Below are 72089 nucleotides of genomic sequence, written 5' to 3' on the forward strand. Positions count from 1 at the left end.
GGCTGTTTTCTGCAGACATGCGGGGCGTGAGGAATTCTCTGACGGAAGCAAAAGGATTCCTAGAGGTCTATCATCAGGCTAGTTAGTGGGTCATCTTAGTATTAGCTTATTATTATTTTTAAAATAAAGCATATCTGTGTCTAACATATGTAAGTTTTTGATAGGAAGACTTTCTTAGCTCACGTGCTGATCGCTTCCAGCATCCAGTTCAGGAGATGGGCTTCCAGACCAACGGACAAAACTGCCCTGGAAGGGTTGATTAGAGGTGAGGATTTGGGATAAACGAGACTGGAAACTAGACACTGAAGTCAGAAACAAGGAGATGAGAGGGTCAGTGCAGCAAGCCAGAGCCAGGATCCCGGAGGGTAAGGCGGTAGCCAAGCAGGGCAGAGGAGCCAGAGGGCACTACGGCAGAGTGGACTCACCAGCTGGCACAGCTAGGAGGAAACACATGTCTGGGGGTGTCCCTGGCACCAGCTCTGGTAATCCTGTTAACTCTGGGTGTGCTGGTCTGCCTCTTGGCGACGTGTCTAGTGTGGTGGTGAAGAGCTTTGGTTTTAGAGACAAAGAGACGTGGGTTGGAATTGCAGCTCTGGCAGCTCCCAGGACTGTGAGGTGTGGCGTGTTATCCGCCTTCTCTGCGCCTCTGATGTCTCACTGTCCAGATATGATAGTAATACTCAGCTGAAGGGTTGTTGTCAAAGTTAAATGAAAAGTTTTATTACTAATCCTAGAAAGGAATAGGGGCTTTATAAATAGTATCTTTGATTACGCTTATTCGTGGATTAAAGCATAATGAAAGATTAAAAAGAGGCATCTCATAAACACACTCTTTGGTCACCAGGGGAGATAAATATGAGAAAAGGGCACTAAGCAACTTTCCTGCCCTGAGAGGGTGTTTCCCCTCTTCCTGTTTTCCTCAAGGGAGCGATGTACCTCTCTTTGTGATGGTGAGAAAATTCCGAGTCCAGTGCAGCAGAGTTCCTTGAAGGTGGCAGAAACACACTGTTGAGCTTGTCCGGAGGCACGTCCCTAATTTCTGTCTTCTTATTCAGATAGTAATGATCACAGCATTTTCTAGTCCAGACATGTTTAGCTTCATTTAGGAAGAAGATATAGAAGGGTGTTCAGAGCATTCACAGATAGCTTTTTTTGGTTGTTTATTTGTAGATTTCTTTTGATGTGGGCCCCCTTTTCCCTTAAGTCTTTATTGAATTCATTACAGGGGTGCTTCTGTTGTCTGTTTGGCCACCAGGAATGTGGGATCTTAGCCCCCCGACCAGGGATGAAACCGGCACACCCTGATTGGAAGGCAAAGTCTTAATCCCTGGATCACCAGGGAAGTCCCCCACATATCAGTTCAGTTCAGTTCAGTTGCTCAGTCGTGTCCGACTCTCCGTGACCCCATGAATCACAGCACGCCAGGCCTCGCTATCCATCACCAACTCCCGGAGTACACTCAAACTCATGTCCACAGAGTCGGTGATGCTATCCAGCCATCTCATTCTCCGTCGTCCCCTTCTCCTCCCGCCCCCAACCTTTCCCAGCATCAGAGTCTTTTCCAGTGAGTCAACTCGTCGCATGAGGTGGCCAAAGTATTGCAGTTTCAGCTTTAGCATCAGTCCCTCCAATGAACATCCAGGATTGATCTCCTTCAGAATGGACTGGTTGGATCTCCTTGCAGTATAAGGGACTCCCAAGAGTCTTCTCCAACACCACAGTTCAAAAGCATCGATTCTTCAGCGATCAGCCTTCTTCAGAGTCCAACTCTCACATCCATACATGACCACGGGAAAAACCATTGCCTTGACTAGATGGACCTTGGTTGGCAAAGTAATGTCTCTGCTTTTTAATATACTATCAAGGTTGGTCATAACTTTCCTTCCAAGGAGCAAGCGTCTTTTAATTTCATGGCTGCAATCAGCATCTGCAGTGATTTTGGAGCCCAAAAAAACAAAGTCTGACACTGTTTCCACTGTTTTTCCATCTATTTCCCATGAAGTGATGGGACCAGATGCCATGATCTTTGTTTTCTGAATGTTGAGCTTCAAGCCAACCTTTTCACTCTCCTCTTTCACTTTCATCAAGAGGCTTTTGAGTTCCTCTTCACTTTCTGCCATAAGGGTAGTGTCATCTGCATATCTGAGGTTATTGATATTTCTCCCGGCAATCTTGATTCCAGCTTGTGCTTCTTCCAGCCCAGCGTTCCTCATGATGTACTCTGCATATAAGTTAAATAAGCAGGGTGACAATATACAACCTTGACGTACACCTTTTCCTATTTGGAACCAGTCTGTTGTTCCATGTCCAGTTCTGACTGTTGCTTCCTGACCTGCATACAGGTTTCTCAAGAGGCAGGTCAGGTGGTCTGGGATTCCCATCTCTTTCAGAATGTTCCACAGTTTATTGTGATCCACACAGTCAAAGGCTTTGGCATAGTCAATGAAGCAGAAATAGATGTTTTTCTGAAACTCTCTTGCTTTCTGCATGATCCAGCGGATGTTGGCAATTTGATCTGTGGTGCCTCTGCCTTTTCTAAAACCTGCTCGAACATCTGGGAGTTCACGGTTCACATACTGCTGAAGCCTGGCTTGGAGAATTTTGAGCATGACTTTGCTAGCGTGTGAGATGAGTGCAACTGTGCGGTAGTTTGAGCGTTCCCCACATATACTTTTAAATAAAGTAAGGAAGCTGCATAACGGAGGGCAGACAGGAGGCAGAGGCACGTTACTCTCCTTTGCTTTCCTGGTTTCCTACCCAGTTCTTCCCTTCTGGGGGAACAGCAGCACCCCTCAGACCCACACACCAGCCTAGGCTGTGGGGAGGTTTCGCTGTCACAGGGGTAGAGTGCCTTGTGTGCCAAGTGTGCCAGCTCTTCAGTCACCGACTTGAAATAGAGACATTGTAGATTTTCTCTCTGCCACATCTGATTTTATTGTGTCCCAGCTTATTGGTGCTTCTCAGTTAGAGCTGATCATGATGGTCAAAGGGGAAAGAACCCGCCTGCAATACCAGAGAGCCAGGTTCGATCCCCGGGTTGGGAAGATCCCCTGGAGAAGGGAAACACAACACACTCCAGTACTCTGGCCTGGAGAGTCCCATGGACAGAGGAGCCTGGTGGGCTACAGCCCAGGGAGTCACAGAGTCAGACAACTGAGTGACTAACATGCGCGCGTACGCACACACACACACATACACACACACACACACACACATACACACACAATGATGGATGTGTTTAGAGGGAAGCCGTGGTCTTCTTTTCCAAGTGCTGTGTTGAAACTCCTCTGGTGACACCTGGTAGGCACGAAGGGGATGGAGAGGGAGCCTTCCACCCTCAGTTCAGTTCAGTTCAGTCCAGTCACTCAGTCGTGTCCGACTCTTTGCGACCCATGGACTGTAGCCCGCCAGGCTTCCCTGTCCATCACCAACTCCTGGAGTTTACTCAAACTCATGTCCATTGAGTCAGTGATGCCATCCAACATCTCATCCTCTGTCGTCCCCTTCTCCTCCTGCCTTCAATCTTTCCCAGCATCAGGGTCTTTTCCAATGAGTCTTCTCATCAGATGGCCAAAGTATTGGCATTTCAGTTTCAGCATCAGTCCTTCCAGTGAATATTCAGGACTGATTTCCTTGAGGATGGACTGGTTGGATCTCCTTGCAGTCCAAGGGACTCTCAAGAGTCTTCTCCAACACCACAGTTCAAAAGCATCAATTCTTCAACGCTCAGCTTTCTTTATGGTCCAACTCTCACATCCATACATGACTAACCCTTCCACCCTATTGCTAGCCAGTTCTGCTCCTTAGAGGTTAACTCTACTCCACAGCCACAGCATCTTCCTGAATCCAGTAAACAGAGCTATGTGATTTGAGGGAAGCATCAGGATAAAAGCTCAGGAGAACCCAGGCCTCACTGAAAAGTCACTGTTAGAACCACCATCCCATTCAACACACATCAACTTGTTATCCATTAAATAGAGGCCAGCACCCTCACTTAACATACATATTTTTACATTTCCTAGTCACAGTTACAGTGTGATTTTATTGAACCAGTTCTGTGAAAATACCACTTCACATGTATTTATGGTTTAAAAAGAAGGCAATCACCGATTTGTTCTAAGAAGAGCTGGGGAGGACTCATAAATGTGACGTTTCCTTTGTTCTTTGGATCAAAAACTCAACAGCAAGTAACCTATAGACTGAAACATTCCTAGGTAACTGCCTGCCAAGCTTTGGAGCCCACTCCTCTGGACTGGATCACCATTTGATCTGAAACGTTGGTTCTAAGTTTCTATCATTAAACATCCTTTTTATTGCTATCAATAATTTTTTTTCCACCAGCACCTCAATAGTAAGCTGGATTCATGAAAGCATTTCTCAGTTCCTTTTTCATTAAAGCATTCAGTATGCTGGTCTAATGTGCTGGTTATGTTTTAGCATCTTCATGGCTGTAAGTAAGATGTCTATTATAACTCTGCATGCCTGCTAAGTCACTGGAGAAATGTCTGACTCTTTACAACCCTATGAACTGTAGCCCACCATGGGATTTTCCATGGGATTTTCCAGGCAAGAATACTGTGGGTTGCTATGCCCTCCTCAAGGGGATCTTCCTGACCCAGGGATTAAACCCACATCTCTTGTATATCCTGCAGTGGCAGGCAGGTTCTTTACCACTAGCGCTAACTTAGGAACACACAAAGATTCCTCTCCTTAATCTCCAAGAGGTTCAGGAACCCCAGTTTGGAAATCATCATATTCAATAGATCCTATATTCTCTTAATTTCTCCTTTCTTCCTTCTTTCATTGCAAATAACCTACAATATCTATCAGTGAGTACCCTAGTTAGTTACTAAGACAATAATACTTCGGACATATGACCATAGGATGAGATATTTGAAACTGAAATTGTCCTGGAAATTTTAAGATACATGATCTTTTTAAAAAATTAATTTTATTGAAGTAAAGTTGACTTACAATGCTGTATTAATTTCTTCTGTACAACAGAGACTGTTATACATATATATGTAAGTATATATTTATACATCTATTCCTTCTCATATTCTTTCCCATTATGGTTTGTCACAGGCTATTAAGTGTAGTTGTCTGTGCTATACAGTAGGACCTTTATTTATCCATCCATTTAAGCTGTTATCTACTTCATTGTATTATTATGGATTTAAGCTTAATGTATGTAAAGGATAAAGTCATTTATCCATCCTATGGATACTAGTTTATTTCTGCTGATCCCAGGCTCTCAGTACATCCTCTTTCCAACCACAAGTTTGTTCTCTCTCTCTGTGATCTATTTCTGTTTCGTAGATAGGTTTATTTGTGTTGTAACTTAGATTCCACATATCAGTGAGATTATACAACATTTGCTTTTCTCTTTCTGACTTAGTTCGCTTAGTGTGATAATCTCCAGGTCCATCCATGTTGCTGCAAATGGTGTCATTTCATTCTTTCTCATGGCTGAGCACTACTCCAGCACATGTATATCTGTATCCACATCTTCCTTATCCCGTCGTCTGTGATGGACATTTAGGCAGTTTCCTTGTCCTGGGTATTGTAAATAGTGCTGATATGAACATAGGGGTGAAAGATACATGATCTTTTTACTCAACCTCTTGATTTTCATGACAATATCAAGATTTATAGACTCTTTACTGCAAGTATTGTAATCAATTAATTAATAAAAAGAATAGCTACTGCTAGTACTATAGAGAATTTACTGGGTATTGTGGGCTAGGTCCTTTACATACATTAATCTTAAATCCATAATAATACAATGAAGTAGATAACAGCTTAAATTGCCTGATGAGGGCACAGAGGCCTCAGTTCTACTAGTAGGAAGAGGAAGAAGTGGGACTCAAGTTTTCTCAGGCTATGGAGGACATGCTTCTCTTGCTCCTTATAAATGGAACCTGAGAAGTCTCAGGTTATGATGGGGAAGATGGTTTACTTTTGAGTTTGTTTCTTTCTAGAGAGAAAAAGAAGGGCAAGCACCAACTGTGATAGGTGGCCTTTGTCTTGGATCCTTAAACATTAAGCATGATCTGCCAAAACAGTGCAGTGAAGACCACAGAGCCTTTGGTGGTAACATGGGTTGTTGTAACTGACTGTGATCTTCCTTGTGTGGCTGTTGGATTTTCCATCTGACAATATCTGTGAAGAAAAATATTTTTCCACGAAAACCTCTGGGATGCAGCTCAGTGTTATTTGGTTTGGCTTCAAGTGTTCTTCACCTGATGATATTTGAGAAGAAAAATATTTCCCCTTGAAAACCTCTGGGAAGCAGCTTAGTGTTCTTTAGGTTTGGCTCCACATGTTCCCCCATTTGTGTAGAAACCTGCACAATGCTGTACTGATGTCCTAGGAATGGTGAGGGTTGGTCTTTCTCTGTGTGTATCTGGGCTTCCCTTGTGGCTCAGCTGGTAAAGGATCCGCCTGCAATGCAGGAGACCCTGGTTCGATTCCTGGGTCGGGAAGATCCACTGGAGAAGGGATAGGCTACCTACTCCAGTGTTCTTAGGCTTCCCTTGTGGCTCAGCTGGTAAAGAATCTGCCTGCAATGCGGGAGACCCGGGTTCAATCTAAATATCGATCATCAACCTATCTGTTGACCTATCAGTCTATCTCTGTATCTAGGTCTATCTATCTAGATCGATCTATTCATATCTATCTTTATTTTTGCATCTATCTGTATATTTATAAGGGCTTCCCAAGTGGCTCTAGTGATAAAGAATCCGCCTGCGAATACAGGAGATGCAAGAGACACAGGTTTGATCCCTGGGTTGGGAAGATCCTGTGGAGGAGGAAATGGCACCCCACTCCAGTATTCTTGCCTGGAAAATCCCATGGACACAGAATCCTGGTGTGTTACAGTTCATGGGTTGCAGAGTCATACACAATTGAGCTTACACATATTTATATATATATTTATAAAGTATTAAATATTTATGTAGTATATAATATATACTTATATACTACATTAAAATCTAAATATGTTGCATTTAAATATAATTTGTACATAAAATATTAAAATATATTTATATTTTAAAATGTTTATAAATATTAAAAATATTTAAAAATTATAGATATGTTTTGTGTTAAGCATGTACATGTTCAACATTAATACTTCCTCACCAGAAAAGTATAACTGACTATTTTCTCTCAGAGAGGATTAATAAAAATCTCAATCCCTTTGAAAAGGATTTCTGAACCCTAGGGTAGTCATCAGTTTCTTTGATTTGAATTAAAATGTCTTCTTACTTTCAGCTCCATTCTTCTTGTGTCACCTGTCTGTATTTGCAAGGTAAGGAATGCAGTTAGGTGACCTTGCTGCCTAGGGAACTGAGTTGCGGCTGTCTGCTTTCCCATAGCCCAGTTTACTCCTCCTTCAGGAACATTCAGTCTGTTTTCAGGGACTCTGGGTCCATTCATGAAAATGGAAAAGTGAAGTGTCAGGGGGAAAGTGATGGGAGGAAAAAAGAAGGGGGAGAAGGGGATTTACTGGAGTGAGGAAAGGAAATGAATGTTGTTTCTTATAACCCAGCATGTTTTCACTTCCTGAGCCATCTGGACTTATTACTTAAATGGGGAATGAAAGAGTTTCTAATGACTTTGAGCTTTTAAGAGCTGCATGCTTCCTTTTTACTAAATGAATGAACTTCATTTTTGGTTCAGGGGCTGTCTGGTTCTGGTAGAATGAATTTGCCAAATGATACCCCTAAAGCCAGTCTCCCCAGCATTGTCTCCAACTAGAGAGAACTGATGAAAAGATCAGATTCCAGTGGAGGCAATGGTTTTTTTTTTTAATTGATTTTTGTTATTTTCCCCTATCGTTTTTGTCTATGGAGTTCATATATTAAATTTAGGGACCTTATGTCCAGTTCATGGCTTTAAAATCACATTACAGATTTCACTACCAGGCAAGATAACAGTACATTAATTGGGATAGAACAGTAAAAATAATGTTTCTATTCTCAGCATCAAGTGCTCATTTAGTTTTTAGGAAAATGATCGAGAAGTCTTTCTGTATTCTTGGCGAGGTGTTTCTGAGGGGAGTTCAGTTCAGTCGCTCAGTCGTGACTGACTCTTTGCAATCCCATGAATCACAGCACACCAGGCCTCCCTGTCCATCACCAACTGCCGGAGTTCACTCAAACTCATGTCCATCGAGTTGGTGATGCCATCCAGCCATCTCATTCTCTGTCGTCCCCTTCTCCTCCCGCCCCCAACCTTTCCCAGCATCAGAGTCTTTTCCAGTGAGTCAACTCGTCGCATGAGGTGGCCAAAGTATTGCAGTTTCAGCTTTAGCATCAGACCTTCCAATGAACACCCAGGATTGACCTTCTTTAGAATGGACTGGTTGGATCTCCTTGCAGTCCAAGGGACTCTCAAGAGTCTTCTCCAGCACCACAGTCCAAAAGCATCAATTCTTCGGCGATCAGCTTTCTTCACAGTCCAACTCTCACATCCATACATGACCACGGGAAAAACCATAGCCTTGACTAGATGGACCTTTGTTGGCTAAGTAATGTCTCTGCTTTTTAATATACTATCTAGGTTGGTCATAACTTTCCTTCCAAGGAGTAAGCGTCTTTTAATTTCCTGGCTGCAATCAGCACCTGCAGTGATTTTGGAGCCCAGAAAAATAAAGTCTGACATTGTTTCCACTGTTTCCCTATCTATTTCCCATGAAGTGATGGGACCAGATGCCATGATCTTTGTTTTCTGAATGTTGAGCTTCAAGCCAACCTTTTCACTCTCCTCTTTCACTTTCATCAAGAGGCCTTCGAGTTCCTCTTCACTTTCTGCCATAAGGGTGGTATCATCTGCATATCTATGGTTATTGATATTTCTCCTGGCAATCTTGATTCCAGCTTGTGCTTCTTCCAGCCCAGCGTTCCTCATGATGAACTCTGCATAGAAGTTAAATAAGCAGTGTGACAATATACAACCTTGACGTACACCTTTTCCTATTTGGAACCAGTCTGTTGTTCCATGTCCAGTTCTGACTGTTGCTTCCTGACCTGCATACAGGTTTCTCAAGAGGCAGGTCAGGTGGTCTGGTATTCCCATCTCTGTCAGAATTTTCCACAGTTTATTGTGATCGACCCAGTCAAAGGCTTTGGCATAGTCAATGAAGCAGAAATAGATGTTTTTCTGGAACTCTCTTGCTTTCTCCATGATCCAGAGTAGAAGGTCTTTTGGTCCAATCCACCCTCACAACAATACTTTAAACCAAGAGAAGCAAAAAGAAGTTACGAAGCCATAAGATAGCTCCAGCTGCAGGAACTAATTTGTTTGAATAGAAATAGAAATAGAAGCTCATGTTCTTCAAGCATAAAACATCCAGTAGGTTGAGGATCTCCAAACTTCCTGTGATTTTCTTGCATTTGCTGTACCCGAGCTAATGGCCAGACTTTCTCATCACTGACTTTTTGGGCAGTTTGAGTGGGAATCAAATGCATCACCAGTTGTCTGAGAGAAGTCCAGGAATACTTTATGAAAATGAAGTGTGCTGTACTTGAAGTCCAAAGATGCTTTTCACCCACCTTGGGCACAACCTGTGCTTTGCTTCTCTAGCCAAGGTGTTGACTTTGTAGAAATCCACCTACACCCTGTTCTGTCTGCCTCGGGACAGTTCCCAAGGACAGGGCTGTGAGCAGGGCACAGGGTATAGGGTGCCTTCCCAGTGCAGTGTTAAGACCAATGGCTCCAAGGAGACTCGCCTTGGTCTCCAGTGAGGCTGTGCAATTCAGACAACTTCCACAGTAATCTATTTACTACCTTAAAATATCACTGGAAAATATCTATGAGTGAAGAAGGAAATATGGGTGAATTTCTACATTTTAGGGGCCTAGGAAAGTTGATGAAAGAAGTCAAATATCAAATTCAACTACAGTTTATGATACCAAGTCTAAGTAACAAATATGCCTTAATGAAACTCCCATCACCCAAGGCTTACGCTTTTTAAAATTTCTATTTTATTTTTTGTGAATTGCTTTTGAAGTCAGAAAATATAAGCAGAGTAAAAATATGTTTCCATGATGTCAAATCTTGGTAAAAAGTGGAACAAATCAGACAGGCAGGGAGTTTTCAGTCTGCTTCATGACAGATATTGGTCTTTCGACTTTTGTAATTTTCTTATCTTTGGTTGCTGGCCAACTACTAAGCTCATTGTTCTTAGGGAATGCTGAAAGTGGTGCTGACTGGAATCAACTTGGTCTTAATATGGTTTTGTCTTTTCCTGGGGGAGAAAGGAAAGGATAAAGAGTGAGATGGGAGGTAGATAAGATTATCAGCAGAATGTTTTTAAGTTTTTAATAAAATAAAATATAATATGGGACCTCACTGGGGAAATGCAGAAACCATTCTCTGAGGATATCGGTCTCCTTGTCCCTTGTCTTTCCTTTATGTTGAGATATCCAGAGAGGAGCATTCTTAGTGGGAATTCTAAGGCCCAGGATGAAGTAACTAAGCTTTAGAAGTACATAGATCTAAGCTGCATCAAGTCTTGAGGCTTGAGGCAGATCTCAGAGACATAGTGACTTATCTTAAGGTCACACACTTGCTAGCAAGCCCAAGCTGGCTGGTTGAGCACTGACTCTTCTTTACCTTGAGGGAAACTGCCCCCATGGATATGGATCTGCATCATGGTCAGTGAGAAACATTTTCCTGAAAGTCTGCTGTATGGAAAGCACTTACTGGGCTCTAGGGATTTAGGGAGGAATTCAGCATGGTCTCTAACAGTAAGCTCTCCACAGTTACAATTTAGTGTGCAGTAGAAATAATGTAATAGTAATTACTGACAACAAGAGAGCTCCAGATGAAAGCTACAGATGAAAGCATTGCTGCAGATAGTAGGTATTTGGTAAATCTTTGAGTGAGTGAGTGAATGAATGCTGAATTTAGGTCATCAGTGAAGTGCCATCCTATCACATCTGTTGGGAAGAAAGACCTCACATAAAAGGTTTTAAAGGAAAAGTAGGACTTGGCTGGATGGTCAATGAGAGAAGCCCACCACTGGAAATGTACTTATTATCTGTAAGATCTGACTCTTTAGCATAGTTAAATGTGGGAAAATCCAGTCCATTCCTCTTCAGCACTTATTTATCATGGGGCAATGCAGAGCAACCTATTGGTTGGAGAGACAGTTTTAAAAAAGCTGTGATGCTGTTGTGGATGATGCTGCTAGATCTGGGTAAAAATTCAGATGTCAGGTATACAAGCAACTTTGGAAGTCAGGAATAGAAAATACTTTTAGCAGCAGGTGACCGACCACATGAAGCCAGTGCTAATTAAGAAGCTGAGTGACACCGAGGCGCCACTACAAACATAGTGATGAACCTGGATAACATAGCGCTTATGGAGCTCTGGCTGTGTGCAGACACTGTGCTGCCTTCCGTCACTGCACACTGAAAACAACCCGGAGAATGAGCTTTCATTACTACACTAATATGTGAGCAATGAAGTCAAGACTCAGAGAGTTTAAACTACTTGATCAACACATAAGTTACGGAGACGAAAAGAAACCCTCTAACTCTGCCTGTTTTTCTCAAGGTCTCCCTCATCCAGCCTCTTGCAGGCCAACCAGGAGATAGAAAGAGGAGAGTCTTGTATCTACTGTCTTGTAGGGCCTGAATGATGGAGCCTTCCGTGAGGTAGGCTGAGATCAAGACCTTTCTCAGTTATTTTGTCAGAGCCAGGCTTCAACAGTACGTGAACTGAGAACTTCCAGATGTTCAAGCTGGATTTAGAAAAGGCAGGGGAGCCAGATATCAAATTGCCAACATCCATTGGATCATGGAAAAAGCAAGAGAGTTCCAGAAAAGCATCTGCTTCATTGACTATGCTAAAGCTTTTCATGGTGTGGATCACAACAAACTGTGGAAAACTCTTAAAGAGATGGGAATACCAGACCACCTTACCTGCCTCCTGAAAAACTTGTATGCAGGTCAAGAAGTTACAGTTAGAACCAGACACGGAACAATAGATTCGTTCCAAATTGGGAAAGGAGTATGTCAAGGCTCTATATTGTCACCCTGCTTATTTAACTTATATGCAGACTGTATCATGCGAAATGCTGGGCTGGATGAAGCACAAGCTGAAATCAAGATTGCTGGGAGAAATATAAATAACTTTAGATATGCAGATGACACCACCTCTATGGCAGAAAGCAAAGAACTAAAGAGCATCTTGATGAATGTGAAAGAGGAACGTGAAAAGGCTAGGTTAAATCTCAACATTCAAAAAATGAAGATCATGGCATCCGGTCCCATCACTTCCTGGCAAATAGATGGAGAAACAATGGAAATAGAGACTTTGTTTTTTTGGGCCCCAAATCACTGCAGATGGTGACTGCAGCCATGAAATTAAAAGACACTTTCTCCTTGGAAGAAAAGCTATGACCAACCTAGACAGCATATTAGAAAGCAGAGACATTAATTTGCCAACAAAAGTCTGTCTGGTCAAAGCTATGGTTTTTCTAGTGGAGAGAGCTGAACCATAAAGAAGGCTGAAAGTCAAAGAATTGATGCATTTGAAATGTGGTGTTACAGAAGACTCTTGAGAGTCACTTGGACTGCAAGGAGATCACACCAGTCCATCCTAAAGGAAATCAATACTAAATATTCATTGGAGGGAAGGATTGATGTTGAAGCTGAAGCTCCAGTACTTTGGCCACCTGATGTGAAGAGCTGACTCATTTGAAAAGACCCTGATACTGGGAAAGACTGAAGGCAGGAGGAGAAGCAGACACCAGAGGATGAGATGGTTGGATGGCATCACTGACTTAATGGAAATGAGGTTGAACAAGCTCTGAGACATGGTGAAGGACAGGGCAGCCTGGCAGGCTGCAGCCCATGGGGTTGCAAAGAGCTGGACACAACTGAGCGACTGAACAACAATTACTCAGGGGATTCACTGATTTTTCCTAATTTCAGGTCTAAAATTCCTAAGAAAGCACAGTCTCTAAAAACACAGCCAGGTCTCAAGTCAGCTTATTATTTGACTTGTGTTTGAATTCCAAATAAATCTTCTTTATTAGCAAATTTATTAGCACAATGGATGCCCTCAGCTTCTGGCGTGCTGGGTGATTTTTTGAAAATCATCTGGCTTTTGAAAATAATTGCTAAGTGGTCCATTTTCATTTAATTCCCATCCTTCTCTCAAAGATGACTTTCCCACTGTATTGTATTTTAAGTTTTTTAAAACCTGAAACCACTCAACCTTCTTTTGAACTAGGAAATAGCTTTCAAAATTGTTACACTGGTTGAGGCTCTTGTGTCAGAAAGACCGTCGGAAGAAGGTTCTGAACTGTTGCTCTGTTTCGCAGACATGTCTTTGTATTCGAATGTCTAAAACAAGTGCCCAGGTGACCCCCTGCTCAGGCAAGTGTGGGAACCCTGTGGGGATGGGAGGTTATGGAGGAGTACCTGGAGCTCGGGCTTCTGACCTTGTTTCTGTCACAGACCTGTGTAAGCTTGGGTGAGGCCTGGTTAATTTTCTTTAATTTACTATTAGTCTTTAAAAAGTTTATTAGGGTATAGTTGTTTACAGTGTGTCAGTTTCTGGTGTACAATGAAGTGAGTCAGCCATATATTTGCACGTCTACACTGCCTTGGCCCCTCGCGGCACGCATCCTTCCCTATCCCACCATCCGGGTCGTGCCGGGTGCTGAGCTCTCTGTGCGATATAGCAGCTACACCGTCAGCTTCACACGTTACAGTGGATCCATGCCAACCCTAGTCTCCCAGTTCACCCACCTTCCTCTTCCCCTGCCCTGTGTTCACAAGTCTGTTCTCTGCGTCTCTGTTTCTTGCCCTGCAAAGAGGCTCATCTGTACCATTTTTCTAGAGTCGATAATTCCAACATTTCATGTGATGTTCTGAGGCAAACACATTGGGGTCTGAGGTCTTGTTTGCGACTTGTTCAATTCTTTTTTTAACAGAACAGATTTTTTGGATTGAGATCTAGTTGATGTACGATATTATGTAACTTTCAGGTATTTGGCATAGTGATTCACAATTTTAAAGGCTATAGGTTGTTTGTAAAATATTATTACTTTATAAAATATCGGCTCTGTTCCGCATGCTGCCTCCTTGCAGCTTGTTTTGCATGTAGTCGTCTGCACTTCTGAATCCCCTACCTCGTTCATTTCTTCACGGGGCATCTGTGGAGCATCTCTGAGGCTGGAGTCTCTGTGGCCAGCAATGGGTCTCCTTGGCCTTTCAGGCCTCTGTCTGCTCCCCAAGGATGCCTCTCTCCAGAGCTCAGGCTGTGAGAACTGGTGGCCAGAGCGGTGGCCTCCCATGGCCTGCAGCTGTCAGCTTCCTTAGCACCCAGCCTGCAGTGGAGGGGAAGACTCCTCACGGAGGGACTCTCGGTTCTCCCTTCACCAGAGTCACAGCTTCCGCCTGGCCTTCGGGAGTGCCATGCTCTGCTCTGCGGATGTGACGGCTGGGAGCTGGCCCCTCCTGGGAGTCAGGCCTTCCGTTTCATCAAAGGGCCTGGGAGCCACTTGGCCTCTCTCTACTCACTCTTGGAACAAAGGGGGCCTTGTGTCACTCCTTGTCCCCCTCGCCCACCTACTGTTCCGACCAGCAGGTGGGTGATGTCAACTCCCCTGGGGCTCTAGCGCTGTGAGCTGGAGGCAGATGGGGTTGCGGCATTTCGGTTCCATGTACTTTGCTGACCTGCTGTGGTGGCCAGGCTGCAGAGATGGACAAGATGCCGCTTTGCTGGGGGCTGGCAGTCCAGGGTCTGATGGTCTGTGCTCTCTAGCTGTGTGACCTGGAGCAATTTATTTGACCTTCCTGAGCCTCAGACTCCTCGTTTGTGATCTAGGGGTAATAAAAATACCAGTCTTGTGGGGTTATGGTGAGAAATAACTGGCAGCATGCAGATAAAGCATTTCACATAGTGCTTGGCATAGCAGCGGTGCTATAATGGGGACTGTAGCATCCATACGGTGCTCTAGGGACTTCCCTGGCAGCTCAGCTGGTAAAGAAGCCGCTTACAATTCAGGAGACCCTGGTTCGATTCATGGGTCAGGAAGGTGCGCTGGAGAAGGGATCGGCTACCCACTCCAATACTCTGGGGCTTCTCTGGTGGCTCAGCTGGTAAAGAATTCACCTGCAATGCAGGAGCCGCAGGAGACGTGGGTTTGATTCCTGGGTGGGGAAGATCTGGAGGAGGACGTGGTAATTTTTAATTGGAGAAAAATTGCTTTGCAATGCTGTGTTGGTTTCTGCCACACATCAACCCACTCCAGTATTGGTGCCTGGAGGATCCCATGGGCAGGGGAGCCTGGTAGGCTACAGTCCTCAGGGTCTCAAAGAGTCAGGTACCCTTGGAGCAACTTAGCGCACACGAACCCATGGTGCTCTAGGCAGCGGTACCTAGCATTTTCAGCCCCAGGGATCAATTTTGTGGAAGACAGTTTTCCCACAGACCCTGGGGGTGGCTTGGGGATGATTCAAATGCGTTGCATTCACTGTGCACTCTGTTTCTATTACTATCATATCAGTTCCACCTCGGATCATCAGGCATTAGACCCCAGAGGTTGGGGACCCCTGCTCTAGAGGCTGCCCCTTGTGTGAACTCAGCAAGATCAAGCTGGTGCTCAGAGCCTTGCTCAGCTCTGGCTGCTGCTGCTGCCAAGTCGCTTCAGTCATGTCCGACTCTGTGCAACCCCATAGACGGCAGCCCGCCAGGCTCCCCCGTCCCCGGGATTCTCCAGGCAAGAACACGAGTGGGTTGCCATTTCCTTCTCCAATGCATGAAAGTGAAAAGTGAAAGGGAAGTTGCTCAGTGGTGTCCGAATTTTAGCGACCCCATGGACTGCACCCATGGGATTTTCCAGGCAAGAGTACTGGAGTGGGTTGCCATTGACTTTTCCTTTTTTTCAAGTTTTACTTTAAACCATCGATTCCACCCTCAGCTTGCACTGATGTCCTTCAGCAGCTGCTGCTCTCTGACTGCCGTTTGTCATCTTCTTCTTTCCATTTCCCATCCTCAGGTCAAAAAAGCATATGATTTCTCCTAAATTTACTTCCTCTAAGGGCCCAGAGCCCCAGTCAAGCTCAGAGAGTTTGGGGAAGCATACACAATGGATTTTACTCTTTTTTCTAATTTTTAATTGGAGAATAATTGCTTTACAATGCTGTGCTGGTTTCTGCCGTACAGCAACATGAATCAGCCAGAGGTCTGACATGTGTCCCCTCCCTCTTAAACCTCCCTCCCGTTCTCCCCCATTCTCCCATCCCATCCCACTTCTCTGGGTTGTCACAGATCACTGGGTTGAGCTCCCTGTGTTGTATGGCAATTTCCTACTAGCTGTCTGTTTTACAGATGGTAGTGTGTATGTTTCAATGCTCCCGTCTCAGTTCACCCCACCCTCTCCTTCTCCCACTGTGCCCGCAAGTCCATTCTCTGTGTCTGCGTCTCTTTCCTGTCCTCAAATAGCTTCATTGGTACCATTTTTCTAGATTCCATATATAACATACACATTTTTTTGACCCACCTCCTGATTTCGCTCTGTTTTTCAAGAAATTTTTGTTTCTTGAAATAAAAGAAACGGTACCGTTGCTTCACAATGTGTTCGTTTCCGCTGTACGTACGCATGTACATGTAACACATCCCCTCTTTTTTGGATTCCTCCCCTTCTCGGTCGCCTCAGAGCACTGAGTAGAGTCCTCTGTGCTGTCCTTGGTCTCTCTGAAATGCCTGGCATGTGGTACCATGTTTACTTTGGGGGTTGTCCCCTTTAGAATCCCGCTGTCACATGATTTTGGGTTGTGGTTGCAAGAGGCAGGGAAAGCTGCAGAGTGGATGAAAGCAGTGGCTTTCCCAGAAGAGCCAGGCGGATCTCCTGGGCTCACTCTGGCCGGCCGTGGCTGGCCCTTGCTGTGGGGAGTGAGGAGAAGCGACATGGCAGGGTTGCCAAGGGGCCTGGAGAATCCCCCACTGAAAAATCCCGTCGTTGAAGCCAGGGTGAGCTGCAATGTGTGTGTCATCACGGGCAAGCCTCATGAAACAGCGCTATGAATTAGAAAGTTTTGAGACTTATCTTTATGAGCTGCTTTTTAAACTGAGAGTGGAAAAGAGCAATTTTGGTTCAAAATGAAAGTTCAGTGCCATGAGCAGGTGAATCTCTATTGCTTGTCTTTAGGGACTGAAAAAACCTCTGTCCTTTTGTCTTTTTCTTTTTTAAAATTTCTAATGAATTTGACAACGTGGTATCTTTGTACAGCTACTGTCTTGTCTCCTTTTCCTTCATCTTTTGAGCAGCACCGTTATTTATAAAACACAAGTCTGCAGTGATCTTGACCTTGTCTCCATTGGTCTGGGGCCAGCCGGGTGCACTGGTGGGGCTCACGTAGAGGGACGCCTGATCTCAGCCTGATGCAGCCCTGGCTGGAACAGGGCAACCGTGGGGCATGGACAAGGGGCTACCTCGGTCCTATTGGGGGTTTGGTGGGTTGCTTCACTGGCTTCATTAGTGTCCCTGTCCCTGAAGCATAATGTGAGGAGTTTAAACTGACTGGAGTGAGCCTTTTGTGGGCGCAGAAACTCAAGGTCCACTCCTCTCCTGGATTCCCTTTCATCTCTGTTTTCCCTTAAAACTTCTTCATCATCACAGACATTATCTACTGTCAAGACAGAGTCCTTCACATTTGTGTTGGTTATTGTTAACAAAGTTGCATTTTTTTTTTTTTTAGCATTTATGCTGAATGCCACTCGTGATATTAAAAAAAAAAATTGGTGCTTGGAATTCTCTTGATAAGTGTTCTTATCTGAATTTATCAGCAAACCAGAGGAATCTTTCTGTGGAGTTTATGTTGTTTACTCTGGGAAAAAGTGAAAGTGAGAATGTTAGTCGCTGAGTCGTGTCCGACTCTTTGTGACCCCATGCACTGTAGCCTGCCAGCTCCTCCGTCCATGAGATTCTCCAGGCGAGATTACAGGAGTGAATTGCCATGCCCTCCTCTAGGAGATCTTCCTGTCCCAATGATCAAACCTGTGTCTCCTGCATCTCCTGCATTGCAGGCAGATTCTTTATTGTCTGAGCTACCAGGGAAGCCACTCTAGGAAAGGAGGGGGCCTAATTCACAGCTCCTTAACAGGGACCCCAATCGCTAAACCTGGAGAAAAAAAGTTGTTGATGGTTTGACTACAGTGTGCTGTGCTGAAATTCTGTGACCTCGCCGTTAGGGGCTTCCCTCCACCATCAGAGCCCCACAATCTTTGTATCAATTCACAGTAGAATATAGGCTTAGTTAATATCAGAAAATTGGGTGTGGGTGAAACCAGGAAGGGCCTGGGAAAGAACTGTATTTCAGAGACCAGGCAGACCCGTTAGGGAGGGCAGGTCATGCATCCCAGGGGTGGGGAGTACCGTCAGGCAGGAAGGTGCTTGGTGGCCTCTGGTCCTCTGCCACTGGGCTTCATGTCATCTTGCCAGCACTGATTCCCACCATGTTTATTTAACATTTTGCTCTAACCTCCTCAGCTTTCTTTTACTCTCTCTAATGTGCAGCCCTCTGCTGCCTCAGGACCTTTGCACGTGCTTCCTTCAACACTTGTCTGCCTACCTTCCTCCCATCCCTCTCCAGCTCTCTCAGGGTCGCCTTCCTTCACTCCCATAGGTCAGATCCCCTATGATGTGCTTTCTGGCACCTTGGGCTTTTTCCTTCTTGGCATCTAGAGTAGTTAGTAATTATATGTTTCTTTGTTTGGTTATCAGCTTTTTGTCTTTAACCACGAGGGTGAAGATGGTCAGTTTCACTGACTGCTGCAGAGGGCAGGGTGCTTGGTGCACAGAGGGTATTCAGTAAGCATGAATCTGGATGGACCAATGGGAAGGGAGAATGGCTCCTCGGTGGTCTCAGTGTCTGTGATGGTGTAGACCTCGGTGGTCTGGTCCCTCTGACGGTGGAGACCCCGTGTATTTTCCATGGCTTGACTGCTTCCACGCTCTAGCCGACCACGTGCTGGTTGGGATTTGTTGCAGCATCTTTCATGACAGTGGACTAAAGGGAGAAGGTGATGATACAGAAAGAAAATACAGTAACTGAAAAATATTCTGTTTAAGATACAAGTTTATGCATCCCCATAAACTCCCTGTGAAGCTTCTTTAGTATAAATGTTTCATAGACAGAAGCGCTAAGGCTCAGGAAAAAAAGTAAAAAGTTGAAAGGAGAAGAACATCTGTTTCTCAAATTTCCAATTTCAAATGTGATGATTTGAACAGAGTATTTTTACTCTCTAGTCGTGTTGGTGAAGGACCAGCATTCTGAACATAGAAAGGCTGAACGCCTGAGCTCCATCTCCTCAAGAGTTGCCTCCTGCCTCTTCTGCAGGGTTTAGAGTTGGATCCTTGAGAAGGCTGCGAGTCTTCTTTCTAGTACCAGCAGGATGGCCTATGCTTCCCAGAAGCAGATTCTGAGACCAAGGTCCACGTGCAGGAGATTTATTGAGGAAATGATCCCAGGAAAAACCAGTAAGGGGGTGGAGCGCGGCAAGATGGGGAGGGTGAAAGAGAAAAGCAAGGATGGCATTTCAGCTTGATCCCACCAGGGAACTCAGAGTTTGTCCTCACACAAGGCAAGACAGCTGGACTTTCATACTGTACCTATCATTCTCCAGACTCCAGTAGCCTGAGGTGTCAGCTCAGAGAGGTCCAGGTGCAGACCGTCAGAGACCAAAGAACACAGTGGCCAGGAGAAGAGGTGAGAAAAGAGAAGGGAGGCTGAGGATGTGCAGGGAGCACTGACAATGTCCGGGAGAGATAAGAAATTATGCTACGGTGTAGTAAACAGACCTCCCATGAAAGTGTGTTCACGTGCTGTCTTGTTAGTTCTAACATACAGTTTATTTAAGCTGACGCTATGGGCTTCCCCAGCGGTGCTAGTGGCGCCTGCCGATGCAGTAGACACAAGAAACACGGGTTTGTCCCGGGTCGGGAAGATCCTCTGGAGGAGGACTTGGCAACCCACTCGTGTTCTTGCCTAGAGAATCCCAAGGACAGAGGAGCCTGGCGGGCTATGGTCCGTAGAGGCGCAAAGAGTCGGACACGACTGAAGTGATTTCGCACACATGCACGTGTCAAATATTGTGTAAGTGCTTTACATGTATTATCTCTAATTATTATGATATTCCTATGATGATGTTACTATAATTACTCTTCTTATTGTAGGGGTGAGGAAACTGACTTCCTTTTTAGATATTTGAAATGCAGCTTTATTCTGATTCTAAACGAAAAAGAGTGGGAATGACAGTAAGACAAGATTTCACCGCTCAACGATGTCACGTGACCCTGCTGCTGCTGCTGCGAAGTCGCTTCAGTCGTGTCCGACTCTGCGACCCCACGGACAGCGGCCCGCCAGGCTCCCCTGTCCACCGGAGTCTCTAGGCAAGAATATTGGAGTGGGTTGCCATTTCCTTCTCCGTGTCATGTGACTATAGCAGTTTTATATTTGAAACTCAAGGAGGAACAACTGTGTTGTAAATCACCTAAATATGCGGGTCCAAAAATGAAAGTTTTTTTTTTTTTTAACTTCCCCATTCACTCCAAAGCCTATCCACCTCCTTCAGCAGCCAAACATTAAGCACACGTTCTGCTTAGCTATATAATAAAGTGGCAAACACTCTTTAAAGAATTCAAATGGCTTGCCCAAATCTTTGTGGATAGAAGTAACTTTCAGACCTAGGCAGACAGGACCGTAACTCCAAACTTTCAAGCGATACCTTAAAGCAGTCGTTACTCTCCCAGGCAAATTAAGAAGGACATGGATGGATGTAAGTACTCCTCCTGAGGCTCAGCGTTAATACAGCATTTTGACTCCTCTGACGGTTTGACAGGGCCACCTCGCTCTCCATGTGTTGAGGGCCTGCCTTTGGATAGAGAGGAAGAGGGCAGGGTGGAGGGAGCACTGTGGGGACACAGATCATACAGCTTTCCCATGGAAAGACTCCCGCTCATCCCTACCGCCTGCCTCCTCCTTCCATGGCTGCCATGGTGAACTCTTGAGGTGGGTTCCGCCAGCTGGGCTGAGAGCCACTCTTCAGCTCCCATGTGGAAGGGAGACTCGGCTTTTTACAACAGTCACACTTTAAGCAATGATCCGGATTATCCCCAAGGATTCCAGAAACACTGGACAAGTTTTCCTCGGGAAGCTGTGGTGTGACTGGCCGAGCAGCGGCTCTGAGTCCAGGTGTTTCTTGCAGATCCAGGAGCTTCTGAGCTTCCTCCTCATCAGGGAGCAGTGGTTCTCATTAGAGTAAAAGGAGAGAATGTAACAGAGGTTCAAGGGCAGACCCTGGCCCGGGGTATGTGCTCAGAAACTGATAACTGTTATTTCTGGATGTGATTTAGGAATTTTGTTTAGGTAAGATGTTTGCTGGGCTACTGTAGTGAAATATCCTAGACTGGGTGGCTTACACAACAGTAACTTCTGTCTCACGGTTCTGGAGGTTGGAAGTCAGAGGTCAGGGTGTCAGAAGGGTTGGTTTCTTCTCCTTGGCCTATAGATGGCCATCTTGTCTCCCTGTCTTTGCAGTCTTTCTTCTGTGTGTGACTGTGTACCAGTTTCCCCTTATTGTCAGGGTACCGGTCAGGTTGGATTAGAACCCACCCACATGACTTTACTTAATTACTTTTTTAAAGCTTGATCTCCACATACAGCAACATTCTGAGCTACTGGGGGATCAGGACTTTTAAGACTTGAATTTTCAGTAGGTCAGCAGGAGGGGGAGCACAGTTCAGCCCATAACAGAGGTGCATTTCTGATAGGCAGTGAGTGGGAGCTTGATTTCAGACTAGACTGGAGAGGGAGGCAGGGGCCTGGCTGTGTCCTGCCTCTTAGGTCATGTTTAACAAGAAGGCAGTGGTGGCAGGATGGGATTTGCTGTTCAAACGGTTGCTCTTGTTGTATTAGGGACAAGGTGTGTGTGTGTGTGTGTGTGTGCGCGCATCTGTGGGGCATTTAGCTTAAATGCCCAAAATCTTAGGAGAATGGGATGGGGGCGTAGTAAATGCAGGTAGAGCAGTTGGGAGGATCCGGCACTGGTCCAGATAAGAAGTGTCCAGGATTGGGGTGGGTGGGGGTGTTGGTGGTAGTGGAAGAGAAGGACTGGAGCCAGTGAATTCTAGGGCCACCTAGCCTGCTTTTAGGAGGTAAAATCAGCTGGGCTTGGTTATAGACTTAATAGTGGGATTGAAGAAGTAGATGTCAAAGGGAATTTGATTTTTGACCTGAGCGACTGAATGGGTGGTGGTGTCATTTTCAGGGATTGAAAATGTTAAAACAAAAACAACACTGGATTGTGGGGGAATAATCATGACATGGGTTTTGGACATGTTGAGTTTGAGGTTCTTTTGAGACATCCAAGAAAAGACATGGAAAAGATATTCATAGGTACAGTCAACAGAGGTTGCTATTGCAGGAAACATTAAGTTGCTCAATGTCCTAACTAAATTACATCATTATCGATTGAAGATCCAGTTTCGGGACCTCAGATCTCCCGATTTACTACTCCAGTGCTCATTCCCACACCAGTGCTTCCTTCCATTACATAATTTTTAAGGAGGAAGGACATGCGCACACATCCCCGGGACTCTGGGTATCCAGTCCAGATCAATCTGCTAAAACATCACATTTATTTGAAGTTGTCTGCTTTTTATTTTTTTGAAGTCATCTGATTTTTTTGTCCTACTGTATAACATATTGTTATTTCTATATAGTAATGCCATTAAAAATGACTGATCTTGGAGAGGAATTTCTGCTCCAGGAGGATGCTTTGAATATATTCTGGGATAATGAAACTTTGTGCCAGAGGATGCAGTGCCGGGGCTATGCAGGTAATACAGATGATGATGGTTCATTCTGGATGGGTTACTGCGATGTGCCACCCACACTTACTTTACAGCAAAGGAAGTGAAGCAATACACCCTGACCGTGGGCTCCACTGTTCCCACCTCATATTGTACCTCCAGCCGTAATGTACCATGCCACCTGGAAGCTGCAGCCATAGAGCAACAGAACGGCCTTTCAAAGGCATAGCTGTGGCACCAACTCTGAGATGATAGCGTGCAAGGATGGGGTCATCCTCCGGGCTGCAATAGGCATTCTATATCAACAGCCAGTACATGGTGCTGTGACCAGAGAAGGCAGAATACTTGAGGGTAGAAGAAGAAGGTGCCTCTCTTGGCATCACTTCATTGATGCACTTAGGGAATTTCTGTTTCTCCTCCCCACAACTCTGGGCTCCATAGGTTTAGAAGTTGTGGTTCCCAGGACACGTTTCCATCGGGAAACACAAGAAGAGTCGCTATGAAACTTCAAGCTATGACAACCCTTAGTTACTTCAGGCTCCTTGTGCCAGGATAGCATGAGGCAAGGGAAGAAGTCACAGTATTGGCAGGAGCAACAACCTCTAGTCATCAGGGGGAGGTAAACCTGCTGGATATGCATTTTCCCAGTGGTCTGGGAAATTGGCTGCCACGGTTCATGGCTGAATTCCAACGTGGGAATTGCCATAAAGGGAGCTGCTTTCACTCAAGATTATGCCCCTTCCCTGGGGGTGACCTACAAGCAAGGGCGGGTAGAACTTGGGGTATGAAGTCTGAGCCTCCTTGGCCCAATTTGGAACAGATCTGAAGAATCGTCAAGTTCCTATGGGATTGACTGAGTCTTTGTTGGGGCTGCAACACAGTTCAACCTTTCCTTGTGCAATCCTGAAGACATCACTCCTTCCCAGGTGGTGTTCCTAAGAGCACCCCCAATAAACCACCACGTGGAGATCTCCACCTCAGATTCTGCTTCCCAGGGAAGTCAAGCAAAGCAAGATTGCTCAGGGACATGTCAGATAAATAGCTGAAAGTAGAGGCTGGCATTTAGAAGAAAGATCTGTGCTGCAGATATAGACTTGGTCATCATCCATCTAAGGACAATAGTGAAAGCATGCTTGGATGAGTTTGCTAGGATAGTGATAGATTCTGACAAAGAAAAGGAGGATATCTGCTTTAATAGATTGGAAGTAATAGTAATATATGGCTCTATAAATATTGCTGTTTGGTATTGGGTAAAAGGCCTAGTGAAAAGGAGGGAGGTAATCTTGGAGACCTTAGTATTTGAGGTTTTTAAAGTTAGATTGAAATACTCAGTTCACCAAGATAATGAAGAGGGGGCTAAAGAATATCTGAATTACTGTAACTCTATCTCGTAATATCTTGTAATTCTTGTACTCTTGTGACTTAAACAAGGAACACACTCAAAGTGCAACCAGAGAGGACAGAGGTCTTAATAGACAGTAAATGGTACCTGCTGGGCCCCTGGTTATTGGCATTAGAGGTCTCTTCTTGAAAATGATATTATAATGAGACAAGTCAAATGCAAATAAACAATAATGATAAATGGATGGTCTTTGATCAATCTGCCTCTACCCTGGAGAAGGATCTGGAAAGGAATTTGCAAGGGTCACAGGATGGTTAGAGTGTCACAGGGATGGCAGTCTTGGAGTTGTAAGCAAAGGGCAGAACAGAGTTTTCACACTTGGAACTTCCTCTGTGCTATAACTCGTCCTGTCTCTTGTTGGCTTGGTGTCATGAAAATAAGAAGAATATTTTTACGTATCTGTGTTGCCATTTTTTTCTTCCTAGTGATCCCTGTTGCTTGGAATGAAAGACCCAGATTGGTAGGGTACAGAATTCATTTTCCTGACATGGTAGCTTTTGTGAACTGATTCAGGTCAGTGGCAGCTGTCATTACTGTTTGCTGCCCCTCAAAAAGGTCACCCCTTCCCAGTGGAGTGAGCGTAGGAGGTGAAAGTCAGCAGAGAGTGTGTAGGGTGAAAAGAGAAGGTGGCTGAGGACGGATCTCAGAGGTTACCTGAGGGATCATTCATCACAGCTAAAGCTTTAAAGGCTTTAATCCAGGATGGGGCCAGCTCTTGCCCTAAACCTGGTTTTCCAAGAAAACAGTCTTGTATTTTCAGTTTCCAGTGCATTTTGTTGCTAAACTTTTCATTTCTCGGTCAGTCCTCCTTTCTTTGACCATGTTCAACTTCTCCTTCAAATTTGAGAGACCGTAACTCTGCCGAGAAACTCCTTGGATGAAAGGAAGTGTGTCACATACCACTCCCACCTCTTGGGAGTCAGGAAAAAAGAGAAAAAGAAGAAAGAAGGAAGGAAAGGAAGAAAGAAGGAGAAGCAGACACCTGTCTGGCATTTTCAGTCTTACTCTGGGTCCTATGGAATTTCATCGGTTTAGTGATGCTAGGATACCCAATCTTCAGTTCCAGTGGAAAACATTTCAGGGACATTTCTGCATCAGGTGGGGGCAGGTATAGTGTTTGGGACTTCCCTACTCATAGATTCTGTAGTCCTACCAGGCATAAGACAGAAACAGAAGCCTGAGGTGTACATTTTTCGCAGGACATCAGACTCAGGGAACGTTTCTGCCCAGCCGATTCCACGTGGCCATTCTCAGCTGTTTCCTGTTTCCTCTTTCTTTTCCTGGTGCCTTCAGGTACTGGATAATGATAATGATTTACCATTATCAGGAAATGATAATGATAATGCATTTTTCTGTTTATTCACCTTCCCTTGTTTTGCTCTTACCCAGTTACTTCCTTTTCCTCTATTCTCGTGGTTTTCTCTCTGTTTAACTCTTTTCTCCTTTTGCTTCATATGTTGACTTGCTTTGGTCAGTCTCTGTCTATGTGAATGAAGTCTGTCTGAAAGTTTGTAATGATTATTGAAGTTAAGGGGCTTACCTGGTGGCTCAGCTGGTAAAGAATCCACCTGAAATGCGGGAGAGCTGGGTACTGTCTCTGGGTTGGGAAGATCCCCTGGAGAGGGCAAAGGCTACCCACTCCAGTATTCTGGCCTGGAGAATTCCATGGACTGTAGAGTCCATGGGATTGCAGAATCGGACACCATTGACTGACTTACACTTTCACATTGAAATTGAAGTGTAATTACAAGGTAAAATGGGTGTTAAGATTCCAAAGGGCAATCCAAAGAGATGTCATGAAACCGCATACCAGCAGAGAGGGGAGTCTCTGCTACTGTAAATTACAACTGTTGCCTAACACTTTGATCCAAAAATTGCTACCTCACTGATTCAAGTAACTAGCTTTTTGTTTGATTTTAGTATTTAAAGACACCTAACATTGCTCTTTGAGAGCAGATCAGTGCTGTTTTTCAACGTGCATTCATCTTTTAGGTTAGTAAGTTTTCCTACCTCTCAAATCAGATGAATGTTTTACAAATGTTAAAAAAAATCACTTTAAATGAAAAATTAAAGACAACCTAACATGTGGACTAGTCTTCTCTTTTTGGGCTTCTGCTTGTGAGTTTTATAGTTGAACTGCTTAAAATAAAACTTTGTTAACAGCTTGAGCTACTTTTTAACTTTAATAATTTTTAGTAAAAATTTCCTCAGATATTTAAGGAAAAAGGTATTCCCTGTTGTTTTCTTTTGGTGAGGTTAGGAAAAGCTCCAAAGCTTGGTGAAATTAATTTTTGGTCAAGAATGGCACTTTTTGGTGATTCAGGTAAAACATGCAGATGAAAGAACACAGTGCTAACTTTTGTTAGTGAGAGAACCCTGACACCCTGGGAGAACTCTTCTGAAGGGTGTATGAATTTGGTTAATTTCAACCACGTTGTTTCTTCTGGATTTTTAAAAACATGTATTTATTTATCTGACTGTGCTGGGTGATAGTTGTGGCCTGTGGGATATAGTTCCCTGACCAAGGATGGAACCTGGGCCCCCTGCTTTGGGAGCATGGAGTCTTAGCCCTAGACTACCAGGGAAGTCCCTCTTCTGGATTTTTTTTTTTTTATTTTTACCAAAAGTATAGTTTATGAAACATATGGTTGGGGATTGTGTACGGACTACTCAGCATCTACTCTCCTGGCCCTGAAATGTCAAATGCTGAAAGGAGTTTTTCTCGAGTGCAGAATGTACCGACCGGGGTGTATGGGGGAGGGGCCCTGTGCCGCGTAGTTCCTCTGAGGCTGGGAGCGACTGAGGCTGCAGTGTCTCGGAGCTCGACTGACCGAACAGTCTTAGGTAGCTGCGAACGGCGGAGGGGCGTGGAGGGTCGTGCAGGAAGCTTTTAAGAGCCAGGCTTGCAAGTGACCTACTTGACAGTTGCAAACATTCTGTTCACGAGAGCCCAGTCCTCTTGCCCCACCAACTGCAAAGGAGGCTAGAAAAACTGGGCTCGTGTGCTCAGGAAAAGGGATACGAACTGGGGGTTTGTCAAAACATGGAATTGTCTCTGCTCACTCTGCTTTGCCAATGATCTTTTCACAGTGGATTATAGTCACCTTCTCTCCAAGGGAGCCCAAACTTTAAAAGATTTTTTTTTTTTTAGCAGCTTGAGATAGTTTTTTCTTTAAATTTTCAGTAAAAACTTCCTCAGTTATTTAAGGAAAAAGGTATTCCCTGCTTTTTTTTGGTGAAGTAAGAAAAAGCTTCAAGATTGGTGAAACTAATTTTGGTCAAGAATGGCAATTTTTGGTGATTAAGGTAAAACATCTGTATGTTTTACCAGTTAGTTCACCCAGCTCTGAGTTCAGGATCTCCAAGTGAATTTCAATAGTTTCTTTTAATTCAGTAGACTCCCCCTTGGTCCTATAAACTAAAGAGATAAGATTTGTGCCCTCTTGTTGTTCAGTCTCTTAGTAAGGACAGTTTAACCTCCGGAGACACACATTATCCAAGAATAGCCAGGTCTAGTTAAGGTACAGTCCACCCTTCCAGAATTAGGGGGCCTTCACAATGTCTGCCTAGTGGGATTTCAGAATTCTGTAAACTAGTGACTGCTATAGGTCTCCCATTCTTCCCCCTTCCAAGTGGGAGTAAAAAAACATGGCTCCACAATTATACATGAGGGTAGGGGACAAAAATTTATAATTATTAAAGAATTATATATGAGGGTAGCAGTCATGTACAAATATGAGCTTTGGACCATAAAGAAGGCTGAGCACTGAAGAATTGATGCTTTTGAACTGGTACTAGAAAACTCTTGAGTTCCTTGAACAGCAAGGAAATCAAACCAGTCAGTACTAAAGGAAATCAACCCTGAATATTCGTTAGAAGGTCTGATGCTGAAGCTGAAGCTCCAATACTTTGGCCACCTGATGCGAAGAAGTGACTCATTGGAAAAGACCCGGATGCTGGGAAAGACTGAAGGCAGCAGGAGAAGGGGGCCACAGAGGATGAGATGGTTGGATGGTATCAATGGGCATGGACATGACTTTGAGCAAATTCTGGGACATAGTGAAGGACAGGGAGCCTTGGTGTGCTGTAGTCCATGAGGTTATAAGGAGTCAGGAAATTTTTGAGCAAATGAGTGATGTCATTGAAGCTGCACTTTAGGAAGTGCATTTGGGTCAGAGACAGAAGTTAGGAAGCTATTGCATAAATTCAAGGGAAAGATTTAGATAATCATCCTCCAAACCAAGAGATCAGTCAGAAAGGGGGAAGTGGTGACTGTGAGAGGCATGTTGGAGGCCACATTCAAAGGGCTTGCTCCACTTGCAGGTGGGGTAGGGAGGAGAGGAAAGGAGCTCTGACTCCAAGGACTCACTCCTGGGTGACAAGGAGAATGCTGATGAAGCTGGAAGTCGAGAGTCAGTGCTGACTTTGGGGAAAATGAGTTCAGTTTTGGCCATTCTTTGTATCTTATCCACTCACACAAGGGGCTTCCCTGATAGCTCAATTGGTAAAGAATCCACCTGCAATGCAGGAGATCCTGGTTCGATTCCTGGGTTAGGAAGATCCCCTGGAGAAGGGAAAGGCTGAGAAGGGAAAGGCTACCCACTCCAGTATTCTGGCCTAGAGAATTCCATGGACTGTATAGCCCATGGGGTTGCAAAGAGTCGGACACAACTGAGTGATTTTCACTTCACTTCACTTCACCCACACAGTGGAAATGAACCCATGTCCTAACTGCACGAATGTCCTGGAGCTTCTTGGCTATAAATTTTAGTGGAAAGTCTTTTTTAGGTTTATGAAGCTTTATTTGTAAAATTTTAAATTAATTTTTATCACTTTTGCCTGTGCCGGCCCTTCATTGCTGTGCAAGGGCTTTCTCCAGCTGCAGTGAGGGAGCATTACTGTCCAGTTGTGGCACTTCTTGTTGCGGTGGCTTCTCCCACTGCAGAGCGCAGGTTCTAGGCTCGCGGGATTCTGTAGTTGCAGGACTTGGGCTCAGTGGTTGTGGCACATGGGCTTAGTTGCTCCTTGGCATGTGGGATCTTCCCGGACTAGGGATTGAACCTGTGTCCCCTGCATTGGCAGGCAGACTCTTATCCACTGAGTCCAGGTTTACGAAACTTCAAGTACCTACTTGTTATACATGATGATCAAGTACTCAGTGAGCACTGTAAGTTACTAGCATGATGCTGGTATTAAAATGGGTCGTATTGTTATTAAAATGCCTTGATTGTGTTTTGCCTTGGGAAAGGTTTCCTTGGCACGATCTTTACTTTGTGCTCCTTGAGAGAAAGTTTCTCTCTGCTTTTGAGGGGCATCCCCATTACTGTTCGGCAGTTCTGGTTGTTGATAACCTCCATTTTATATTGAGCTAAAAGTAGTTTTCCTGAAACTTCTGCTCTGAGTACCCAGTTTTTAACTCCAGAAATCCACAGAACAAGTTAACATTTTGGAATCTAGAGGGTAGCAGTTGTGTTCCCTTATCTTTTCTCATTGTGCTCCACAAGGCTTGTCTCTCCATCGCTTTTTAAAAATTAACTTATCATATTTGGCTGTGCTGGGCCTTTGTTACTGCGCTGAGGCTGCTCTCTGGCTTGGTGTTTGGGCTCCTCACTGCGGCGGCTCCTCTGGTCGCGGAGCATGGGCTCCAGGGCACAGACTCAGTAGTTGTGTGGTACATGGGCTCAGTTCCCCCGTGGCAGGTGAAATCTTCCTGCACCAGAGACTGAACCCATGTCCCCTGCTTTGGCAGGTGGATTCTTAACCACTGGACCACCAGGGAAGTCCTCGCCATTGAGTTTGTGTGAGTCCCTCTGCAGGAACCTCCACAGGCTGTTGCTGGAGGCATTTGCAGAGGCTCCTGCTTGCTTCCCAGGAGACGCTGCCCCTGGGGGCCCTGCCGGTGGCAGAGGCTGAATACACTTTACGTGGTCTGAAGGTCTCTCTACTCTATGTTAATCTGGTCAGGAGTCTGAGGAAGGGACCCTTGACTTGCAAAGACTTTTCATTTGTAAACCTTCCTTTAGAAGTGGACTCTGAATTCAAGAGGGGATTTAGAACATTTTACTGTCACCCTGCCTTGTATGTATTAATAGGATGCTTGATGACTGCCTACAGCAGGCACCACTGGGGCCACCAGGTAGCCCTTTCCTCCTTTCTCCTTTATTCAGGCCTCCATCCTTCTTTCACATGTTGTGCTTCAGGAGAAGCTGTCTCTACTTCCAGATCTAGTGGTGGATGCTAGTTGATCCCTGACAATACTGGGAACCCCAGTCTTTCTGTTCACTGCTGCTTCAGTGGAAGGCTAGTGACCTGGGTCTGGTTCACGAGATGTAAGGGGAGAATTCTGAGGATGGGGGCTCCTGGGAGAGGTTTCTTCCTTCCTTGGCAGAAGCTCCTGGGAGAAATGACACCCACCATTCTGCCTTCCCTGCGCCTGGATGTGAAGCTCAGAGTTCTCCCAGCCATCTGGAGGATGAAGCCAGCACATGGAGAAGAATGAAGCCAAGTGAGTCACAGGAATCGGATGGCCAGATTTCCGAACTTCTTGTATTTAAAGGTAACACATTTCAGTGTCATCCGTGGTGGTTTCATTTGGAGTTTTCAGTTACCAGCAACGGAAGGCAGCCCAGCTGATAGGATGACTCTTTTAAAACGAGGCACTGGGAACAGAAGACAGTGCCAGGACAGTGGAGACACCGCCTCCCACATTCCACCCACTGTACTTCTGGACATGGGGATGCACTCCGAGACTGATTGATTGATGGAGTAACTCCAGTTCACGTTTATCACACATGGATCTTGAAGACAATTAAGCCCTTCAGGTTTTTTTTGTCTCTACAAATTCTATTTATGTGTAAACGGACAGGGAGGCCTGGCGTGCTGTGATTCATGGGGTCGCAAAGAGTCGGACACGACTGAGTGACTGAACTGAACTGAAGATTCCTGAAAACTTTTTTTTTCCCTTAGGCCTGACTCCAGGGAAATGGTAGGGAGTGGTCAATTCTCTGACTGATGAGGAAATCTGTAAGAAAGCCTATGGACGGCCTTGCAAGTCCATGCATGCAAGTCCACCTGGAGACAGGGGTCATTGATGCCTGATGGAAATTTCTCCAGATGAACAGGCATCTGCAGAGATGGCGGTGGTTTCGTCGCTAAAGCGTGTCCGACTCTTGTGACCTCACGGACTGTAGCCCGCCAGGCTCCTCTGTCCATGGAGTTCTCCAGGCAAGAATACTAGAGTGGGTTGCCATTTCCTACTCCAGGGGATCTTCCTAAGACAGAGATCAAACCTGCGTCTCCTGTGATGGCAGGCAGATTCTTTACCCCTGAGCCCACCGGGGCAGCCCAGAGATGGCAGTGCCTACCTCTAACGCTGCTGAAAGGAGCAGCTCTGTATTTAGCTGACTGTGAACTTGTCACAGAACTTCGGGCCTTCCTCCTCACCCTACTCCCTTCTCCAACCATGCAGCACCCAGCCTGGACAGATTCCAGTGGTTCTGCTCTTGCCAGGGTCCCCTTCTGTTTACATCCCCAAAGACACTCTATTGTGAGCACTTTCCCCCTGCCTACAAACAGACTGAACTCTATTCAGAGGCATGTCCTTTCCAGCCCGCTGGCGTCCCCTCTGAGGTGAGCTCAGGTTCATGTGAGCTTGGCGTATAAATCCCTTTCCTGAACTGGTTTCTCCCTTCAGGTCGGGGTACCGGTGCTCATCCACAAGGCTGCCAAGGGCATTTGCTCACGTACGTAGTCAGTGAAAGGGATAAGGAAAAGTGTCAAGCCTCTGACACCTTGCCTTTCTTAATAATCAGCTGTCAGCTGCCAAAGGCAGAAATTTCAAATCTTCCCAACCCCTCCTCTCTCCCAGCCCAGGAATTGGGCTGTGATGGTTTTGCAGGAAATTCAAGTAATCATTTATTTGGATGCTTGCTATTATGTAACCTCTGAGGGCAATGAGCGTCTTGAAAGAATCTTTCTGCAGAATCTTTCAGCTAAAGCAGCGGAGAAACCTAATAGCTGCTGGGGCTGGCAGCCAGTTCGTATAAAGTCCATCAGTCATCTCTTCTGCTTCAGAGCCAGTGTTCCCTCCGCGAGAGACAAAAAGGCCTCAGAATGTGAGAAGTGCCTGCAGGCAAGGTGGCCACACTCTTGTGGCCAGCTTATTCTTGTGAGGCGTCATTGTGGACATGGCACGGGCTGGGCGTGCAGAGAGCCTTCTTTTAGGAAGCCACTCAGTGGAACAGCTGCAGATGAATGTTTTCAGTGGCTTTCAAGAGGTGTTTTTGACCCTGTCCATAGAGAAGGCAATGGCACCCCACTCCAGTATCCTTGCCTGGAGAATCCCATGGATGGAGGAGCCTGGTAGGCTACAGTCCACGGGGGTTGCAAAGAGTCGGACATGACTGAGCTACTTCACTTTCACTTATAGTAAGCATTGCGGCTGTTTCTGGCTTAACAGAGCAGTACAGCGAAGTAGTGTCCTCTGGGTACTATTCTAAATAGCACTATGATGAAGTGCTTTTGAAGGAAGAAGGAATGCATCACTGCTTATTCTTACTGTGAAGAGCAGTGTGTAGAAGTCACCAGGTCTCCATCTTTGACATTGTGAAAACAGTGCTTTTCAGTTTAGGTCATCAGAAGAGTGCCTGGGGTTTACATATATGGGTTTCTTCTGAAAGACTCGAAGCTCTTTTGCGTGAATTGTGTCCTATATTATATTGTACTCCTGCTAGATGTCGAGAGCATCAGGTTACTACTTGCTTGTTGGAAGTGATGAAGGGATTGGAACCATGCAAAGGGATTCAAGACTGTTTATAATTGACTGGTGCTCCCTGTTTAGTTTTTGAGAAAAATGTATATAATACACCAGGAGACAGTGACCTACAACTAGGAGGCAGAGAACTGTCTTATGTTTGCCATAGTTTTGGACACAAGCCCCTAATTCTGGGAAGCTGAGCAGGACCACCTGGAGTTCCTCTTTCCAAAGCTAGTGAACATTTTATCTCCTGAAGCTCCAAATCTTCAATCTTGCCACCAGGAGAGGACTATCTAACACTCACATTACCTGTGCTGGAGGTATCGATCTGGCACCGAGTGGAATTGGTGGAGGCTGGCTGGTAACCCCAACTTTTTTTCTGGAGGGCCAGGCTGAGATATGCTTAACTGTGTGCTTACAGACCCTAAAAACCTGGAAAAAAGAAAAGTCAGCTGGTTTGCACATTCCTAAAAAATTCTAGAAATAAACTTCTATTATAAACATAATAGATGTGGTTAGATTCAACTCATTCAGATAATGCAGAATAATATCCCCATCTCAATCCTTAATTTAATCCCTTCTGCAAAATCCTTTTTGTCATATAAGGTACGTTTTCATAGGTCTGAAGATTAGGGTGTGGGCTTATTTGGGAGGCATTATTTGGCCTCCCATATTTCTTTGATAAGTTGTAACAGTTAAAGATGGAGGCAGGGGAGGAAATTTAGAAAGAAAGGAAATTAGGTGATGAAAGATGGAAGAAACCTCTTCTATATCCTTTTGTGGGTTTAATCAGCTTTTAGTTGATTATTTCTAAACTCATCTTTAAACAAGTCTCGGTACTGAGCTCTGGAGTAATATTTCTAGTTACCCACTGGATGTCTCTATTCTGCATGGGGTAAGTTCAACGAACTCCTGCCCAAATGAACTCATTCTTTCCCACTGTACCCCTGCCCCTCACTCCAAAGCTCTTCCTGCTGTTCCTCTATATCAACAGATTACTTATGGTCCATCTAGGTTCTGAAGTCACCACATTTGGAGTCTCGCTTCACACTGGATAGTCACTAAATTCTGCTAAGCCTATTTTTCTTTCCTTCTTAACTTTATCATGACAGCTTAGAAGTCAACCTGACCCAAATGTCTTTCTTTCCAATTAGCTATACTCATTTGTTTTCTTATTTATTTTTTATATTCTTGGAAGTTGTGCTTAAAAACCCACCGGATCCTTATCACATATTTCAAGGTGTAAATAGTTTAAAATTATTACCCATTTGTAATTTCTTACTGCACAGTAGTTAAAATTTATGCAGAATGTGCTGAAAAACAAGTCTGCCTTTCATGAGTGTGGTTCTTCAGTAGCTCCCACCTGATTAGATGATAGGGAGAACACTAAACATGGCATCTAAGGACCTGTCTTACCTGTCCCCACCCCATTTCCTGCAGCTCCTTCCCAGTCCAGCCAGCAATTCCAGCACTGGAGCCAAAGAGACTTGAGATCCAGTTCTGATTCAGCCCCTTGAAAGCTGAGTAATCCTGGTTCAGTAATTTAACCTCAATTTATATCAGTTACCTCATCTATAAGTTTAGTAATATCATTTAGTAAAAAAGAGATGAGAGAATTAAGGTAATGTATAAAGATGTCAGCACAGTGTTTAGTAAATATATCCTAAGTGCTCAATCACTATAAATTCATCACATATATTTTAATGTCACTTATTTAGATCATCATAATTGTTTATGTGCTCACCTGTCCCTTGTATTAGACTCAATACACTTTGATGTCATTCAGTTCAGAATCCCCAGCTCTTAGTCCTACCCATAGTAGGGTGTTTCATAAATGTTTGAACAGATGAGTGGTAGTCAAGATGTAGCTCATATTCTAAAACTGGTTTTTAAAATAAGAGCAAAATTAGTTGAAGGTAATTGACTACACATATATTGTCATATTTTGCTGAATCTGTGTTTTAACCTTTTTTTAAAGGTTCAGTTCAGTTCAGTTCAGTTGCTCAGTTGTGTCCGACTCTCCGTGACCCCATGAATCACAGCACGCCAGGCCTCCCTGTCGATCACCAACTCCCGGAGTTCACTCAAACTCATGTTCACAGAGTCGGTGATGCCATCCAGCCATCTCATTCTCCGTCGTCCCCTTCTCCTCCCGCCCCCAACCTTTCCCAGCATCAGAGTCTTTTCCAGTGAGTCAACTCGTCGCATGAGGTGGCCAAAGTATTGGAGTTTCAGCTTTAGCATCAGAACTTCCAGTGAACACCCAGGATTGATCTCCTTTAGAATGGACTGGTTGGATCTCCTTGCAGTCCAAGGGACTCTCAAGAGTCTTCTCCAACACCACAGTTCAAAAGCATCAATTCTTCGGTGATCAGCTTTCTTCACAGTCCAACTCTCACATCCATACATGTAGTAAGCCCTATACCAGACCACCTGACCTGCCTCTTGAGAAATCTGTATGCAGGTCAGGAAGCAACAGTTAGAACTGGACATGGAACAACAGACTGGTTCCAAATAGGAAAAGGAGTACAAAGGCTGTATACTGTCACCCTGCTTATTTAACTTATATGCAGAGTACATCATGAGAAACGCTGGGCTGGAGGAAGCACAAGCTGGAATCAAGATTGCTGGGGGAAATATCAATAACCTCAGATATGCAGATGACACCACCGTTATGGCAGAAAGTAAAGAAGAACTAAAGAGCCTCTTGATGAGAGTGAAAGAGGAGAGTGAAAAAGTTGGCTTAAAGCTCAACATTCAGAAAACGAAGATCATGGCATCTGGTCCCATCACGTCCTGGGAAATAGATGGGGAAACAGTGGTTGCCTTTATTTTTGGGGGCTCCAAAATCACCACTGCAGTTGGTGATGGCAGCCATGAAATTAAAAGACGCTTACTTCTTGGAAGGAAAGTTATGACCAACCTAGACAGCATATTAGAAAGCAGAGACATTACTTTGTCAACAAAGGTCCATCTAGTCAAGGCTATGGTTTTTCCAGTGGTCATGTATGGATGTGAGAGTTGGACTATAAAGAAAGCTGAGCGCCAAAGAATTGATGCTTTTGAACTGTGGTGTTGGAGAAGACTCTTGAGAGTCCCTTGGACTGCAAGGAGATCCAACCAGTCCATCCTAAAGGAGATCAATCCTGGGTGTTCATTGGAAAGACTAATGTTGAAGCTGAAACTCCAATACTTTGGCCATCTCATGCGAAGAGTTGACTTACTGGAAAAGACTCTGATGCTGGGAGGGATTGGGGGCAGGAGGAGAAGGGGACGACAGAGAATGAGATGGCTGGATGGCATCACCAACTCGATGAACATGAGTTTGAGTGAACTCCGGGAGTTGGTGATGGACAGGGAGGCCTGGAGTGCTGTGTGTGATTCATGGAGTCATAAAGAGTTGGACACAACTGAGTACTGAGTGACTGAACTGAACTGAATATTTTTTTGCAACCCAGAGCACAAATATGATCACCTCTTAGGATTTGCCTTCCTGTCCAGAAGCAGTTAAGCTGAGAACTGGGGAAGCTGGAATTTGGAGGCTGTTTTTCTTGTGTTCTGGTAAATGAGAGTAGTTATGATTTACTTTATGTTTGAGAAAGAATTGGGTTTGTCTTGACTTTGCTCTTAAGGATGACAGTGTCAGGTTGATTCAGTTGATATAGTAGTTTTGTATGATGACAATAATATATATATATAAGACTTTTTCTCTGATTCTACTTGTGCTTTCTTATTTATTTATATTGTGGAAATTGTAGTTGAAAAACCACCAGATCCTTGTCACAGTTTTCAAAACTTATATACTTTAAAATTACTTCTCCAGCGGATCTTCCTGTCCCAGGGATGGAAATTTGGGGTCTCCTGAATTGCAGGCAGATTGTCTACTGTTTGAGCCATGAGGGAAACCCATTAAAATTACCACACAGATGTAATTTCATAGAGTAGCTACACAGTATGTTATTTAGCTAGCCATTATTAAAATTCATACTATTGGCATCTCTGTCTTGACCATGGAAATGTGCAGACATTTGGCATTATCATATATCCTTTGGTCACTTGCTAATATCTTACACATCAATTCCTGTGGGTTTCTAGCTACATTTCATAAAGAAGAGTTTACTCGAGATGGGAAGAGATTCATGTTATTCGTTTCTCAGCAGCACTCATGTGCAATTTTATCAGGATGTTTGCCTTTACATGATAATGGTTTGGGATGCACCCATAGACTAGGTGTTTTAGGGCAGCAGGTAGGTAGGGTAAGAGGAATTGACCCAGTCCCCCTCCCTCACTGTCATCCTTGCTGTTTAGCAGACACCGTTTTTCAGGTTAGACGCGCAGAGAATGGAGCAGAACTAGCGTGCAGAGGTCAGGGGTCTTGCCTTTCTAAGGGCGCAGGAGGCTACACAGACTCAGCCCACCGTTTCCCCTCCTCTAGCTCCATGGAGCCTTCCTCCCGTCTCTACACAGGCACAGACTCTGGTTTTCCCATCTGAGGGCTGGAGGTGACCATCTTCCCGGGCAGCGGTAAATTTCTGAGTACAAAAGTACTAATTTCTGAATACAAAAGTGTTCTGTGTGCATTAGAAAGCCCGCCATTTGCCGGACACCCGTAATGGAGAAAAATGAAAGCCTTTAGTTGTCACCAGCTGGCTGAAGGTGTCCCCACGTTTGGTTGGTCTTCTCTGCCGATCTTCCTTCACACTGGCTCCCAAAGTGTGGAATATGAAACATGAGTGGGACACACAAGAGATGACTTTAGGAGGTACGAGAAAGAATATATTTTATTTTAATATTCTGCATTTGTTTTCCAGGTGTATCAGAAAACACTGAACTCAAGATTTTATGGATGTTGTCACTTTTCTAATACATTCATTTATATTAAAAATGGTTGATTTTTTAAGAAACAAATAATAGCATAAGTGGTATAGAACATGGCAACAATTTTGAAGGTAGTACCCTAATACTACCCGGAAGTTAAAAAAAAAAGTTACAAATAATTATTATTTTAAATGAAATCATTTTATGGTATTACTCTTTAATAATAATCATTTAATACTATTCCATAATTTTCATTAAATAACTATATTGGGCATGTTTCTATCTCAGAACATTTTCATTTTGGTTGTTTTAGTGGGTGTATAGAATTCTATTCATAGATGGGCCCAAAGTCGCTGAACTTGGAACATACACAATGGCCATATGGTTATTGCCAATGTTTTGCTGTGTTAGTGTTGCTGTAAACATGTGTTTTTGCATTCCCACAGGCTTATCTTTAGGACTAATCCCCAGCAATGTGACAGGTTAAAGGACATAAACGTCTGTCTTTGGGGATGTTGTCAGTTCCCCTCTGAAGATGCCGTCTGACTTTACATTCCTACTGACAGTGCCTGGCTTCCCACCTAATCTATGCCAGCCATGATCAGTCTTTTCAGTTTTTGTCAGGTCGCACTCCTCATGAGCAGTGCTGTTTCTTTTGTGAATTACTCGTTTATATGCTTCGCCCATTTTGCTTTTAGGTAGTTTAAGTTTTATATTCCTCAGTAGTGTTTCATAATTTTCTTCTTAAAATCCCATTATATTTTTATACTTAGTCCCAAAGGACTCCTTTACATGTAAACACAATGCAGATTGTTGTAATTCAGGCAGAAGTAGAAAAGGTGTCTATAGAGACCAGATGGTTCTCACTGGATATATTTATCTTGATGTGGTTATTGTATTATGAGACAGTGGTCTAGGAATTTCTGCATCCTTTTGAAGTCCAGAATCATTTGTTTTATCAATGTACAAAAAGGTGTCAGGTCTCTGAAATTGCTTTACTCAGACCCCATTCACAAAGACTACTGAATAAACTACAGCATGAAATTTAAAAGCCTACTCTAATAAATAATAAGTGCTAATACATGAATAATAAAATATAAATGCAAACAAACATTCGCTGGGCACCGACTATGCGCCAGGCCACTATGCTCATTTCAGAGGATACAAAGGTGACTAAGAGTGGCTTTACTTTCCAAGAGTTAATACTCTTAGAGGCAGGCACATTTATACACGTAATTGCAATGAAATACTGTAGGTGTTATGATGTGCAGGGCAGAGCGAAGGAGCAGCGGAGCTCTGTCTACCTATGGCGGTATGAGACAGTGGTTGTCAGGAAGACCTTGGAGAAGTAGTATGTCTAAGGGAGCATCCTGGAAGATGAAGTGGGAGGGAAACTGCTTTACAAAGGCAGAGCTGTGTGAAACGGCATGAGACTCCAGAGAGCCTCAGAGGCTTCGGGATGACTGAGGAGTGGATGGACTTAATGGGGACAAGCTGGGGTTGAACTTTTATTCCATCAAAAAGTTTGAAATTTTTCCTGCAGCAGTGTGGATCCATTGGAGGCGTTAAACAGGGCAGAGGTGTGGGGAATGTTTAGGCATTAGAGGCCCTGCTGTGACTTTGACTGGAGAATGGAGTGCCATTGGGATGTCCCACGATGGGATGTGGTGATCTGGGGGTAAGGGAGGGAGCAGATCCCAGAACCTTCACCTGGGTGAGGGGTAATGGCATTAACCTCCTTAGGGAAGGGAGCAGGGGGCAGATTTTGGGGGGAAGGTACTAAGGTCCACTTTATAGATGAAATGTGAGGTGCCTGTGGGAAGGCCAGGTGAGGAAATCCAACGGTGAGCCCTGTGCCCAGCTCTCACATTCACTCATGCATTCGGTGAATATTTATTAAGTGTGTGCTCTGTGCCTTGCACCTTAAATAAAAGGAGCTGCTTCCAAAACCCCTCAGCCACATGTTTACAGACAAGGCCTTTGCTGTTTCTAGCCATTCCTTCCTCCTAAGTCGCTTCAGTCGTGTCCGACTCTGTGCGACCCCATAGACGGCAGCCCACCAGGCTCCCCCGTCCCTGGGATTCTCCAGGCAAGAACACTGGAGTGGGTTGCCATTTCCTTCTCCAATGTGTGAAAGTGGAAAGTGAAAAATGAAAGGGAAGTCGCTCAGTCATGTCCAGCTAGTAGCGACCCCATGAACTGCAGCCCACCAGGCTCCTCCGTCCATGCGATTTTCTAGGCAAGAGTACTGGAGTGGCTTGCCATTGCCTTCTCCGAGCCATTCCTTAGCTGGCTAATATTCTTTTCGTTTTTCTAAGTTTTATTCGCAACTGGTATGATCACTTCACTGCTCCCATAAATTGACCACGTACAGTAACAGAAGAGACAGAATAGTAAATATAGTTATTAAATTACATATTTTTTACCTTGGAATTTTATATTTTCATTTGTTTGTTTCAGGTATGTCATCTACATTTTTCACTTAAAGGCTTTCATCCCAGACTAAACTATATCCCAATTTTTTAGAGGTGATCTAACTTTGTTAAGAGGTATTATAAAATACGGGGTTCCCAGTGGTGTTAGTGGTAAAGAATCTGCATGCCAATGCAGGAGACATAAGAAATGTGGGTTTGATCCCTGGGTCAGGAAGATCCCCTGGAGGGAGGGCACAGTAACTCATTTCAGTATTCTTGCCTGGGAATCCCATGGACAGAGGAGCCTGGCAGGCTACGCTCCACAAGGCTGCCCAGGGTCAGAAAGCCAGACACAACTGAAGCGACTTAGCACACACACATTATGAAAAACAGACAACTACCCAAAGACCTAAGGAGAACTCAACCATTATTTTTATTATAAATAGTAACGTTAATAATGAAATTTGCCATTTGTTGGGCACTTGTTATATATCTGGTCTGTCAGGGACTTTATGTTTGTTTCATATACACACATTGTCCAATTCACAAAACGAAGCTGTGGGATATATATGTTATTTGCATTTAATGGAGAAAACTTTTCCTGTTCATATCTTTTTCAAAGTTATTTCAAAAGATCTTTGGTAGTCTTGAGTCGAACACAACTGAAGCGACTTAGCAGCAGCAGCAGCACATCTCTTAAATATGGATGTTTCCCAGGTCATTGTTCTCTTCTCTTTTGTGTATCTTTGCTGAGCTATTGCACCTGCTCTGTGCCTTCACTCACTGCCTGTGTGATGCTGAGTCTCACATCTGTATATTCTCTCTTGAGCTTTTGAGCTTCAGTCAAGTTAGCCTAATGCCTGCTGGTCTCCTGCAGTTGACTATGGTATTGACGCCTGATAATTTAACACATCCAAGCTTTTGAACTCATTGTCTTTCTAAAATGTGCATGGGGTCCAGGAGTCCCTCTTTTTGAGATGACCTTGCTGCATGTGCCAGAAACCTGGAAGTTACTGTTCCCTCCTTCTTTTTCTTTCTCTTCACATCGACCTGTCTGCAGGTTCTATCAGTTTTGGTTTCTCACTCACACACCCCCCTTCCTCTAGTTCTCCCAGGCCAGGGCCTTAGTTTGGGTCCTTAACATTTGTCTTACCTCTGGGTTTGGCGGTAGACCGAGTATAGAGCCATTTAAATACTTTCAGGGCAATTATTGAAGAACTTGGGAATAAAAATTAATACCTGAATCCTATGTCATGAAGTAAAAGGCAGTAATGCTTACTAGAAAATGAAAGTCACGTGAGCAGCTCTGGAGATGGGTTAGGACTTAGGATTGCCGCTGCATCTTGAGCCAATTATAAGTTAGAAACAAAGCAGAGGAGGAGCTGTTGAGGGACTAAAGCAGTAATCCAAGTGTGAGTTCCCTGAGCCTGGGGCCAGTTTTCCAGAGGGAAAGGTAGCTGTTTCTGACGTCAGCACCGTGGATGGTGCTCAGCTTCTGACTGCACCACGTTCTGGGAGGAACTGGCGTCAGTCTGTCATCACTGGTCCTCTGTGTCATCACCTCCTTCAGGGACCCTTCACTTTATTTGGTTTCTTTTTGCTCTTTCCTTTTTTCTCTCCTCTCAACCCAATACTTTCAATAGAAAACTTCCAGGCACTAATATGTGTTTATCTTCTCTGACTTTGTAAATTGCTTCTGACTTTTGCAGCAGAGTTGGCTTTAGGCAAACTTATTTGGTGGACAATACTTATGTGCAGGTATTGTTTTATTTGTCTGTGTCTTACCAGCAAATGCTGTTTTATATTCAGTGCCTAGCCCAGTGTTAAATGGAACTGAAGCCAAAAGTTAACCAGATAGTTTGAGGAACAACAGAAGATTAAACTGATAAGTTAGAATGAAATTAGTAATTCTTCCAGTCATAATATTTGGGATTTATACACATAGGCACAACATAAAAATTCTTTAGTGAAGTCCAAACATTCAGTTCAGTTCAGTTCAGTCGCTCAGTAGTGTCCGACTCTTTGCGACCCCATGAATCACAGCACGCCAGGCCTCCCTGTCCATCACCAACTCCCGGAGTTCACTCAAACTCATGTCCATCGAGTCGGTGATGCCATCCAGCCATCTCATTCTCTGCCGTCCCCGTCTCATCCCACCCCCAATCCCTCCTAGCATCAGACTCTTTTCCAGTGAGTCAACTCGTCACATGAGGAGGCCAAAGTATTGGAGTTTCAGCTTTAGCATCAGTCCTTCCAATGAACACCCAGGATTGATCGCCTTTAGAATGGACTGGTTGGATCTCCTTGCAGTCCAAAGGACTCTCAAAAGTCTTCTCCAACACCACAGTTCAAAAGTATCAATTCTTCGGCGATCAGCTTTCTTCACAGTCCAACTCTCACATCCATACATGACCACTGGAGAAACCATAGCCTTGACTAGACGGACCTTTATTGGCAAAGTAACGTCTCTGCTTTTTAATATGCTATCTAGGTTGGTCATAACTTTCCTTCCAGGAGTAAGCGTCTTTTAGGTTCCTGGCTGCAATCAGCATCTGCAGTGATTTTAGAGCCCCCCCCCCAAATAAAGTCTGACACTGTTTCCACTGTTTCCCCATCTATTTCCCATGAAGTGATGGGACTAGATGCCATGATCTTCGTTTTCTGAATGTTGAGCTTCAAGCCAACCTTTTCACTCTCCTCTTTCATCCTCATCAAGAGGCCTTTGAGTTCCTTTTCACTTTCTGCCATAAGGGTGGTGTCATCTGCATATCTGAGGTTATTGATATTTCTCCCGGCAATCTTGATTCCAGCTTGTGCTTCCTCCAGCCCAGCGTTCCTCATGATGTACTCTGCATAGAAGTTAAATAAGCAGGGTGACAATATACAACCTTGACATACTCCTTTTCCTATTTGGAACCAGTCTGTTGTTCCATGTCCAGTTCTAACTGTTGCTTCCTGACCTGCATACAGGTTTCTCAAGAGGCAGGTCAGGTGGTCTGGTGTTCCCATCTCTTTCAGAATGTTCCACAGTTTATTGTGAAGTCCAGACATAGACACAAATTATATAATAAACAATTTGGAGTTCTTGAAGGTTGTGTCTAAATGTTGCCCCAGAATATACAGAAATCAATGAGAAAGGAGATGTGATAAGACAAGTACATGGCCAAGTGTCAAGTGAATTATGCAGACAGCAGTTACTTCAATTTCAGGATGAGATCATTTTGGACTGCATTTAAGAGAAAGCATTGACGCTGGATGAAGAAGCAGAGATAAAATTGGGTTAAGAAATGAAGCTGGTGACAAAATGGTATCTGAGGCTAGAAGTAAGGAGAAGAGTTTTGTACCTTTCCTTGGTGGCTCAGATGGTAAAGAATTCTCCTGCAATGAGGGAAATCTGGGTTTGATCCCTGGGTTGGGAAGGATTGCCCTGGAGAAGGAAATGGCAACCCACTCCAGTATTCTGGCCTGGAGAATCCTATGGACAGAGGTGCCTGGTGGGCTACAGTTTAGAGGGTCGCAAAGAGTCAGACATGACTGAGCGACCAAAACAACAGAGGATGAGAGATCTGAGCAGTTAATGCGTTCTCAGGTTAACTCTATTTTTCTGTCTAGTCAGTGATTCTTTGTTAGGAGCCTAAGTGTATTAATTCAAGGTGACAGTTTTGCTGTTTGACAGAAGTAATTCTGTATTTTATGCTGCATATACTTATTATTTATCATCTTCATTATACCTTAAAATTTTTTTTCTGGAAATAATCTTACTTAGTAGAGAGAAAAACCTATGAGTTCTAAAAGTAAGGGAGTGGATCAGATTTTGTGAGTCAGGGCCTGGTTCTTGTGCCAGTCAGGGTTGGAACGGTAGGGGGCCCTCTTTTTGAGCTGTGAGGATTCAGCTTGTCTACTTGCAGGATTCAACTTGTGTGGTGCAGATGTGATGCAGAAGACCCCGAGAAATAGTTTATTTCTGTCCTTTATGGCCCCATATTGCCCCTCGACACAGCTCCTGTCAACTTAGAGCCGAAAAACACAAGTGTTCTCGATGTCCCTTCAGAAGGGGACAAACAAAAACAAAGCAAAATTAGCAGTCTCTGCTGATGTTTCTGACGTCTTTCCTTTTCACCCTTTATATTTCACACCAACAGCATCAACAATCATTGTTTTTTAAAGCCTCCCCTTTCCAGAAGAAGAGCCATTACTCATTCTTCCCCAGGAATGGGAGGTGTGCGAGATGCCTACCATCACAGTGACTGTTTACTTCCTTACCAGAATCCTACATTATCTTTTCTCATGTCCAAAATCTCCACTGAGAAGTCGCCCAGCTCTCTTGACACACAACTTAACAGTAGGCATTCTATCCCTGGTTATAGAATTGTTCTCTGAGAGGAGTTTTCTAAACATCCCCAAGTCAAATTCACAGCATTTGGTTCTGCGATAAGATGAGCCACTTAGCAAAACCGAAGTCGGTTGCTCTCAGGCTTTAGTGAACATCAAAGACCCCTGCAAGTGGGGTGTGTGGCAAGAATACACAGAAGAACTGTACAAAAAAGATATTCATGACCAAGATAATCACGATGGAGTGATCACTCACCTGGAGCCAGACATCTTGGAATGTGAAGTCAAGTGGGCCTTAGAAAGCATCACTACGAACAAAGCTAGTGGAGGTGATGGAATTCCAGTTGAGCTATTTCAAATCCTGAAAGATGATGCTGTGAAAGTGCTGCACTCAATATGCCAGCAAATTGGGAAAACTCAGCAGTGGCCACAGGACTGGAAAAGGTCAGTCTTCATTCCAATCACAAAGAAAGGCAATGTCAAAGAATGCTCAAACTACTGTACAATTGCACTCATCTCACACGCTAGTAAAGTCATGCTCAAAATTCTCCAAGCCAGGCTTCAGCAATATGTGAACCGTGAACTTCCAGATGTTCAGGCAGGTTTTAGAAAAGGCAGAGGCACCAGAGATCAAATTGCCAACATCCACTGGATCATGGAGAAAGCAAGAGAGTTCCAGAGAAACATCTATTTCTGCTTCATTGACTATGCCAAAGCCTTTGACTGTGTGGATCACAATAAACTGTGGAAAATTTTGAAGGAGATGGGAATACCAGACCACCTGACCTGCCTCTTGAGAAACCTGTATGCAGGTCAGGAAGCAACAGTTAGAACTGGACATGGAACAACAGACTGGTTCCAAATAGGAAAAGGAGTACGTCAAGGTTGTATATTGTCACCCTGTTTATTTAACTTCTATGCAGAGTACATCATGAGGAACGCTGGGCTGGAGGAAGCACAAGCTGGAATCAAGATTGCCGGGAGAAATATCAATAACCTCAGATATGCAGATGACACCACCCTTATGGCAGAAAGTGAAGAGGAACTAAAAAGCCTCTTGATGAAAGTGAAAGAGGAGAGTGAAAAGGTTGGCTTGAAGCTCAACATTCAGAAAACGAAGATCATGGCATCTGGTCCCATCACTTCATGGGAAATAGATGGGGGAACAGTGGAAACAGTGTCAGACTTTATATTTTGGGGCTCCAAGATCACTGCGGATGCTGATTGCAGCCATGAAATTAAAAGACGCTTACTCCTTGGAAGGAAAGTTATGACCAACTTTCATAGTATATTAAAAAGCAGAGACATTACTTTGCCAATAAAGGTCCGTCTAGTCAAGGCTATGGTTTTTCCAGTGGTCATGCATGGATGTGAGAGTTAGTTGGACTGTGAAGAAAGCTGATCGCCAAAGAATTGATGCTTTTGAACTGCGGTGCTGGAGAAGACTCTTGAGAGTCCCTTGGACTGCAAGGAGATCCAACCAGTCCATTCTAAAGGAGATCAACCCTGGGTGTTCACTGGAAGGTCTGATGCTAAAGCTGAAACTCCAATACTTTGGCCACTTCATGCGACGAGTTGACTCACTGGAAAAGACTCTGATGCTGGGAAGGATTGGGGGCGGGTGGAGAAGGGGACGACAGAGAATGAAATGGCTGGATGGCATCACCGACTCGATGGACATGAGTTTGAGTGAACTCCGGGAGTTGGTGATGGACAGGGAGGCCTGGCGTGCTGTGATTCATGGGGTCGCAAAGAGTTGGACATGACTGAACAACTGAACTGAACTGAAAAGAGGTGGCTGGCCCTACCTCCTTAAAGTGTAATGCAGTGGGTCTTGGGTGGGGCCAGAGAGTCTGCCTTTCTAACTAGTCTTCAGATGCCACTGCTGTTCTGGGCATCTGACTATGAGACTCAGTGATCTGATACGCAGATCTCTGTCACAGAGACAAGTTCAGAGTGGTTTATGATGTTTCACTAAATTTAAGACTTGACCCATTCCAGGAATGCATGTTGATGTTGTCTTCAAGTTCAAAACATCCTAAAATTTTACGTTATCTTTGTTGGCTTTCATGGATAAAGACCATATCTGGGACCCTGCTGCAAGATCTTGAACAACTGGAGGAATTCTTGGCAGTATTTCTGAGAGTTTCCCAGAAAAAGACATCAACACAAGGTTATGTTCCCTGCTAGTCTTGAGTAAAAACTGGAGTCTGTATTTATATGGGGGATAAAAGGCTCATAAGTAATACGTGGAAGCAAAACCCTTCCAAAGAATGTGTGAAACCTGAAAATAAGTACTCTCTGAAAATTGAGGAAAAACAAACAATGTCTAAAGCATGTGGACTTGACCTCCAGGAATGGGCTGCTTCTGGTTTTAGGTCCCCCAGCTGCAACCCTTTGATGGAGTATTGTGTGTGAATGTGAGGTTTGATCAAGCTAACTTGGTAACGGCAGGCAACAGGATGGGACTGCTTAAGCATATGTGTGACGCTTTGTAGTGATCAAAGGACCAAAACTGCCAACAAGAAATAACTACTGGAGTCATGTTATATGATGACCGAAGACCTGCAACTTGGAAATTGTTGTGACTAAAGTGGGATTGGGAAGGGAATTGACTTACAAAACCAAACAGAACTGACAAAACTGTAGATCTAATAAATTGATTACTAACTTTTTATTGAAATATTATCTAAAGCAAACAAATGATATTTTAAATATAATTAGAGATGTTTTAAAGCATTGGTCTCCAACGTTTTTGGACCAGGGACTGGTTTCATGGAAGATAATTTTTCCAGGGACTGGAGTAGAAGGGATGGTTTTGGGATGATTCAAGTAGATTATATTTATTGTGCATTCTATTTCTATTATTATTAGATCAGGTCCACCCTAGAATATCAGGCATTAGATCCTAGAGGTTGGAGACCTCTGTTTTAAAGGGTCTTGAATAATTTTTTAATTAAAAAAGTAAAATGTATATTCTAACATGTGAAAAATAAAAATGAAGTCCTCAGTCCCTCCTTGGTGAAGGAAATGGCAATCCACTCCAGTATTCTTGCCTAGAGAATCCCATGGACAGAGGAGCCTGGCTGGCAACAGCCCATAGGGTCCCAAAGAATTGGACACTACTGAGCAACTAACACAGACATGTACACACAGCCCCTCCTGATCCCAAATACTATATCTAGGGAAGTAACGTATCTGTTAAAATTTTTTTTTTTTATTGGAGTATATTTGATTTACATTGTTGTCAGTTTCAGGCATACAGCAAAGTGAATCAGTTTATACATATGTCCACTTTAAAAAAATATTCTTTTGTTTGGCATCTTTGAAAAGATGTAATTCCCTGAATGAACGTAAGGAGTCAGGTTTTTCTCTAATGTCAGAGTGAAGATTTATGCAGTCTCATTTCAGGAGTAGCTTCCTGGGAAGGCATTCCCTTCCTAGCAACAGGGCAGCAGACCACGCCCCTGGAGACTGTGAGTAGAGGGAGAGATGTCCCCAAGTAGACACCAGAGGCCTACCTGTGAGGGACTATGGTCAAGGATTCACTCTACCTTACTATTATGGAGAAAATAGTGTTAACAAGGGCTTCCCTGGTGGCCCAGTGGTAAAGAATCTGCCTGCAATGCAGGAGACCTGGGTTCGATCCCTGCGTGGGGAAGATCCCCTTGGAGGCAGGGCATGGCAACCCAGTCTAGTACTCTTGTTTGGAGAATCCCATGGACAGAGGAGCCTGGCTGGCCACAGTCCATAAGGTAACATAGAATCAGACACGACTGAAGCGACTAAGCAGCAGCAGCAGTGTTAACAAGATGTAAAATGTGACCTGCCTTTGCACCTGTCTTCTTTGCTTTCCTCCTGTCTCGGTGGAGGAGGTCTTTTCCTCCTGTCACAAGTCAGCCATTGACTTTTGCCCTACATCCTGGCCGTTCTTCATCTTCAAGGGGTTTGCTGCTTAAGTTGTCCTCTTGATCCACTCCCAGGTTGCTGCCCCATTTCTCTCCTCCCTCCCTCCTGAGCTGGACTTCTCAAGAGAAATGCCTACTTTCTCTGTGTTCTCATCTCTCTTGGCACACTGACCCATTTCTAGTATGGCTTCCACCTTTCTGTTTCGTATGCAATACTCTTTGCAACATTTGACATAATTTATCACTTCTGCCTTCCTGTAGTATCCTTGTGTCTTTAATCTCCTGCTGCCTAACCAATTAGCCCAATTTAGTGGTTTCAAATCATAGACACATTTATTGTCTAATATGGTTTCTGAGGGTCAGGAGTCTAGGAGTGGCTTTGCTGGTAAATCTGGCTTAGGTTCTCTCACGGGGCTGGAGCTTGTTGATTGGGGTGAGAGGACTCACTTCCAAGATGACTCACTTACATTGCTGTTGGCTGGAGGCAACAGATTTTTAACATGTAGGTCTCTCCACACTTTGTTATATTATGTTTGGGTGTCATTTTTAGCACGCTACTAAGAAGCCAACACAGAGTATGTTTTGTTTTATTTGCTTTGCCTAAACTTCTGTTGTTTATTTACTTGATTCTAATTTGAATTATTAATGCAAGGTATATACCATTTTTAACCCTTGGAATCATTATGAATAGACTGATATTGAGGGTACATGTGAGATGTACTGTTATTTGTCCTAAAAAGCTTTCACTTTTCAGAGGGTGAACTTTTAGAAACTCGTTTCATCCATTTTTCCCTAAGGAGCAAGTTATCACCAGAGGATTGCTCTCTTAAATGTCTGTAAAAAGAATTACTCCCAGGGTTCCATAGTTTTCAAAAGATCACAGACCTTACTAAGTTTTCCTAATATTAACTTAGTATTTTTTCTGCTGCAATATCACCTCTTAAATGATTATCAGCAAAAATAATCATGTTCATGTCACTCTTATATTAGCCTTTGTCTATTTAAAGGAAATGACTAAGTTTCCCTTGAGCCTTTTCTTTTCTAGGTTAAATAAGTTCCATTTCTTTATATTTTCCTCATGGGGGAATGTTTGCTAATCATTTCATTGTTCTTTCCTGAATCCCCTCCAGGTTTTCAGTATCACACTGAGCCCAAAACTGGGCATTTAGTAAAAGCTTGACCAGTGCTGAGTGGGAAGGGAGGCTGACCCATGTTTCTTACATGACTAATTATAGATCCTCTGCTATCAGCCAGAGCGTATCCCCAGTGAGGAATAACCAGTTCCAAGCATACACAATTTTTTGTTACTTCCTCAGTTCAGTCACTCAGTCATATCCGACTCTTTGCTTCCCCATGGACGGCAGCATGCCAGGCTTCCCTGTCTATCAGCAACACCGGGAGCTTGCTCAAACTAATGTCCATCGAGTCAGTGGTGACATCCAACATCTGATCCTCTGTTGTCCCTTTCTCCTCCCATCTTTGATCTTTCCCAGCATCAGGGTCTTTTCAAATGAGTCAGTTCTTTGCATTAGGTGGCCAAAGTATTGGAGTTTCAACTTCAGCATCAGTTCTTCCAAAGAATATTCAGGACTGATTTCCTTTAGGATTGACTGGTTGGATCTCCTTGTTGTCTAAGGGACTCTCAAGAGACTTCTCCAATATCACAGTTTAAAAGCATTAAGTCTTTGGTGCTCAGCTTTCTTTATAGTCCAACTCTCACATCCATGCATGACTACTGGAAAAACCATAAGATTTGACAAGATGAAACTTTGTTGGCAAAGTAATGTCCCTGTTTTTTAATATGCTGTCTAGGTTGGTCATTGCTTTTCTTCCAAGGAGTAAGCGACTTTTAATTTCATGGCTGCAGTCACCATCTGCAGTGATTTTGGAGCCCCCAAAATAAAGTCTGTCACAGTTTCCATTGTTTCCCCATCTATTGGCCATGAAGTGATGGAACCAGATGCCATGATCTTAGTTTTCTGAATGTTGAATTTTAAGCCAAGCTTTTTACTCTCCTCTTTCACTTTCATCAAGAGGCTCTTTAGTTCTTCTTCACTTTATGCCATAAGGGTGATGTCTTCTGCATATCTGAGGTCTTTGATATTTCTCCCAGCATTCTTGATTCCAGCTTGTGCTTCATCCAGTCCAGTATTTCACATGATATACTCTGTATATAAGATAAATAAGCAGGGAGACAATATAGAGCCTTGAGGTACTCCTTTTCCTGTTTGGAACCAATCTGTTGTTCTATGTCCAGTTCTAACTGTTGCTTCCTGACCTACATACAGATTTCTCTGGAGGCATGTCAGGTGGTCTGGTATTTCCATCTCTTTCAGAATTTTCCACAGTTTGTTGCGATCCACACAGTCAAAGGCTTTGGCATAGTCAGTAAAGTACAAGTAGATGTTTTTCTGGAACTCTCTTGCTTTTTTGATGATCCAACAGATGTTGCCAATTTGATTTCTTGTTCCTCTGCCTTTTCTAAAACCAGCTTGAACATCTGGAAGTTCAAGGTTCACGTCTTGCTGAAGCCTGGCTTGGAGAATTTTGAGTATTACTAGCATGTGAGATGAGTGCAGTTGTGCGGTAGTTTGAGCATTCTTTGGCATTGGATGAAACCTGACCTTTTCCAGTCCTGTGGCCACTGCTGAGTTTTCCCAATTTGCTGGCATATTGAGTGCAGCACTTTCATAGCATCATCTTTCAGGATTTGAAATAGCTCAACTGAAATTCCATCACCCCCACTAGCTTTGTTCATAGTGATGCTTCCTAAGGCCCACTTGACTTCACATTCCAGGGTATCTGGCTCTAGGTGAATGATCACACCATTGTGATTATCTGGGTCATGAAGATCTTTTTTGTACAGTTCTTCTGTGCATTCTTGCCACCTCTTCTTAATATCTTCTGCTTCTGTTAGGTCCACACCATTTCTGTCCTTTATCGAGCCCATCTTTGCATGAAATGTTCCCTTGGTATCTCTAATTTTCTTGAAGAGATCTCTAGTCTTTCCCATTCTGTTGTTTTCCTCTATTTCTTTGCATTGATTGCTGAGGAAGGCTTTCTTATCTCTCTTTGCTATTCTTTGGAACTCTGCATTCAGATGCTTATATCTTCCTTTTTCTCCTTTGCTTTCACTTCTCTTTTCTCAGCTATTTGTAAGGCCTTCTCAGACAACCATTTTGCCTTTTTGCATTTCTTTTTCTTGGGGATGATCTTGATCCCTGTCTCCTGTACAATGTCACAAACCTCCGTCCATAGTTCTTCAGGGACTCTATCAGATCTAATCCCTTGAATCTATTTCTCACTTCCACTGTATAATTGTAAGGGATTTGATTTAGGTCATACCTGAATGGTCTAGTGATTTTCCCTACTTTCTTCAGTGTAAGTCTGAATTTGGCAATAAGGAGTTCATGATCTGAGCCACAGTCAGCTCCCGGTCTTATTTTTGCTGACTGTATAGAGCTTCTCCATCTTTGGCTGCAAAGAATATGATCAGTCTGATTTCGGTGTTGACCATCTGGTGAAGTCCATGTGTCGAGTTGTCTTTTGTGTTATTGAAGAGGGTGTTTGCTATGATCAGTGTGTTCTCTTGGCAAAACTCTGTTAGCCTTTGACCTGCTTTGTTTTGTATTCTAAGGCCAAATTTGCCTGTTATTCCAGGTATTTCTTGACTTCCTACTTTTGCATTCCAGTCCCCTATAATGAAAAAGACATCTTTTTTGGGTATTCTAGAAGGTCTTGTAGGTCTTCATTGAACCGTTCAACTTCAGCTTCTTCAGCATTGCTGGTTGGGCATAGACTTGGATTACTCTGATATTGAATGGTTTGCCTTGGAAATGAACAGAGATCATTCTGTCAATTTTGAGATTGCATCCAAGTGCTGCAGTTGAGACTCTTTTGTTGACTATGATGGCTACTCCATTTCTTCTCAGGGGTTCTTTGTCACAGTAGTAGATATAATGGTCATCTGAATTAAACTCACCCATTTCAATCCATTTTAGTTAGCTGATTCCTAAAATGTTGATGTTCAGTCTTGCCATCTCCTGTTTGATCACTTCCAATTTACCTGATTCATGGAACTAACATTCCAGGTTCCCATGCACTATTGTTCTTTCTAGCATCAGACTTCACTTCCTTCACCAGTCACAACCACAACTGGGTGTTGTTTTGGCTCCATCCTGTCATTCTTTCTGGAGTCATTTCTCCACTGATCTCCAGTAGTATACTGGGCACCTACCGACCTGGGGGGTTCATCTTTCAGTGTCCTATCTTTTTGCCTTTCATACTGTTCATGGGGTTCTCAAGGCAACAATATGGAAGTGGTTTGCTATTCCCTCCTCCAGTGGACCACATTTTGTCCAAACTCTCCACCATTTGTCGTCTGTCTTGGGCTGCCTACATGGCATGGCTCACAATTTCATTGAGTTAGACAAAGCTGTGGTCCATGTGATTAAATTGATTAGTTTTTTGTGATTGTGGTTTTCATTCTGTCTTCAGAGTTTTAAAAACACCCCTGGTGGATCAGCTCAGTAATTCAGCTTTGAAGCAATGACTGTATCTTATAGGAACACTGAGAGGTTTTTCCGATGCAAATGAGCACCTTATTTTAGGTCACTTTTCTAGGTTGTCCTTGCAGTATTACATTGCTCTAACTGAACTTTTATGTACACCTGAATTACTTAGGTGTGTTTTTGTTCATTTGTTTTAGCTCCTGTCTATCCTGCTTTTGTTTTGATTAAGTCAAAAAAGAGAAAAGGTTATGACCTCCTTTCTATGCCTTTTGCTTGTTCAGGACTCACAGGGCATCCCCATGGTCTCAGTGACACTTAGGTTACTGGGTGCTTTGCAGAGCAAAACATGCCTATGTTTATATTTAAATTAAAAATGTATGTATTTGTGGCTGTACTGGGTCTTCACTGCTGCATGGACTTTTCTCTAGTTGTAGAGAGTGGGGCTGCTCTCTAGTTACGATGCTTGAGTTTCTCATTGTGGTGGCTTCTTTTGCATAGGATGGGCTTTAGAGCCTAGGCTTCAGTAGTTGTGGCTCTCAGACTCTAGAGCACAGGCTCAGTGGTTGTGGCACAAGGGTGTTGTTGCTCTGAGGCATGTGGGATCTTCCTGGAGCAGGGATTGAACCCGTGTCTCCTGTATTGGCAGCTGGATTCTTTACCACTAAGCTGCCAGGGAAGCCCCTAAATTTTTTATTGATGAATAGTTGATTTACAGTGCTGTGTTGTAGAGCAGTAGATTATTTCATTGTTGACTAGCCTGATTAATGGATCTGGGGAAACCTGGGGTTTCCCTTGAATAGGGGGTTCCTGGACAGCCAGGATGCTGAAGGACTCTATAGCACCCTTTACTCAGAAGAGATTGAAGCGGTTGGGTTAATGCTGCTCCCTGTATACTCAGCATGTTCTCCATGGAACATTAGTCACTTCAGTTCCTACAGAGTGCTAAGAATTTAAAATGGATATAATTTCATTGGCCCTGACTAATCAGTGCAGTCTCTATATTGGTGACTTAAAAAAAAATAAAACCATATGTTAATCGAAGCAGATGTAAACACTGGTCACTAGATTTATTAGGAAAAAAATATTCACCCTGTTAGCTGAAGTTTAAAACTGATTTTGCACCCCCTATATCCAGCGGTGGCATAGCCCTCCATGTCCACTAATGGTTAATTTCCTTGCTTTAATCTCTGCTCTGCATTACTGCTGTTTTAGCATCTTTGTATTTCTGGAACTCCATGTCTGACACTGCTGGTGAGATTATCTGCAAACAGCTGGGAAAGAACATCTGCTTCATAATTTGAATGATTTCTTTTTTTGATGAGCTAAAGCTCCTCATTTTAGATAAAAATCATGGTTTTTGATCTTTGAAATAATTCCTCTCCTAGCAAAATCTCATTGTTGTCGAAGGAGAGGCGAGGGACAGTGTGTACGCATTATGATAGGATTTAATTTCTTTATCCCCTTAAAAAAAGATAGACTTGATTTCTTAGAGTAGTTTTAAGTTCACAGCAAAATTGAAGGGAAAGTAGAGAGATTTCTCATATACCCCTTTCTCCACACGTGCATGTCTTCCCCCACCATCAATGTCCCCTATTAGAGTAGCTATTTGTTATAATTTATAAACCTACATCAATACATCATTATCACCCCAAGTCCATACTTTACATTATGGTTTACTGTCAGTGTTGTATGTTGTATTGATTTGAACAAATATACAATGGCATGTTTCTACTGAAACTTCCCTGGTGGCTCAGTGGTAGGGAATCTGCCTGCCAATGCAGGAGACATGAGTTCAATTACTGGGTTGGGAAGATCCCCGAAGAAGGAATTGACAACCTACTTCAGTATTCTTGCTTGGGAAATCCCACGGACAGAGGAGCCTGATGGGCTACAGGCCATGGGGTGGCAAAAGAGCTGAACATGGCTTTAGCAACTAAACAACAGCGACAACATATGTATCTACCATCATAGTGCCATTCGAGTTATTTCCCTGTCCTAAAAATCCTCAGTGTTCCACCTCTCCATCCCTCCTTTCCCCTTAACTCCTGGTCTTTTTACTGTCTCCCTAGTTTTGCTTTTTCCAGAATATCATGTAGTTAGAATCCCTCATAGCTCAGTTGATAAAGCATCCGCCTGCAATGCAGGAGACCTGGGTTCAATCTCTGGGTTGGGAAGATTCCCTGGAGAAGGGAAAAGAAACCTACCCACTCCAGTATTCTGGCCTGGAGAATTCCATAGACTGTATAGTCCATGGGGTGGCAAAGAGTCGGACATGACTGAGTGACTTTCACTTTCAGAATTATACAGTGTGTAGACTTTCCAAATTGACTTCTTTCACTGAGATGCATTTGTTTCTTTTGTGACTTGGTAGCTAATATTTATCCATTCATTTACTAAAGAGCATCTTGGTTGCTTTTTAAGTTCTGGCAATTATGAATAAAGTTGCTATAAACATTTGTGTACAAGTGTTTATATGGACATAAGATTTTTCAGCTTCTTTGTGCAAATCCCAAGGAATGTGGTTTCCAGTTTGATTTATCCCATTATGTGTCTCACCTTATCCTATCATAGAGAGCTGGCATGTGTTGAGGACCTACTCAGTGTCAGAATTTTTAATAAATCATATGACTTTAGCCTCATTACTCCAATGAAAACTTTTTTGTTTTGTTGTTTTTTTAAATACACAAAGAAACTAATACTTAGAAAATTTAAGCACTTTGCTCATTTGAACAAATGAAAGATTGAAGCAGAGAAACTTCTAGTTCCAATGTTCATTTATTTTCTCTGAAATAAGTTAGAGCTGGAAGGGACCTTAGAGAGGAATGATCTGAACAGGTATACCTCTAACATGTGTGGGGCTTATGACAAGAATACAAAGGGAGATCCACACATACTGATTGTTTAAATGTTTAAAAGTAATAAATAAAGCTGAAACGCTGTGAGTAAGATGTTCTGTCCTCCTGTCTTGACAAGACCACCTTCACAACAACCCAGAAAACTAATTTTGAACCTGGAATTCAAATACTCAGAGTCTGAAATTAGAAATGAAAATGGAGAGATCACAACCGACAACACAGAAATACAAATGATTATTAGAGAATACTATCAGCGATTATATGGCAATAAAATGAATAACCTGGAAGAAATGGACAAATTCCTAGAAAAGTACACCTTGCCAAAACTGAACCAGGAAAAATAGAAAATCTGAACAGACCCATCACAAGCACGGAACTAGAGGCTGTAATCAGAAATCTTCCAGCAAACAAAAGCCCAGGTCCAGATGGCTTCACAGCTGAATTCTACCAAAAACTTAGAGAAGAGCTAACACCTATTCTACTCAAACTCTTCCAGAAAATTGCTGAGGAAAGGAAACTTCCAAACTCATTCTATGAGGCCACCATCACCCTAATCCCAAAACCTGGTAAAGATCCCACAAAAAAAGAAAACTACAGGCCAATATCACTGATGAACATAGATGCAAAAATCCTTAACAAAATTCTAGCAATCAGAATCCAACAATACATTAAGATCATACATCATGACCAAGTGGGCTTTATCCCAGGAATGCAAGGATTCTTCAATATCCACAAATCAATCAACATAATACACCACATTAACAAACTGAAAAATAAAAATCATATGATTATCTCAATAGATGCAGAGAAAGCCTTCGACAAAATTCAACATCCATTTATGATAAAAACCCTCCAGAAAGTGGGAATAGAAGGGACATATCTCAACATAATAAAAGCTATATACGACAAACCCACAGCAAACATTATCCTCAATGGTGAAAAACTGAAAGCATTTCCCCTAAAGTCAGGAACAAGACAAGGGTGCCCACTCTCACCACTACTATTCAACATAGTTCTGGAAGTTTTGGCCACAGCAATCAGAGCAGAAAAAGACATAAAAGGAATCCAAATTGGAAAAGAAGAAGTAAAACTTTCACTGTTTGCTGATGACGTGATCCTCTACACAGAAAACCCTAAAGACTCTACCAGAAAACTACTAGAGCTAATCAATGAATAGAGTAAAGTTGCAGGATATAAAATCAACACACAGAAATCCCTTGCATTCCTATACACTAATAATGAGAAAATAGAGAAATTAAGGAAACTATTCCATGCATCTGGTCCCATCACTTCATGGGAAATAGATGGAAAAACAGTGGAAACAGTGTCAGACTTTATTTTTTTGGGCTCCAAAATCACTGCAGATGCTGATTGTAGCCATAAAATTAAAAGACGCTTGCTCCTTGGAAGGAAAGTTATGACCAACCTTGATAGTATATTAAAAAGCAGAGACATTACTTTGCCAACCAAGGTCCGTCTAGTCAAGGCAATGGTTTTTCCCGTGGTCATGTATGGATGTGAGAGTTGGACTGTGAAGAAGGCTGATCGCCGAAGAATCAATGCTTTTGAACTGTGGTGTTGGAGAAGACTCTTGAGAGTCCCTTATACTGCAAGGAGATCCAACCAGTCCATTCTAGAGGAGATCAATCCTGGATGTTCATTGGAGGGACTGATGCTAAAGCTGAAGCTGCAATACTTTGGCCACCTCATGCGGCGAGTTGACTCACTGGAAAAGACTCTGATGCTGGGAAAGGTTGGGGGCGGGAGGAGAAGGGGACGACGGAGAATGAGATGGCTGGATGGCATCACCGACTCTGTGGCCATGAGTTTGAGTGTACTCCGGGAGTTGGTGATGGACAGGGAGGCCTGGCGTGCTGTGATTCATGGGGTCGCGGAGAGTCGGACACGACTGAGCGACTGAACTGAACTGAACTGAACTGATTCCATTCACTGTTGCAATGAAAAGGATTAAATACTTAGGAATATATCTACCTAAGGAAACAAAAGACTTGTACATAGAAAACTATAAAACACTAATGAAAGTAATCAAAGAGGACACTAATAGATGGAGAAATATACCGTGTTCATGGATTGGAAGAATAAATATTGTAAAAATGAGTATACTACCCAAAGTAATTTATACATTCAATGCAATCCCTATCAAGCTACCAAAGATATTTTTCACAGAACTAGAACAAATAATGGAGAAGGAAATGGCAACCCACTCCAGTGTTCTTGACTGGAGAATCCCAGGGATGGGGGAGCCTGGTGGGCTGCCATCTGTGGGGTCGCACAGAGTCGGTCATGACTGAAGCGACTTAGCAGCAGCAGAACAAATAATCTCATAATTTGTATGGAAATACAAAAAACCTCGAATAGCCAAAGCAATCTTGAGGAAGAAGAATGGAACTGGGGGAATTAACCTGCTGGACTTCAGGCTTTACTACAAAGCCACAGTCATCAAGACAGTATGGTACTGGCATAAAGACAGAAATATAGATCAATGGAACAAAATGGAAAGCCCAGAGATAAATCCACGCACCTATGGACACCTTATCTTTGACAAAGGAGGCAAGAATATATAATAGAGAAAAGACAGTCTCTTTAACAAGTGGTGCTGGGAAAACTGGTCAGCCACTTGTAAAAGAATGAAACTAGAACACTTCCTAACACCATACACCAAAATAAACTCAAAATGGATTAGAGAGCTAAATGTAAGACCAGATTCTATAAAATTCCTAGAGGAGAACGTAGGCAAAACACTCTCCGACATAAATCACAGCAGGATCCTCCAAGACACACCTCCCAGAATATTGGAAATAAAAGCAAAAATAAACAAATGGGACCTAATTAAAATCAAAAGCTTCTGCACAGCAAAGGAAACTATAAGCAAGGTGAAAAGACAGCCTTCAGAATGGGAGAAAATAATAGCAAATGAAGCAACTGATAAAGGATTAATCTCCAAAATATACAAGCAGCTCCTGCAGCTCAATTCCAGAAAAATAAGTGACCCAATAAAAAAATGGGTCAAAGAACTAAACAGACATTTCTCCAAAGAAGACATAAAGATGGCTAGCAAACACATGAAAAAATGCTCAACATCCCTCAGAATCAGAGAAATGCAAATCAAAACCACAATGAGATAGCATTTCACACCAGTCAGAATGGCTGCTACCCAAAAGTCTACATGCAATAAATGCTGGAGAGGGTGTGGAGAAAAGGGAACTCTCTTACACTGTTGGTGAGAATGCAAACTAGTACAGCCACTATGGAGAACAATGTGGAGATTCCTCAAAAAACTGGAAATAGAACTGCCATATGATCCAGCAATTGCACTCCTGGGCATACACACCGAGGAAACCAGAATTGAAAGGGACACACGTACACCAATGTTCATTGCAGCACTGTTTATAATAGCCAGGACATGGAAGCAGCCTAGATGTCCATCTGCAGACGAATGGATAAGAAAGCTTTGGTACATATACACAATGGAGTATTACTCAGCCATTAAAAAGAATGCATTTGAATCAGTTCTAATGAGGTGGATGAAACTGGAGCCTATTATATAGAGTGAAGTAAGCCAGAAAGAAAAACACCAATACAGTATACTAACGCATATATATGGAATTTAGAAAGATGCAAATGATAACCCTGTATACGAGACAGCAAAAGAGACAAGATGTATAGAACAGTCTTTGGGACTCTGTGGGAGAGGGTGAGAATGGGATGATTTGAGAGAATGGCTTTAAAACATGTATGTTGTCATATGTGAAACGAATCACCAGTTCAGGGTTGATGCATTTTACAGGATGCTCGGGGCTGGTGTGCGGGGATGACCCAGAGGGAGGATAAAGGGAGGAGGGAGGTGGGAGGGGGGTTCAGGAAGGGGAACTCATGTACACCTGGGGCGGATTCATGTCAATGTATGGCAAAACCAACCAATATAATATTGTAAAATAATTAGCCTCCAATTAAAAAAAAAAGAGAAAACAAAAACAGATACTCAGAGTCTGATACCAGAATGAGGCAGCACAGGAGATATTCCCACAGCACTGCTGCTACTCCTCTTCCCCCTCTTCCTTAGGGGCCTTGCATGAACATGCGTGGATTCACCAATCCACATCTACAAATCCCATCCATGCTGCCTGCCCACAGCTGCCCCTTGGCTCCACTTCAGGTTGAAGACGTACACCATGGGGTGAGTTCCTTTTTTGAGAGGGTAGACCCAGGGAAGAAGTCTACCCAGAGTTATGGTCCTTGGACAGGAATTCAGGGATCCCAGGGGTCCAGAGTATGACTAGCTAAAGCAGAATGTAGGCTTCAGGCAGGCAGATTTTTTTTTGACTTTGTGGTCTCCCCAACCCACTGAAAGCAGGAGAACAGAGGGTGTGGCCAACAAGATCCACAGTCAGGCCCAGAGCAAGGCCCTTCTTGCTGAGGTCCGAGGATGGAACTGGATCCAGATGTCCCAGTTGATAAATGAGAAAACAGAGGCCAAAGTCACATGGCTGCTTAGTGGCTGCACAGGGATGTCCTAATTCCCAGCATTTTTCGTAAGGCTGCCCCCTTAGGAGCCTGGGTTGTTCTGTATTTGTATTTATATAAACTCATTCCAGGGATCACTTCATAATCACTTTTACCAAAGAACTAAAAGTCTGCCCAAGGACATCATTTCTACTCATAGTCCCAACTAGGTGCTCTTGAAGGAACCAACAGTCAGTCAGATGACATTGCAAAGCAATCAATACCTCAGGAGATTTCTAAAGGCTAGTTAGAAACTTTTGGGAGCATCAATCATAGAACGTTCCCAAATAATTTCCAAATTACTTCCTATATAGGTCAGTTTATTGATGTGCTTGATGAGTCACCAGCTCACCAAGAAACCGCAGTTAGAAATGTGATCAACATAAACTTGGCTGAAACCCCTGGCAGATGTTTTCAGTGATTTGCATATAAATGAGTCACCAGCTTTAGAAATCCGGCTTATCAAGGGTTGAGATTCTTTCATACATTTTTTTCTTTTGTTGGAATATGCTGAAAGAAGATGTGTGTTTATTAAAAGGTCATGTCTTAAGTGTCTTCTAGTGTTTAGGTTTTTCCTCTGCACAGTTAATTCCTGATACAATTTTCTCACACATTGATAAATATCTTTAAAGATATCTTAACATTTGAGCAGCACTTTATTTCTTATGATGTATGTTTGAGATGCTATTCTATGTTGATTCTTGGTAATATTCTGTGAGATAACTTAGGCAAAGATGTTGTCACTCCAATATTGCTTCAGATGGGGACACTGAGGTGCTTAGAGAGGGCTCACGCAGTGGCTCGGGGCAGAGCTGAAGTTTGACTCTCCCATACTTTCCATTATGCCAAGGTGTTTTTAACAAGTGGAGGACCCTCAGCCTGTCTTAAACTCCCAAGTGGCTTTGCTTTCTAGCCATTCTTGTGAATGCCCCTGAACCACCTGGAGGCAGAGACCCATGTTGTACTGGGAGGGCTCCCCACCCCAGACTCCAATCTGGAACATACTCTTTTCATAACTAAAGAATCCAGATGGATTCTGGAAGCTGTAAAGATATCACAAATCATTTAATAATGGAATAAGCTGTGACATATACTAATGATACTTGCTTTATTTCAAAGAATACATGTTTATTATTATACATTTTATCCCTCACTATATAATCAGTGAATCAAATTTTTATGTTGCATTTTTTATTTTTTAAATAGATCAAACTCTCTGAACTTCTCCAAACTTGATGTGAGATTGGATCCCATCAATGCTAATCTAATCTACACTGCCCCCAAACTAGTGATAAGGAGCAGTAGGGAAGATGCTCAGAAGAGTCACTCCGTTGGGTATATTTGTCAATCAGTTTTCATAATTTCAGGTATTTGTTTCCTTGAAACACACTAAGTTGTTCATACCATGAGGTTATCATGACACTGTAAAGATAGTAAACAGAGAAAGGACACAGTTTAAAACAAGCACATGTTGAAGGTGTAATCTCTCTTCTTATAGGAAGTATTTTCTGATGTGCATTTAGGAAACTATTGTGTTAAAAACAATGCGTTATCTGGCCCTTATGTCAAAGTATAGGGCAGGGCACTAACTGGTTTGAGGCCCGTGGGTCACTCTCTGTCTGTCATAACTACGCAACTGTGTTGTTGTGGTGCTGAAGTGTGCATAGAGAAAAAAGCATGGCTATTTTTCAATTAAACTTTATTTATAGCAATGTGCAATGGGTAATATTTGGCTCACAGGGTATAGTTTGCCATCCCTTAATTTGTATATATGAACACACTTAAAAAATTTAATTAAACACTTTTTATTTTGTTTTGGGGTGTAGCCAGTTATCAATGTTGTGATCGTTTCAGGTGAACAGAGTAGGGACTCAGCCATACATACACATGGATCCATTCTCCCCCACACTCCTGTCCCCCTTCCAGGCTGCCACATAACATTGAGCAGAGTTCCATGTGACAGACACTAGGTCCTTGTTGGCTATCCATTTTAAATATAGCAGAGTGTACCTGTCCATCCCAAACTCCCTAACTATCCCTCCCGCTCTTCCTTCTCCCCCAGCAAGCATAAGCTCATTCTTGAAGTTTGTGAGTCTGCTTCTGTTTTGTAAGTGAATTCATTTGTATCATTTCCTTTAGATTCTACTTACAAGGAATCTCATACAATATCTCTTCTCTGTCTGGCTTCACTCAGAATGACAGTCTTCCTGTCCATCCGTGTCGCTGCAAATGGCATTTAAAGTTTATTTTTAATTGGAGGATAGTTGCTTTACAATGTGGTATTGTAAATTGGTTTCTGCTGTACAACAACGTGAATCAACCATAAGTATACATATATCCCCTCCCGGGTCACAGAGCACCATGAATCCCCTTCTTGAGCCTATTTGTCAACAGTCTAAAAGGATGCTGTCCAAGGATGGAATTCAGAGTCCTACACCCCTGTTCATTACCACGACTGTGCTAGACACAAACCTTTCTGACTTTTACTTGTGCATTCTAGTGTCAGCATCTTCATCCGGTACCAACTCTAAGCCATGTTGTCCTTCGTTTTTTTCTCTTAGCTGTCACCATGTCAGTTACCCATAGCATGTCAGTTGTTGTTTAGTCTATCTGACTAAAGTCCTGTTTGACTCTTTGCGACTTCATGGACTATAGCCAGCCAGGATCCTCTGTCCATGGAATTTTCCAGGCAAAAATATTGGAGTGGGTTGCCATTTCCTTTTCCAGGGGATCCTCCTGACCCTATATTGGCAGGCAGGTTCTTTACCCTTGAACCACTGGGGAAGCCCATATCCACAATCGGTTCAGTACAGTTCAGTCACTCAGTTGTGTCCAACTCTTTTTGACCCCATGAATCGCAGCACGCCAGGCCTCCCTGTCCATCACTAACTCCCGCAGTTTACCCAAACTCATGTCCATTGAGTCGGTGATGCCATCCAGTCATCTCATCCTCTGTAGTCCCCTTCTTCTCCTGCCCACACATTCCCAGCATCAGGGTCTTTTCCAATGAGTCAGCTCTTTGCATGTGGTGGCCAAAGTATTGGAGTTTCAGCTTTAGCATCTGTCCTTCCAATGAACACCCAGGACTGATCTCCTTCAGGACGGACTGGTTGGATCTCCTTGCAGTCCAAGGAACTCTCAAGAGTCTTCTCCAGCACCACAGTTCAAAAGCATCAATTCTTCGGTGCTCAGCTTTCTTCATAGTCCAACTCTTACATCCATACATGATGACTGGAAAAACGATAGCCTTGACTAGACGGACCTTTGTTGACAAAGTAATGTCTCTGCTTTTTAATATGCTATCTAGGTTGGTCATAACTTTCCTTCCAAGGAGTAAACATCTTTTAATTTCATGGCTGCAGTCACCATCTGCAGTGATTTTGGAGCCCCCGAAAATAAAGTCTGATACTGTTTCCACTGTTTCCCCATCTATTTCCCATGAAGTGATGGGACCAGATGCCATGATCTTAGTTTTCTGAATGTTCAGTTTTAAACCAACTTTTTCATTCTCCTCTTTCACTTTCATCAACAGACTCTTTAGTTCTTCACTTTTTGCCATAAGGGTGGTGTCATCTGCATATCTGCTGCTGCTGCTGCTAAGTCACTTCAGTCGTGTCCGACTCTGTGTGACCCCATAGACGGAAGCCCACTAGGCTCCCCCATCCCTGGGATTCTCCAGGCAAGAACACTGGAGTGGGTTGCCATTTCCTTCTCCAATGTGTGAAAGTGAAGTCGCTCAGTCATGTCCGACCCTTAGTGACCCCACGGACTGCAGCCTACCAGGCTCCTCCATCCATGGGGTTTTCTAGGCAATAGTACTGGAGTGGCTTGCCATTGCCTTCTCCCCTGCATATCTGAGGTCATTGATATTTCTCCCAGCAATCTTGGTTCCAGCTTGTGCTTCTTCCAGCCCAGCATTCCTCATGATATACTCTGCATATAAGTTAAATAAGCAGGGTGACAATATACAGCCTTGACGTACTCCTTTTCCTGTTTGGAACCAGTCTGTTGTTCCATGTACAGTTCTGACTGTTGCTTCCTGACCTGCATACAGGTTTCTCAAGAGGCAGGTCAGGTGGTCTGGTATTCCCATCTCTTTCAGAATTTTCCACAGTTTATTGTGATCCACACAGTCAAAGAGGTTGGCATAGTCAATGAAGCAGAAATAGATGTTTTTCTGGAACTCTCTTGCTTTCTCCATGATCCAGTGGATGTTGGCAATTTGATCTCTGGTTCCTCTACCTTTCCTAAAACCAACTTGAACATCTGGAAGTTCATGGTTCACGTATTGCTGTAGCCTGGCTTAGAGAATTTGAGCATTACTTTACTAGCATGTGAGATGAGTGCAATTGTGCGGTAGTTTGAGCATTCTTTGGTATTGCCTCTCTTTGGGATTGGAATGAATATTGACCTTTCCCAGTCCTGTGGCCACTGCTGAGTTTTCCCAATTTGCTGGCATATTGAGTGCAGCACTTTCACAGCATCATCTTTCAGGATTTGAAATAGCTCAACTAGAATTCCTTCACCTCTGCTAGTTTTGTTCCTAGTGATGCTTTCTAAGGCCCACTTGACTTCACGTCTCAGGATGTCTGGCTCTAGGTGAGTGATCACACCATCGTGATTATCTTGGTCGTGAAGATCTTTTTTGTACAGTTCTTCTGTGCATTCTTGCCACCTCTTTTTAATATCTTCAGTTTCTGTAAGGTCCATACCATTTCTGTCCTTTATTGTGCCCATCTTTGCATGAAATGTTCCCTTGGTATCTCTAATTTTCTTGAAGAGATCTCTAGTCTTTCCCATTCTGTTGTTTTCCTCTGTTTGCTTGCATTGATCCCTGAGGAAGGCTTTCTTATCTCTCCTTGCTATTCTTTGGAACTCTGCATTCAGATGCTTATATCTTTCTTTTTCTCCTTTGCTTTTCGCTTCTCTTCTTCTCTCAGCAATTTTAAGACCTCCTCAGACAGCCATTTTGCTTTTTTACATTTCTTTTCCATGTGGATGGTCTTGATCCCTGTCTCCCGTACAATGTCACAAACCTCCGTCCATAGTTCATCAAGCACACTGTCTATCGGATCTAGTCCCTTAAATCTATTTCTCACTTCCACTGTATAATCAAAAGGGATTTGATTTAGGTCACACCTGAGTGGTCTAGTGGTTTTCCCTACTTTCTTCAAGTTAAGTCTGAATTTGGCCATAAGGAGTTCATGATCTGAGCCACAGTCAGCTCCTGGTCTTGTTTTTGCTGACTGTATAGAGCTTCTCCATCTTTGACTGCAAAGAATATAATCAATCTGATTTTGGTGTTGACCATCTGGGGATGTCCATGTGTAGAGTCTTCTCTTGTGTTGTTGGAAGAGGGCGTTTGCTAAGACCAGTGTGTTCTCTTGGAAAAACTCTATTAGCTTTTGCCCTGCTTCATTCCATACTCCAAGGCCAAATTTGCCTGTTACTCCAGGTGTTTCTTGACTACTTACTTTTGCATTCCAGTCCCCTATAATGAAAAGGACATCTTTTTTAGGTGTTAGTTCTAAATGGTCTTGTAGATCTTCATAGAACCATTCAAGTTCAGCTTCTTCAGTGTTACTGGTTGGGGCATAGGCTTGGATTACCGTGATATTGAATGGTTTGCCTTGGAAATGAACAGAGATCATCCTGTCGTTTTTGAGATTGCACCCAAGTACTGCATTTCGGACTCTTTTGTTGACTATGATGGCTACTACTCCATTTCTTCTAAGGGATTCCTGCCCACAGTAGTAGATACAATGGTCATCTGAGTTAAATTCATCCATTCCAGTCCATTTTAGTTCGCTGATTCCTAAAATGTCAACGTTCACTCTTACCATCTCCTGTTTGACCACTTCCAATTTGCCTTGATTCATGGAGATGACATTCCAGGTTCCTAAGCAATTTTGCTCTTTATAGCATCGGACCTTGCTTCTATCACCAGTGACATCCACAACTGGGTATTGTTTTTGCTTTGACTCCATCCCTTCATTCTTTCTGGAGTTATTTCTCCCCTAATCTCCAGTAGCATATTGGGCACCTACCAACCTGGGGAGTTCCTCTTTCAGTATCTTATAATTTTGCCTTTTCATACTGTTCAAGGCAAGAATACCGAAGTGGTTTGCCATTCCCTTCTCCAGTGGACCACATTCTGTCAGACCTGTCCACCATGACCCGCCAATCTGGGTGGCACCACACGCATGGTTTAGTTTCACTGAGTTAGACAAGGCTTTGATCTGTGTGATCAGATTGTATATCCACAATATACAACCACAAAAACTTGGTAGCATGCAGTGTTAAGTTCCTTGCTCTTAAGTCGAGGGTTGGGTGGGATGGCCTAGAGATGGCTCTACCAATCTTGGTTGGACTCACTTACTGGCCTGGGGCTGTGCTGACTGAGGGGCCAGGTGGCTCAGCTCTAGCTAACTATGTTTTCAGGACAAAGGCAAGGGTACAGAGCATGAGAAGAAACCTGCAAGACTTCTAGGAGCCTGGAGTCAAACAAACTCTCACCCCTCTGCCTCCTGCCATTGGATAAGTCCAGATTCAAAAGGTAAGATGACCCCATCTTTTAAGTGGGACTGACTGCAAATCACATGGCTTTGCATGTGGTTATAGGGAGGAGTGAAGAACTGGGCCTGTTGGCCTCAAATCCAGTAGGTTCTACCTCCTTTCTGCCTCTGCATGTCATCTCCCTGGATTCCTGATGCCTCTTCTTTGGTTCCATATCTTACTTAAAATGGATGTGTGACGGTTCTCCTTATTTGCCTTCTCTAGCTCTCAAAACCACCACATACTTCTCTCTCATGGCTGAGCCCCGGTGCCAGCAGGTCCACGATTAAGAATGCGCAGTGCCTAGCCACCAAATTCTCTTGGGTTGATTTCCTAAGAGCTATACCTTTTAGCTCCATTTTACCTGTTATCTGGGTCCCCCGCTACAGTCAAAGCAAATTACTCCCCCCTCTCATCACGCCTCAGTTTTTCTCATCTTGAGTCTTTGTTCAGGCTCTGTTTCTTTTCGGGATGCACTTTGATGCTGTCTTTGTTTGCAGGAATTGTATTCTTCCTTGAAGATATGACTCAGAAGACTCTCCCTTTCAGTAACTGGCTCAGGTTCTCCTCCCCCACTGACTGCAAGCCAGGATTCTTTCTATTTTTTTCATCAACATTTGGCACACTGCACCTGGAGCTGTAGCTCCCTGTAGGGCATGTATTTGGATGATGACTCAACACTTCCAGCAAATGTAAGTTCCTTCAGGACCAGTGGGGCTGTTTGGTGTCTCTGGTGTGGGACCTGTTCCAGGGTAGGCATTCCAAACAGGTCTGTGGCAGAAATTAATGCTGGAATGAATATGACTAAGGAAGAGGCCTTAGGACAACACTTTGAGGTTCTAGAATTGCTGCTGTTTTCATCTTTTCAGAATCCAGTGGAAAAGAAAAAACCCCTTCCATTTATTTCCTAAGGGCTAAAGCAAGCAAACAGCTGAAACTAGCCTGTCCTTCACCTGATGCTAAAAATGTTCTCTCTTTTCTTTTCAACCACCCTGCCCCCCGCTTTTTTTTTTTTGGCCTATTTATCATCTTCTCTATTTTATTTTTTGGTCACACCATGCAGCATGTGGGATCTTAGTTTCCCCATCAGGGATCGAACCCATGCCCCCAGCCTTGGAAGCTTGGAGTCTTACCCACTGGACCACCAGGGAAGTCCCTTGTCTTCTCTTTTCTCAAAGGACTCCTGGCCTGGGTGAGGAGGACAGGACACCTAGTAGCTGCCTGTACTGTGTTGGATGATTTTCATCCTCCCAGTCTTATGATGCAGAACCAAGCTTGGAATCTAGCACAAACCTTCTTCTTCTGCCTACCCTGACTCCCTTGCCCATTGGATCTCTGAATATCAGATGGATTCTTCTCCCTACCCAATGCTCTGACTACTAGTATGCCCCTGTCCTAATTCTTCCTGTCCCTTGGGTGAGTGTGGACTTCACCTCTTCTGAGTACATTCACCTCTATGAACCTTCAGCCTGAGTTCAGCATTGTTTCAGTAAGTGTTTTCTGAGTGTATCCAGTGAAATTGTGACAATAGGCCAGTTTTACCTGATTATCATCCTTGTCTTTGATTCTGGCCCTGTCTGCTTTCATTTTTGTGTGTGTTATCTCCCTCTCCTGCTGAAACTGAAGCTCCAATACTTTGGCCACCTCATGCGACGAGCTGACTCACTGGAAAAGACTCTGATGCTGGGAGGGGTTGGGGGCGGGAGGAAATGGGGATGACAGAGAATGAGATGGCTGGATGGCATCACCAACTCGATGGACATGAGTTTGAGTGAACTCCGGGAGCTGGTGATGGACAGGGAGGCCTGACGTGCTGTGATTCATGGGGTCGCAAAGAGTCGGACACGACTGAGCGACTGAACTGAACTGAACTATCTCCCTCTGTGTTGGATCATGACAGGGTCTGAGGCCCTGGAGCTCTTCAGCCTCTTTCTACCATTTGTTAAGAGTCTTGATCACATGTGCTGTTAGCTGATTGGTCTTTGGCCCATTTTCATCTCTTCTTTAGCTGGAACCTTTGGGCTAATGTTTATTTTATTATGAATTTGTCTCTCCATCGACGATGTGAATGCTTTCCAAGACTTGCTATCTCCAGTTTGAGCTTGTGGCCTATTTTAGCACTTATTTTTTCAAGAGCTATTTTAATTCAAATCAGCTAGAAATTATGGTCATCATTTTCTATTTAGTTTTCTTCATTTCCTGCTTTACAAGAAAGATAAGACCAGAGGAGGTGGTCATGTTGGTGCAGTGGAAACTTTTGATATTATATTATTCTTTTGAATTTATTTTGTATGACAAGCTGGAAGAAACTTTTACTGGTTAGCTCTCAGGGGTTTATGTTTTCGGGGTTTTTTTGGAGCTATTATTTCTAAAGGTAAACCAGTGTTTGTCTGTCAATGAATAGATTTCAAATGGCCACAGAGGATGGTGACCTAGAATTGCAGAGTGAAGATTAGATTTACTTCCTGGCTAATTTCTCTATGTTCTTGGGTGGGTAGATTTGTAAGAAGATCAGAAATTTGTTTTTCCCAACACCCTCTCTCCTCTCTTACTAAACTTATGAGGCGGTGTGCTATAGAGTTAGCAGTGTGCATGCTGAGGCCCGAGTTCCTCAGTTTTAAACTCCGCAGTAATTGTTTACTAAGTATAGGACCTTGAGGAATATATCTAAACCTGTGACTCAGTTTTCTCATCTCTAAAATGGGGGCTGGTATGTGAATCAAGTGTGGTAAGATATATGAAGCTGTGGGTATAGTTCATGAACATATTAAAGTAATATGAATACTGCCATTATTGCCAATATTGTTTGAATCCTTGCTTCAATTTTGCTCACATTCTCACTTGAGCAAAAATTATAGCTAGAACTGATCATGTCATAAGCTAGGCAAATGGAAGGATAGAGTGGAAATGCTATGGATAAAACTAGGTAGAATCACCCACAGAAAACCAGCAGTTTACTGGGATAGCACTGTAGAGTGCAGTGAAGTCACTCAGTCGTGTCCGACTCTGTGCAACCCCATCGGCTGTAGCCCACCAGGCTTCTCCATCCATGGGTTTTCCAGGCAGGAGTACCAGAGTGGGTTGCCATTTCCTTTTCCAAGCACTGTATAGTAGTTGTATTTTTTTTCTTATGCTTACAATTTTATTCAAAAAATAATGAACAGAGGTGTAGTAGATACCTATCTTCACAAAGCAAATAAGTATTAAATTCTAGGAAGCTATTCATCATGAATGCATCTTTCTTTTCAAGGACAACAGAAAGCATATGTTTCAAGAATCTTTACAAGTTTTCTGCATGAGTCATTGAGGGATGCCAAACCTATTGTTTTCAAGCTTAAATTATAAGACAAAAGTTCAATATACTTATCACTAGGAATTTTTAAAAGTTCCAGGGAGTAGGCTTCCCTGGTGGCTCAAACAGTAAAGAACTTGCCTGCAGGGCAGGAGACCCAGGTTCAATCCCTGGGTTGGGAAGATCTTCTGGAGGAGGGCATGGCTATACTTCAGTTTTCTTGCCTGGAGAATTCCATGGACAGAGGAGCCTGGTGGGCTGCAATCCATGGGGTTGCAGAGAGTTGGACATGACTGAGCAACTAATACTTCACAATAATTCTTTGGAAATATGATTTTTAAAATGGCCAAATCATCTTCCATTTTACAGAAGAAGCATAGTTTTTCCTATAGTTGGCCAATTGCCCAACTTAGGCTTTTTCTCCCAACTCAAAGCTCTCTCCCCAAATAAGACATTATTATCAGTCAGATGCTATTAAGCCATTAGGAAAACTGTTCTCTGTACAGGGAAGGAAAAATCAGGTCCTTATCCTTATCCTTGCAGAGCATCCTGGAAAATGGAGCACTCCTGTTCATTCTATTTATGGTTTTTTTTTAAAAAAAAGACTACTTTCAATAATTCTGAGAGGAAGAGAGAACACTGAGAAATGGAAATGAGTGGAGAAAAAGCCCTTGCATGTCAGGGTTTCGGTCTTAGGGGAGAAACAGAGTGGTTAGATGGACTACTTGGATAAAGAATGTACACATCTTGGTAAGACAAACCTGATTTCTTATTAAATGGTAAATTTTTGATGGAGTCCTACTTAGAGAATATTACCAAGACTCACCTCCCCCAACTTTGATGCTTTAAAACTGATCAAGTGGAAAAACCATCTGATTTGGTTTTCATCTCTAGAGGAGAGTGGATTTTCCAAAAATAACCATTGGCTGCGTGATGCCATTTTTTACTGGCAAGCAGATGAAATGGGTTTTAAGCCTACTGTCTTCTCTATTTTGGGTGAAGAACTCAGAAAAAGCACAAATGTAAGCACAACTTGGGATGTAGAGGAAGGATTAGGGGCTTTGGGACTTCAAGTAATGAGTATGGGAGTTAGTTCTGTTTTCTTTAAGGGATTATGTCTATAATAACATGCTGCTTTTCTCTTTTAGATTCTCTGAAACATTTGTCTGGTGTCCCAGCAGTTTCCATGCCCCTTCTCACAGCATTTAGAAAAGCCTGCATTATTTTCAGATTCTCTTCCCTGAGAAATCTCAGCTCTTTCTTAGTCAATACAGTCATCAGTAACTTGTGGTACTGTAGTGAATCTGAAGAAAACAAGCAAAAAAAAAAAAAAAGTTTGTTGGACTCTCAGTGACCTTTGAAAATAGCCACAAGTAAGGAGAAAACTCCGTGGAGCTGAAAGGAAAATACCTGTGCACCAAACCTGCCTTCCCCTTTCCATAGCAGGTGGTCCGTGCTGCATAACCCACTGGTCATGTGACCAAGCCCTCATACGGGGGCTGAGGAGAGCAGAATGTGATGTGGACCACCTCCAGGCCTGGCCCACAAAACCACCTGTGACATCGTTAGAATAATCCTCCTTTAAGTAGAAACTGCATTCCTATCATAGCTATTTGCTAATCTTTATTTCTTTTATGAAGTACATATGATGAGCCTACCCTTTCTTCCATTTGCCTTTTTCTAACCTTAAGAATCTGTGATTTCATAACTAAGCTCAGCATACCCTTTCAAAATGACTCAGTGATTAGAACTGAGGACATCCAGTTGATCTTAGGGACTTCCCTATAGCTCAGATGGTAAAGAACCTGCCTGCAATGCAGGAGACCTGGGTTCAATTCCTGGGTCAGGAAGATCCCCTGGAGGAGGGCATGGCAACCCACTCC

The sequence above is a fragment of the Moschus berezovskii genome, chromosome 9 (assembly GCF_049115385.1).
Source record: "Moschus berezovskii isolate FMDL1 chromosome 9, NW_MosBer_1.0, whole genome shotgun sequence".
In the NCBI taxonomy this organism is placed as follows: Eukaryota; Metazoa; Chordata; class Mammalia; order Artiodactyla; family Moschidae; genus Moschus; species Moschus berezovskii.